Source organism: Perissodus microlepis, chromosome 23 (genome assembly GCF_051167445.1).
Source record: "Perissodus microlepis isolate ML-2025 ecotype Zambia chromosome 23, ASM5116744v1, whole genome shotgun sequence".
NCBI classification, from domain to species: domain Eukaryota; kingdom Metazoa; phylum Chordata; class Actinopteri; order Cichliformes; family Cichlidae; genus Perissodus; species Perissodus microlepis.
In genome coordinates, this window is record NC_140482.1 from 12,054,067 (window position 1) to 12,126,155 (window position 72,089).

The window sequence follows — 72,089 nt, forward strand, 5'->3', positions numbered from 1 at the left end:
GGAGCTCTTACTTGGTGTTTCTACTCCCATTTTGTAAATGGAAAAGTTTGGAATTTAATATACTGCAGGACATGTTTGCCTGGGAGTTCTGTGATTCAGGGGAAACATTGTTACTCACCTTTATTAGATCGCTTTGGTTGATTTCCAAATAATATTACCCAAGCAATGAAACTCTCACAGAACCTTTGACGTTGTTCTGCCAACTGCAGCTTTTTCTTTGTATGTGCATTGGAAACTTTTACATATGAGAGCGTTGGTCCAAGTCGTATTTGCAGCAACCCAAAGGTGCTCTTGAAACGTAATCTCTGTGTGCTTGGATTAAAACTGATTTTCCCTGCCTGCCGTAAACACTGGAAGCATTTTATATGTAATAGTAACTCCTAAGACAGGGTGGGCGATATTATTTCCACACGATATTGAATCAAAATTCCACATGTGCCACTTCACAGTCAGTTTATTTGACTGGGCTCATGCACAAAACTGCAGTTAAAAGAAACCAGCTACCATTAAATCCACATAAGGGCACAGCTGAAAAGTGCAATACAAAAAAAACGCAGACCATTCTCTTTCACAGTTTTTGCTGTTATTTCTTAGAGATTTAAACATTTAAACAGTAACAGAAAATCAAATCAGCTTTCAAAACGTCCCAGTTTATTACACAAATAAGTCGCTTCATTTTATGCTTATAATCTCACAGCATCTGATTCTCAGCGTGTGTCAGACAGCACAGCACACTGATCTCTTCACATGTTAGATCAGTATTCCAGTTGATTTAATCTTGTGATGAATATGTGTCCCCAGCTGTGACGATGATAAAGATAACTGCTGTAATTTAATCACCATCGTGCGCTGCAGTCTTCACACATAAACAAGGGGCTGGTGTCCTGTTGGCTCTGATGAGCGATAATGTAAAAATATTAATAGCTGTTTTATAATCAGATGTTTTAGTATATGTTGTGGACATAAAAGCTGCATTGATTTCTTTGTTCTTCTTTTTGACCGCTTGGATTTGTGTATAGACTGTGTATAAAAGACGGCCACAGCAGCAGGCACTTAAACGTAAATAGAAGTCAGGTGGATAGTGTCATGTCCCAGTTTTTTAAATTCATTATGCCTTTTGATTTTGAGAATGGTTCATGTTTGAGTTTTGTTTGTTTTGAAACTAAATCAGTATTTAGTATATAGAGCTATTCTTTCATTAGATTTTATTACAGTTTTGTCATGGTCCTGGGTCATTTTGACCCAGCGTTCTTAGTTCTCTTGTGTTTTTGTATCTCAGTTCTCATGCCTCGTGCCCCTCATGTTTTCTTCCATGTTTTCCCCAGCCCGGTATGTTTGAGCACTCCCCGTGTTCTCTCCTCCCTTCCTGTATGCGCCTCTGTGTACTTCCTGTTTTACTTTGACAGTCTCCTGTCTCGTTATAATTATCAGTGTCACCTGTGTTCCCCGTGTGCCCCCACTTCCCTCGTTTACCCTCTGTGTACTTATGTCCGAGTCTCCCTCAGCTCTGTGTCGCGTTCTCCCTCTTAGCTGTGTGACTTTCCCCGTGAGTTTAGTTTTCCCAGTTTAGCTTTGTACTGATTTCTGTATCGCCTCTTCCGTTCTGTTAATAAAGCTATATTTTGAGTTAAGTCCCCGTTTTGGTGAATTGCGTTTGGGTCTAATTCCTGCCTGCACACAGCTGGATCATGACAGGTTTATTTTCTATTCTTCTTCTTTGAGGCTTCTGTTAAGTTACTAATGATTCCTTTATCTTTCAACGCTCCCATGTTTAGTTATATCTCACTTCCCATTTTAATTTGGTGACTGTTACCTGTATCTTGAGTTGAGTTTCACGTTCGGTTTTCCAAACAATAGTTATTGCATAATTCAGTGATTCTGGGTTAAAAAATACTGATACACATATTCAATCCCTCACAGCGTTGTCATCATTTTTTTTTTTCACATATGGTATACGCTTCTTTTAACCATGACCATGCAGCAGGACACATTTTGATTTACACTCTAAAAAATAAAACTGACATTTGCTTAAGATTTTTGAGGCAACACTTTTACACTGAAAAATATTGAGTAGATTGGAAACCAGTCAAATCTGTTCAATATACTTGATCAATTGAATAACTAAAGCTTAAACATATTAAGTTGAAATGAATAATTGTAGTTGTTACACAAACATGAAAAAATTGAGAAAATAACACTGACATGCTTGGTCAATGTAACTGAAATATAGATGGTCAGTTAATCCAAAATTTTGTTCCATTTACTTAATATTGTAAACTGAACGTAATCACAATTGTACTTAATATTAAATATGGTAAATGGCCTGTTTTTAGTCCCTATGGACCCCAAAGTGCTTTACACTACATTCAGTCATCCACCCATTCACACACACACAGGTGATGGCAAGCTACATTGTAGCCACAGCTGCCCTGGGGTGCACTGACAGAGGCGAGGCTGCCGGACACTGGCGCCACCGGGCCCTCTGACCACCACCAGTAGGCAGTAGGCAACCAAGCACTAAAAAGATAAGAGCCTTTCCCCTTTTAGCTCAAAGCCTTACATACTTGAAGGATAAATGGCAAACCAGGAGAGCAAACACAAAAGCTCAGAATATTTAAAAAACAAAATGAACACCACCTGGGTCTGGGTGCAGTTTCCCTCTCCAGGGGCAAGGGTACCTAGACCCGGGGCTTAGAGTATGCTTGGGGAGTGTGATTGTGTGTACAGTGTCTCTCTATGTCTGTCTCCACGTTGAGTGAGTGTTGAGTAATTGCATATGAGAGCATGAGGGTGGGAATGGATGTTTGTATCTGTGTGTGCCTGTTTGTCTGTGTCTATATGTCAGGTTGGGTATCAGACGCCACCTCTCTGGGGACATCCCAGGTCCTCCAAGGTATGGAGGCCTATCTCCCCCCACCACTTCCCCTGCCAGTGGCAGACGCCCTCAGACATCGGTGCGTTGGTGGTTCTTTGTGTCCGGGGATGGGCGTCCGGGTACACACCGGCTCACTCCTTGGTGGCTGCTTATCGGGGCCTGGAGCCTGGGGCTTGCTCGGGCCACTTCGGGGGTGGGGTGCCCTCGGCCTCTCGGCCACTCGGCCTGGGGCTCGGTCACTCTGGCACAGCTGGCTGCCGGTGGAGCTCACGGGCACGTCACTGCAACCCCCCCCTGGCTTCTGCTCCGCGGCTGCTGAGTGACCCCTCATCTGGGACTCTCCTCAGCTCTTTCTGGGATAGTGGCGCGGCTGCCCCTCTGTTGGTCTTCCTTGGTCTCTTGTGTTCTGAGGGTCTCTGGATGTCTGGAGTTTTGATCTCCTCCATACCTGCTTCATGCCCTGGTGGACGGGGCTGTGGCTCCCCAAACCCTCTAGCAGATCATTACATGAAGGAACCGTTTAAAAACAAGCGCGTTCATGCTCACAGGTGTACACACGGGTGCTCACACACACAAACTACACCCTTTTTGGCTCCTACCTCAAAGCACACTGTGCGCTGTCGATCTTACTATCAGTCTGTCAATCCTTTCTGTGTCCGGGCCAGGTGAGGTTTCCCGTGTTGCGTCAAATTAAGCCGCAGGTTAAAGTTACCTTGACCTTGACAATAATGTTTAATATTTAGTATTTACAGTTATATTCCCATATATCATCGTGATGTTGTTTATTCTATTGCTCTCGTTTTCTTCTGCTTGTTTTCTTTTTTCATTCTCAACAGGTGAAATTAAAAAAGTATCTACTGTTATCTATTGTTAGCTAGTTTATTGTGATGGTGTTGTTTTTATTATGTTGCTCTTTGTTGTTTGTTTTCTCTTCTGGTTTTTTATCTCCATAGAGGTGATCCTGGTGTTTTGTTTGTTTTTCTTTTTTTTTCTTCCCCCCTTTCTCACCATCTCTTCTCCCCTCTATTTTTCTTTCTCTCCCTCTCTTTCTTTCATTCTTTCTCCCTATCCCCCAGTCATGGCTGTCCCGTCTTTAAAAAACGAAAATAAAATAAATACATAATTATAATAAAGGTCAATCAAATGGACCAATATGGCAAGGCCATGATGATCCACTTGGTAAAGTAAATCCACTTGGCATCTTTCTTGGCTTTCAGACAACAATTCTGATGGATAAAGATCCAAACGGGACAGGCAAAAAAACCCAACCAAACAAAAAACAACAACAAAATGAACTAAACAATGAAAAAGGCTCATGGTACTCAATTACTCTACGTTATCGTGTTTTACACTTTTCACTTGTAGTTGCTGACAATAAATAATATTGATTTGAATAATTAATGATTTTAGTACAGGATACTGATGAGTATAGGTACCTATTTCTCAAATATTTTGATTCAATTTTAAACAAAAATATTAAGTACATGCAAAGAAGGTATTCTGTGAACCACATACTGAATTTTTTGTCTGAGATAAATATAAATGAATACCTCAATTTAACACAAACACATACGTTAACATTTTAGACATTTATTTCAACTTCTCAAACTCAAATAATTACTAAAAGGATATTCATAGATTTTATCAGGCTCATCTAACTTATATTTATAGTGATATTTACTAAGTCTATGAATTACTTTTTAGAGTGTAAGCAACCCAAAATTAGTAAAGAAAAAGTGTCAGATTTCATGCAGCAAATCAGTGTTTCGCTGTCTGCACTCACTATGTGTTCACTTTGCAGCACAGAGATCTATTTTATCAGACATCTGCTTGTATTTGAAAATTAAGAAATGAAATGAATAGTTATAGTGAATAAATTAAGGGCACAGGCTGCAAAAATCAAAACAATTAGCGGAGAGACAAAATTGAGAAGTCAGGTTGTAATGCTCTGTTTTCTCTGACCCAGTCTTTTCTTAGCCTTTTTAGGGGATAGAGGTGAGATGTGGTTTAGTTTGCAATTGCAGTGACTTGTTTTTACAGGTAAGGATGTAAATTTTAAAGCTACACTTCTCTTGTTAGTTACTAATAACTATGTTAATCCTGAACCAAAGCTAAGTAAAATGCTATAAACTCTATAAATGAGTCACTAAGTGTAAATATACATGAGGTTCTACATATGAATGATACTGGGTAGTGGTGGTGCAGAGGTTAGCGCTGTCATGTCATGTCAAAGACATAATTGTTATTAATTGGTGATTCAAAGTGTACAGAACAGTGTTATATGAACGTTAAAATGTGACTTATAAAGTGTTTTGAGTGGTCAATAAGACCCTAAAAGTGCTTGTACATTACAAACTGTAAAAAGTAGTGTAACAGTATATAATGCTACTTTTCTGTGTAGAGCTCAGATTAGAGACTAAATATGAAGCTAGAGCCAGTAAGTGTTAGCTTAGCTTATGTTAGCATAGATACTCATAGCAGAAGAAACAAAATCTAGACTTTCTGGCTTTATATTGTTGGAGGTGAGAACATTAAAAATTTTGGAGTTTGGCGTTTTACCCTGAGGGCCCAATTAAGAGTTCAAAAACTTAAACTTTCCCTTTAATATTTTTTTTTATACCTAATTAGTGAGTTTTCGAAAGTTTTGTTGGCAGATTGTATAAACTTTAGTCAGGACCACTGCGTCTCTCTCTTTAATAACAATACATCTTCTGTCAGGCTTTAAAAAAACAGAACAAAACTGTCGTTGCCGAGGGTGTCTGCAGATTTTTCAACTAGATACATACAGGACATATAAATCAATGCCTGAAACCTGTAATTAAAAAGTGAAGTCTTTCCATATTTTTATTGGCTCTTAAAATTTTTTCCCAATCCTTTGATACTGTGAGCTAATACAGAATCAAATATCATTCATAAATAGGGATGGGTATCGTTTAGGTTTTATCCGATACCGGTGCCAAACCGGTACTTTTGAAACGGTGCCGGTGCTTAAACGGTGCTCAAACCGGTGCTTAAAGAATGGAGAACACAAAATTGGTCCAAAAACCTCTCATGTTCAGCTGTTTTTTTGTAAAAAGATAACAATGTTAGCCTTTTCTGCAGCTATAGGGGATTTATGGTATCACTCTTGGCTGGAAGCAGTGCTTAAACAATGGAAAAAACACAAACTTTGTCCAAAAACCTCTCATGTTTAACTGTTTTCCACTTTTTCTTTGGTCATTTTAGCCTTTTTGGTCAGGGTGAAGGGAGCATCTGCCATCAAACAAGAAGACAGCCGCATGTAACTATGATGATGTTTGCTAGTTCACCTTACATGCATTAATGTAATAACGTGGTTAGCCTACTCAACGTAAATTACACACAAACAACATTAAGCTACTCACGCAGAGAAGAACGGCTGCTGCTGCCATCATCATCCGTCATCATTTCTGCTACACTGGCAGGGCTAGGGGCCACGACTGTACTCTTCGGGTTTTTGGGGGATGCTGCTAACTCCAGGTCCGATAACAGGCACCACACCCGCAGTAGATGTGCACGGTGTGAGGTCTCGCAGCAAGCTATCAAATACGGTGCATTTTTCGGCTTTTAAAAAAAACGCTATGCGTCGCCAGGTGTTTCATCGGATTTGAGGTGTTACCTCCTTTGACAGTATCACAGTATCAGCTTAAAGCACTTGTTGCAGGCTGCTGAGTTTACATATGTTGCTGTGAAGTACAGCCAGACTTTTGACCGCTTCGCCTTGGGCATTTTTAATCTGTAGCTCTGCTCTAAAAGAACGTACGTACCTGGACCCGCCTACTATCCTCGGAAACGTAAAATGATTGGCTAGAATCTAAAGTGTATCACAGCTCAGGAAAAAAAGCACCGAAATAAAGCACCGAAATGTGCGCTGCTTTTCGGTCTGGTTACTACCGTTTATGTCAGAACCGGTGCCATCATGGCACTGGATACCGGTACCCATCCCTATTCATAAACATGCTTCTTTCTCTTTGTAGAAAGAGAACGTACATATTCTGAGAAGCACTTGCTAGCCTTTTGGGGTTTTTGTACCCAATGACGAGAAGAAAAAAAAGGAACTATCAACATTGTGACCCATAAAAACAGAGATTTGGTGGCAGCAGAAGTGACCAGACGTAGACAGGTGAAGCCATTGCTGCTTCAACCCCCACCCACACACTCGCTCACCCTCGAGCAGGTGGTTAAAGGCAGAGTAGTGACAGGCTGCAGTGGGGGACGGTGCCGTTGATGCGAGTGGACAGAGTGTCACTGCGGAGCACAGAGGCCTCCACAGCCAGCTGTCACATCCTGTGTCACTCAGCAGAGATGTCTTTGAAATATTGTGAAAATTACACATAAGCCAATTGGTTTGCAAGAAAGAAATTTCATTTGATTGAGCTTTATTATCGCTTAGATGTGAACAAAATGATCAAATCTTAACCACAAGGGATCTTATACTGTTTTATGTAATTCCACTCAGTTCCAGGTGAAAAATGATCTATTCTTTACACTGAATGTTGACATAATGGGAGCAAATAATCGCGACCCTAATTGGATTCATAAACATACATGCGAACAGCCGAACCTGTCACTCAAACTGAATATTAAGCCGTCAGTTTGCAAGATGCCACTTCTTCTATTTCTGTGTATGTTGATAAGAAAATGGCAAAAATGGCGTGCATTGATTGCTTTCTGGTTTCCCGCTGATTTAATGAAACACGAGTTGTGTTTTCCTTTCTCTCTGCCTCCTTTGTTTTCTGCCTCTTTGAGAGAAGAGTCACAGGGAGCTACAGATTAAATGAACAGTGGCATATTCCCCTAGGAAGCTGAAAATGATATCACACTGAGCCAACGTTCTGCAGGCTCTGTAAAATGTTGATAACACCACTTTCTGCCTTTAAATTAATTTGTTTCATCGCTTTAGAGCGAATTCGGTGCATGCTTTATCACACCACACAAATGCAATGCGATCTCTGTTATGTCAAATGTTTTGAGGTATGGTTGCATTTTTTTTTAAACTGCACTATTTTTGCATTTCATTAAAGTAAAACGTGCATGTTTTCAACAAGAAATTGTGCTCTATGAACGACTTCAGCATTATCATGTAGTGGAAGAGTGACACAGAGGCCTCAGGGTGTCAGTGTAGTACTGCCAACCAGAAAGCTATTGTATCAAGACTGATTTCAGCATCACAACACTTCAGTCTCCGATTGACCCACATGCATGCTGACATATTAAATATGGAGCTGTACTTCATTAGACAGTGCACAGCAATGATGGCTGCTGCTCATATCACTGCCCATCAACAGTTAGGTGAGTGTGTGTGTTTTAATCAGAGGCTGTGCTCCAATCACTGTCACTGCTCATCAAGGCATTATAGTTTAATGCGGGTGCTGCCTGAAGCCATTTGCTGTGCAGTAATGTGAGGAGGGGGAGTTAGTAATGAAGAGCATCAAACAGCCTTAATGTGGTCTGACTGAGAAAACTCATTTAGTAAGTGATTATAAACAAAACTATAATCATCTAATTCAGAGTTTTCTGAACATCACTTTCCAGAAAAAAAACAAAACAAAAAACCTTTTAGTTGTTTTTCCACTAAATGTGCATAAGAACAAAAAGGAACTGAGAAAACATCAATGCCTCATACACCGTGTTCAGTCACCCATCCGAATCATTGAATTCAGGTCCGCAGGTGTATAAAATCAGTCACCTAGAATGGGTCGCGCTCAGGAATAATTTCCTTGCTACTAAATATTCCACGATCAGCTGTTAGTGGTACTACAACAAAGCTGCCCCCTTCTTGTTCCAACATGACTGCACACCAGTGCACAAAGCAGGGTCCATAAAGACATGGATGTTTGGTGTTGAAGAACTTGACTGGCCTGCACAGAGTCGTGACCTCAACTCAATAGAACACTTTTGAGATGCATTAGTGAATTACAGACAGCATCATATTAAAGCCTGTTAATTAAGAATGGGATGTGACTCAGAAAACTAATGATTGTCATTGTACTGCTCCAAAATCTCCCTCACGTATTCAGTTTAGTTGTGATCTGGTGACTGTGAAGGCCATAGCGCAGTGGTTCCCAAACTTTTTTTGCTAGGCCCCCCTTTGTTTTGCAAGAAAATCTTCGCCGCGCCCCCACAATCACATCCTCCAACCACACACATCCATATTTTGCTTTAAAACTCCATTGACGTTTATTTCACACCTCAAATCTTTTGCAGACAATTAAACAAATAAAAGTAAACTGCAATAAATTACAGGTTGCAGTTAAATAAACCACTAAACAAACCATCTTTATGGTGTAATTATTTTACATATAGTTGTTTTTTTCCTGTGTAATAATATTCAACATTGCTATCAATACATTTTTCAAAATATGCCTCTCTGTGCAAAATGGGTTTAAAAACATAAACAGCTGTGGGATACTGTCTGTCTGTGATTTGAACAAATTGGGGCAGGATCAGCCTGATATTATTTGTATCCCACTGTAACTTTACTGTATAAAGCGCTAACATCGCCAAAATTTCATTGTAAGAAGTGTTTGTGAACTAAAAATCCAGAATGTGGGATACTGTTTGTCTGTGATTTGTGCTCCCGACGCAGGGGAAACTAATTCTGTCGGGGAAACCTACCTTGGCACCGCTGTTGTGCAGGTGAAGCCAAAGGCAAAAGATGCTTCATCATATTTTCTTGTCTTTGGCTTGGAAGGAAGTTGGTTTGGAAACATATTTAGTGATGCTTCATCATCTGCTTTGCATTGTGTGTGAGCCCCGTCAAAAACCTCTCCATTATGTTAGCAGTGTCCAAACATTCTTTATTTTTTAATTCATGGCTCTGCGCCCCCCACTTTGGGAACCACTGCCATAGCGTGTGATTCACATAATTTTCATTCAGTGACTGCTCATGGTGATTATGGAGGCATTATCATCCTCCCAATGAGTACTCTCACTGGGATAGAAAGTTTCACCCTGAGATTAAGGTTATTATCAGAGCAACTTTGCATTGATTCCAACATTCTGCCGTAGCTCCAGATTGTATTCATTTATACCCTCTCTGAGTCTAGAACGTGACTTGTTTGAAAAACCCTGATGGCATACTAGAAAGTCTTGAATTTTTAATTTAGGCAGATACAGAGTAAGTTCTTCCTGTCAGTTGTTCCCAAACGTTCATGCTTTTCCAGGTACCAACACCAGCAAACCACAGATATCAAACTTATGCCATTTCATTCATATTGCATTCCTCCCTTTGACCAGAAAATCTCAGGTTATGCATGGAGGGAGTCAATCTCAGGGACCATCAGTGTGAACAGGTCTAACCAATATAGTCCCTGATCAGTTTAGTTACTTTAAATTTAAATAAGAGCATTCTAGTAGATTACACTGGGTGCGCTGAATAACAACAGTTGAATGCTGTTAAATCTAGCTGCTATTTCACATTCATTTAAAAGAGAAATGTGTTACTGTGTAGTCTGCTTGGTGTGACACAGTTTTCTTTCTATTACCATATACACCCAGAAGCAACATACATAATGCATGCATGGAGCTAATATGCAACCACACTGCCATGTATCTGATGTTCTGTTGACTTTGTACAATTAGTTTTAGCTTGACAGATAAAATGGGGGAAATGTAGTTCCTTGCATGAATTTAGCATGGTTAAATGATCTCGCCTTTATGTTTTATTATCTGTGTTAGTAGCTTTAAGTCTGTGTTAAACACTGCTTTATTCTCTGCAAAAGAGATTGTAAACGGCGCAGCATATTGGTTGTTTTTGCATTATGAAAAGAGCTTTTTTCTTTAGAATCAGGGAGGTTTCATGTTATTTTTGGTTCTCCAATCATGAAACAAAAGACGTTGATATAGAGATGGCAGACTGGGTCGCTGTCACCCTCATGTCTAACATGAGGTCATGCACTTAGGGCATCAATCTGCTCATGCTGTGATGGAGGATTTGCCGTTCCCTGTAAAAACAGGAGAGGAAAAAAAGGAAAAAGACGAGCTCAGCAGGCTGGCGAGGTCATTCCTATCTTGTGCAAGGTCACAAAACTGCCACTGGGTAATTGAGTGACGCTCGCCTGGTAGCTGCAGATCGGAAAAAGGCGCCTCTCTTCCATCTGTTGGGAGTAAAAGTGAATCGGAACTATTTCATATCTGCTGGTTTTGTGTGGCAAGGAACAAAATTTCTCCTCCACTCGTCTATTTTGGACGCTCAGCAGAAACATTCAAGGCAGCAGAGGCAGACAAAAATGGAAGTTTATCTGCTGGGAGGAGTGGTGCAACCAGATGCGACCGCTTCCCCTTCCTAACCCTCGTTGCCCTTCAAGGCGACAAAAGAAAGCACTCTCGCAGGACTCACAGTGCCACACAGTCGCAGTAAGTGCATCAGCCAGGAAGTGAATTCATGTTATTTGCCCATTACCTGAAGGCACAGAACTGCTGATGGCAGGGCTTTCTATATTCGTGGAGCCTCTCTATCCCATCAGTGTCTTGTCACAACCAATCCAGCTGCTCCTTCTGATAGCTTTCTTTCAGACCTGTCTCTCTGCATCCCTGGTGCTGCGTTTGTTTTTGAAAGGCCATCAGCTCTCAACAATGTCTCTCAGAGGTCCCACATGTCCTTGACCATATTTGCTGTGTGTGTGAGTGTTATGTGTAGGAATAAGCAATTGAGGGTGACACTGTGTGTACAGAGGTAAAGGGAAGAGTTTTTTTTTATCCTTTGCAGAGTGCCTGAAAAAACAGCTGAATCCTGGTTGGTCAAGAACCACTCCATAGAAAATGAAGAAGTAGCGCATCACTGCAATTTACGCCAACAATCATTCAAGGTTCCTCAGAGCAAGAAGATAATTACACAGATTCCACACATGCCTGCACATCCAGACGGCTGGCTTAATTTACTTTGAGCAGGGTTGGTGCGACCTTGATGAAATAACTGTCTTCACAAAGCAGAGGCCTAATTTGACTTGAATTTATTGTGTTTTCACAGCAGAGATAAGATGAGATTTTTTTAAAAAGAGAAATTATTATCTTGTTGTTGAGAGTTTAGGAAAAATATTGCTACCACAGTTGTGTCTGTATGATAAATATGAAGCTAGGGGCAACAGACGGTTAACCTGAATGTAGCCATTCCTGTTTTCCAAGGGTGCTGTGTCTCCCAACTGGCACATAATAGGAACAAGTCAAAGGCTACTGTGTTCCCAGGGTCCTGTATTCACATAACATCGGGTCCTTTGGGGCTATAATAATATAATTATAACATAGATATTGGCCTACACTTTAGAAAACTATCAAATTGTATCTGGGAATCACCAAAGGTAAAGCTTAATGTTTTCTTGGGGCTAGTGTTAGAAAAGCCACGTCCATAGACATGTATGTTTGGTTAACTGGTGACTCAACAGTCTTATCAGTAGTTTGTTCCCTCCATCTGAAAATACTTGTGAAGACCGGCAGATGTTAACTTTTTAGACCCAACTTTTCGATGGGTTGCCAATAACCTGGTGGATGTAACAAGGTTAAAAAAGAAGAACAGACATCTGGTCTGATAATTATTCATGTCTAAAAGACGTTGTTTGACTTTAAAATGTAGCTTCACGTTCCAATAACTTATAAACACATATAAACTATGGTGTGATTTATCTGGAAAAGGACAATTTTATCACATCCTGTTTAACTTAGCTAGCATAAAAACAAGCATGAGAAAACAGATAAGCTGTGTCCCAAAACGTAGGCTGCATCCTCCTGAGGCCATTTGTAGATTGATTACGTCACAGCAACGCAACGAAGGCTGTCCCAATTCGTAGACTCCTCCGAACCTGGCCGACAAATGCGTCCTCCTTTTCCCCAGATTTGAAGGATGGGTCGGGTGTATCCTTCGTGGCCCACCGTATCCCAGAATTCATAGCACGACCCAGCCAATTCCAGTTTCCAACGATGGAAAGTTTTAATATTACTCTTATTAATCTTTCTGGGTCACAAAGTAAACCTTTAACAAATTTTCAGGCGAGAAAGTAGCCGTGTAAACTTCAAATATCTGCTCGGTTTACCAAGACATCGCGTATTTGCAAAAAGTGCTCCAATGTTTTCGGAGACGTCTGTTCTCCACTCGCTCGACAGCTAGCCGGGGGTTTCAATGGTCACTCGAGCCGGCGAGAACAGCGAACTCTCGGCTTCATCGTTTTCAGACCCCCGCAGTCTTTCACTACACAGGTTAAACATGATATATAAGTCACTCAGATAACTTAAAAATGTTATTGTTTGGCTTTTTTCAGTGTTTTATTCTGGAGTAAATCGGTTTGGCTGAGATCAAAGTTATTAGATTAGATTAGATTAGATTAGATAAAACTTTATTAATCCCTCGGATGGGTTCCTCCGGGGTTTTCACACAGCTGAATAAACGTCAAACAGAAAACTGATTAAACAGAAGTCTTCGAAAGACCCGGCCCACGTAGACCGCGAAGGCCGGGTCCTCCTCTTTATTAACCTAACATTGAAGGTTAGTTTAGGGTGAAAAGTTAAACAAACAAGATGCATAGTCAGATTTTTTTTGAAAACTTTTAACATTAGTATTGTGAGGTCACCCATTCCCAACAGCATTGTCTTTATGCTAATCTTATCTTTATGCTAAGCTAATCTTTATGCTAAGCTAAACTAAATGAAAATCAACTTTTTTTCTAACATTTAAGAAACTGCTGAGACAAAAACTGTGTCCAGTAATAACATGGATGTTGTGTAGCTGTCTGTTCACAACCATTTCGTGACATGATTACTTTGCAGTCATGTATTTTTCGTTGCCTTGTACGTAGGTGTTTCAGCTGTGGTCGTTAGCAACAAGGCAGGTTAGCAACACTTTTCTTGCTTCACTACAAACATTGAACTAGGATCAATCTGCACATTTAATTCTAAAGAAGAATTTGATGGACCTATATTTCCCAAAATGTGATAAGAGATGCTGTCAGTGATAATATGGGGAGCCTGAACAGGCTCGAACGTAGTTGTGCATCTCTCTCTGTGTTGCACGTCCTTCACCTTCCTTTAAAACACACAATGCCCAGCTCAGCCGAGAGGCTTTGTAATGTGCTGTCAAAGCCCATTTATCTCTGTTATTTGGCCCCACTGCTGCACTGTGAGTGCACAGTAGGGGTAGTGGGTTTGGTACTTTGGATCTGTCACTGTCTGTTACTGTGGGGTATTCCACAAATTCATCCTTTATTCCTTTTCTCTCTTTATGTTTTTACTTGGATTTGTTCTCTTTCTCCCTCACTGCTCATAAACAGATATTTCTGTGGTGTTCTTCTTTCCAAAAAAGCACTTATCGAGTCAGACTGATTTTCTGTGTCTGGTTTAGCCTGTTTTTTAATGCCTTTTTCTTCCAACATTTTCAGTAAAACCAGTGAAATTTTTTTATGGTTAATTGTGAGTCCATCAGGCATAGAACCCAGCAATATATCACTAAAGCTGCTTTAGACAGCATTTTTTATCCACCTTATATTAGAGAAGCCGGTCAGTTAAACCCACAGAGAATAAACATGAATCCGTTTAACTGGATTAAGCCAGGCTAGCTGTTCAGATATTTGATTATTCATCTATTACTTTTGTACAAATACACGAATGTAATATTTTATCTTTCACTCAGTGAGATGTGTTTCCAGCCTCAGTATTTTTTCTGCCTGCATCTTTACCATTTTTATTCAGTTAAAACCTGAAAGCTTCTGACTTTCAACTCTAAAATTTAGCAGGTAAACAGATATTTTTGTGATATGAGCACACAGAAAATATAGCTAACACAGGCAACATTAAAATTCCGATTTATTTTAACATGGTTCGACATAAGCTAGAATCTAAAATACAATACATTTGTCATATCAACTTTAATATCATTTACACGTCATTCTAGTTGCCACCAGGTGTCTGAAAAGTCACATATCTAGCTTTTACACAAAACGATGCAAATTTGTCCTTTCAGTCAGATGTGTTTTCAAGGACATTTTTTTTTTACCCAAATCTACTTTAGCAGTTTGGAGATGTATATTATTTTATTGATTTTTTTGTCCATCTTTCTTTGATTCACTACATTTTGAATGACTCTTTTTGCTCACTGGTGTTGTTAGATTCAGAAGAAAAGAGATATTTCTTGAATGCTAAGAAACAAGACTATTAATGCATTTGAATGTTACTCTATGTCTGTAGAATACTTACACATAGGCGTCACTTGATAGAGGTGATAATATGGGTTGTAATAGGTTATGCTTAAAGCAATTTAACAACCAAAAGCTAGTTTAGCTGTGACATAATAGCCACTGATGGTTTGCTACCATATGAGAAAACTTTATTATTGGTTCTCAGTTGTACTCAGTGTGACCTTGTAATCCCATATCAGCTTATCTGACCTTGCGGATGCTACTGCTCAATAAACTTGCTATTGTCTTTATTCACTTAGTGCTTATCTTGTCTAGTCGTCAGACTAGATTTAGTTTAGCCTTTTTAGATATAAATCTTAAAATAAAATAACACTGTATTGCAGAAAATGAGAAACTGCAATTAGAATCACAAGAACAAATGAACATCTCTCTCTCTTTATTGATTTTAAACTCAGGAAATTGAGACCGATTTAGGCTCTGTTATGAGTTTTTTGCCACTGGAGACGATGCAGGGCCACACTGAGGATGGACAGTGTATGTTGGGGTTATATGTTGGGATGGATTTGTGGAAAGATTAAAGCAGGTAGGCTTATTGATTGGCAGATAGGTAGCAGTGAGGTGGCTATTGATTGGGCAAACAGCCAATTTTTGACCTCGAGTACTCTGGGTGAATCAATTGGTTTAATCCAGTGGGAGAGGAAACAAATGAGATGGTTAGTTCTCTATTTTTGGTGTCATTTGTCCTCTTTTGTGGTTAATGAATCTCGTATATTCCTTAAATAATAAATAAGGATAATTAATGTCATCTTGGCTTTACTCTACACATTTATTTGTCTACCCCAAACTATAAAGAAAGGTAATGAAATAATCTACATATACCTTTTTTTTTTTTTTTTTTTTAAATTGAGATTGAGACACAGCCTAAATGTGATAGCAACTATGGGATAGCAACAGAAGTACACGGCAGACCTGTATCACCTAACACACCACCATCTCCCCACCTGCCAAGCTAACAGCTGCAGGGATCTGAAACAGTAGCGTGGTTGCTGACAGTAACATGACTGGATCAGAGATACCCCACCAAATTAGGTCAGCAGTGGTTGGATCATTGCTCCTGTCGGACTGAGAGAGGTCAGCGTTCTCACCTTGTCTGGCATGCCTTACTCATCCTGTGCAGGATGCAGGCACAGGGCTGGGAGACAAAGTCTGCTAACAGCACAGCAGCATGACACCGCTTCAGTGCTCCCCACTATGGCCCTGCCTGCAGACTGGAAAACACAAAAGCAGGTGAAGCGTGGCAGCGGGAGGATTTATATAGCATAAGTTGTTTAGGGAAAATGGCTTGCACACTTTAATATGTCACAATGCTTTTAATTAACGATTCTGTAGAGCAAAGGTTAACGAGACCGCGAGAATGGAACAGCGAATTGCCCAGAGGATTAATATAACTGCACATTCAAGATGGATTTGCATGAAAACTGCTATAATCAATAATTGTGTATTAACAACAGTTCAGCAGCATGGTTTGAGAAGGAGCCAGCCAAAGAACTCACCCAAAGGGACGCCAGCTTCTGTGAGACAATAGAACGAGATTAAGACCCCACAAGAGAGGTGTGTCATTATTCTAAGAGCAAAGCAAAAGTGGAAAACTGTGATTTGTTCATAATGAGAGGCTGTTGTTTGTTGAAAGAAATGTGCCATAATGAAAACTACACAAAGAGGCAGTTAAATAAAGTAAGATGTAAGTTAACTAGAAACGAGAGGCAGGGAAAAGACTTACAGTGATTTAAATGTGAAAGTGGACATTAAAAATTCTCCAAAAAATGCTAAATAGTGTTTCTACCACTTCCTGTTTAATTTTGTAATCCTTGTTTGTCTTAAATTGTAGTTTCCACTAACTCAGTGTCTGCCTCACCGTTTCCCTCTAATTTTCTGAACCACCTGTGTTCAGTTAGTCACTCCCACTACATCCAACAGCTGTCATCCACCTTTCAGTTGTCTTTGTTCAAAGCAGTTAAGCTTTATAGCTAGAACTACTGTATGTTTCTTGCATTTCCTTCCTTATTACATTTCAGCATTTTCTCTTTTTTTGCCTCCTGTCTGATTTGTCTACCGACCATCTTTGTATGACCTCGTCTTGCCCAGTGATAAAGATTTTGATTTAGATTTATTATCTGGTATAGTCAGTATCTTGTAAATCCATGTTTGAGGATGGCAGTACACTGTTGAACAGTAGCAGGTGATTGATTAGTAGTAGATTTTGATTGATTATCTGAGGACAGACATTAAGCAGAAAGTCTGGGAGTTCTCTCCTCTCCTACATTGTCTGGATCAATTTTTATTGTAAATTTATTTATTCGTGTGAAGTAAAACACAAATTTCAGGAAGCAGATAACAATTCAGCATGTACACAGTCTCTTTGGTATTTTTTATTGCTTTAGAATAAATATTCATGAAATATTCATGACTTCTCTCTCTGTCTGTTTTTGTGTTTACCTGAGTCACAATGTAATAAGTGAAAAAACAAAAGGTTTGTTGAGTATCAAGCTACTGTTGTGTCTTTAGGGGAAGCATCCTGCTGAGATTTAAAGGATAAATTAAATATTAATCAATTTCCCTCTGGATTTTAAACCTTAGATGTGTTTCAAAAGGATTTCTGCTCATGTTCTGAAATGATTTATAAGGATTCATGTGCATTTTACTGAGGCTGCCTGAAAACAAGGACATGCTTACCTAACTAGTAAGACTTCTAAACTTGAAATGCTTGACAACTGGTTTTAAGATCAGAAAACCTCCTCCTCCTTTCCCCCTGTAGTTTCTACCATACTAAAAGTCAGACATAGCCAATCTGTCCTTGGATGACAGTTCAAAGCTTTAGTATTTTGGCTCTAGTCATCTTGGTTTTCTGGAGCCACAAGTTACTTTGGATGGAGTTGACAATTCTTGCTAGCAAGCTTGATTAGCAAGCTGCATACACATTAGAGATGCAATAGATGAAATAATAAAGACACAAGATACAATTTCATTGACCAAAAGTGAAGCACAAACTTCTTGGACAGTGCGCACTTCAACACAAGTACACGTTCGTTGTTAGATAAATCCATAAAAATGCTCTAAGAGACAAAAAAAGCCCAAGCCCCGTCAAGACAAGACTAATCAGCTCCAGCTTCCTGCGAGGAAAACCTCTGGGTCATTCCATCTCAAATCTACCAACTTTTAGAATATTTCTTGCTCAGCTATCTCCAGTTTTTGTAAATTTTTTATGGTCCAAGGTTTGAAGATATAGTTGTCCCCCGCTATAATGCAGTTCACATTTCGCGGCCTCGCTGTTTCGTGGATTCTTTTTGTGCAATTTTGTTTTTTTACATCTTCTGCGTCCTGATTGGCTGTAGACCATTGTCAATCAATCTCCTCTGTGCTGTCTCTCCTATACAGTACAGAATATGTTCAGCTTGTCAAATTTACATTAATCTTCAATCGCTAGCAGTGTGACTCTGAAGTGCTGCACTGTATGATTGTAATTTTTCTCCACAGCAAACACAACAATGTCGACAAAACATTTGCAGCGTCAAAGGCACCTGCGGTAGCACCCAAAAGGCAGAAGAAGATGCTAATTTTTCTACAAAGGTTTGAACTTTGAGGGTGTTTAAACAAGAGAGAAAAGTATGAAAATGTTAATACCTGAGAAAAGTGTATAAAGTGTGTATTGAGGGGTTTTACAGCCTTAAAACATCTGTAATAATTGTAAAAAATAAAGTTACTTCGCAGATTTCACCTATCGAGGGTTATTTTTAGAACGTAACTCCGGTGATAAATGAGCAGTGTTGGGTAAGTTACTTTAAATTAGTAACTTAGTTACATTACTAGTTACTTCTATCAAAAGTAACTCAGTTACTTAAAGTTACTCGTTACTTTCAGAGTAACTAGTTACTAGGGAAAGTAACTTTGGTTTTACTCAGAATTCTCTTGTTAATGTGTTGCTTCCGTAACTGGATACCCAGCAAGACTGCCAGTCTTCTAGCTTGCTTACTTGCCATAAGTGCACTGTGCCACCTACCAATAGAAAGGAAAAAATAATGTGCACATTTCCACGAGAGAAATCCCACGCCTGATTCTATCCTAGCCTGCTTTTTACATCCAACACAAAAACTGCAGTCGTGGTGCTTTCGATTGTACTCAGAACTTGGAAATTCTGCCTTCTGAATAGGAAGATGTAGGTAACACCAGACTGAAGATGAGCTGCATACAGAGCTGGACTGGGACAAAAAAATCGTCCCGGGCATTTTGACTAGAGACCGGCCCACCATTATAGGAAAAATCATAAAGCCTTTGAATGAAAATAAACACTGTTGTGACAGTGATGTACACTGTTCTGATGGTATATATGTATCAATCTATCCATTGTTTGTTGCAAGACTCAGATAATTATTTTTTTTAAAAGTGAGACATTTTAAATGAGAATAAGAAAGTATTTCCTTGTGCCCCCCTTTCCCTTTTAATGCCCTACATGGACCCCTGGCAACACTTTGCTAGACCTGCCCCTGCACAATTACCAGCTGTCAGCTACTTAGAAAAGGATCCTGGTGTTATTTGTCTCTCAGAAACAGTTCATAACTTCCCTTCAACTCATTCATGTCACCTAAAAGGTAAACCTGTTTCTCCATCACAGCTCTGATGATTCAGTAAGGACATCTCCTGGTTTCATCTGCATGTTTCCCTCTCATCACATAACCAAACTGATATCATGACCAGCAGGTTTACAGCTGTGGCTCCAGCAAACATCAGCTGATACTAGACATTAATATTAAATAAATTCTAACAACAGCTGATCAAGCTTAAAAGTGCTGCTGTTGTTTACCGCGACATCCGCTGGTTTCCTCTTTCTGGCGCAAAGTGGGCGATAAATAAACAAGAGAGAAAAGCCGATCAGCTGATCATTGATCAGTTTCATGATTGAAGTAGAAACAGGAGAGGGAGGGGGAGAGGATGAGAGAAGAAGAGGCAGCTGTGCAGCGTAAACACAGAATAATTCCAGCTTTGTGTCTTTTTCATTGTAGCTGAAGTCCGGGACAAACTGTGTTCCTTTTCACCTCAATACGAAACGCATGATATTTTCTCTGAATATGAGACGATTCCGTTTTTTACGGGACGGTTGGCAACTCTAATAATTAACCTTATTAACAAAATAAAGTTCAACATCAGTAACATAGCACCACCCAGCTGTATAGAAACTCCGTCATGCTAGCTAGCACGCAGTACGAAAAAGTCAGCATAACGAAAATAAACTCCACCTAAACTTGGTTCATATCTGACCCAGATGGACTGCAGGTTATAACTTCTTACCTGAAGTTCAGTTCACCTGACACTCTCGGACCAGCGGCCGCTTCGGGTCTCTCCTCTTGGCCCCCTTTTCCTTCATCCACCTGCTGGCTTCCACCACTTGCTAATGTTATTGAATCTGTGGAAGCTCCGCGATAGCCACCACACGAAGTAACGAATAACGAGCCTATCTAAATCCCAGTAACGAGTAACGCGTTCCCGGTTTTGGCATAATAACTAGTTACCGTGCTCGTTACCACAATAATAACGTAGTTACTGTAACGCGTTACTTAATAACGCGTTAGTCCCAACACTGTAAATGAGGGACCACTCATGCTGTTAGATATTAGCTTCATTTATAAAATACTTTTCAAGATTTTTTTTGAGAGATGGTCTGTTGACCCTCTTTCAAACCATTTTTTCATACATTGAAACTTGTGGCAATGTTTGAACATGAATATCTTAAAAGCTATTAAAGATAGAACCCTAACATTTTAACTGGTCCTTCTTACCATCGAATTGAATCAGGACCTGCAATGTGGGACAGATACATCAAAAAACGTATTGGCTAGTTAAAATATGAAAAAATGTCCAGCATTCCTGCAAAGTCTCATATTTGAGCACAATCTAATTTTAAAAAATGCATTGCAGAAGACAATTAGTGATTTCTGAATGATATATAGTTGAATTTAACAATACTGCAAAATAAAGCACATAGAAAATGCAATTTTTCTTTAACTTTCATGCTGGATTGAGCAAATTAAATTTAACTCAAAATATAATTTTGTTAAATATATCCTTAAAAGTTTATATTGGAGTGACCTAGGTCTTGAAAATGACAAAATGCACATATTTCTGAGTTATAATTAGAGCACCATCTACAAACTTTTGTTCTACTGGGACAGGACAATTTACTGATAGTTGTGTTTTTGTGGTAAAACTTGGCATAGTTGCTCAATCCAGAATGAAAATTGAATGAAAATGGTCATGAATATTGAATTGGCTCTGTCAGTCAAAGTGACCACAATAGATTACAATAGATCCTATTATAAAAACACACTTTTTAATCCACTACACTAAACAATGTAATCACATATACATGAGTGCCTGCTAACAATGCAGCAGTCCACATATTATAAATATAAATATTAGTCGACTTAAAAAATCTTTGGTCTTTGTCACTTTTGACCTTTAATATTTTGAGGTTATTTGGTCAGCGTGAGGCTACGTGTTTCTCAAAGGTGCTTTGCCTCTAGACATCATATCATGCTGATGTGTGTAATCCAAGCATGAAGAGTTAAATAAGCCTCGGGGTTCATGGTGTGTGACGAACTCACTGGAACACCTCCAGCTGTCTGCTAACATTATCTGCCCTCCTGTTTAACAGCAGTGGTCATTTTTCTGGAGGCTCATTGATGCTTTTAATTGTTTCAGTGTTACCCGGTTGGGGCAGGTTCACACGTGTGTCACAGATATGTAGCATACAGTAAGCTTAAAGACTTCATAGGCCTTGCTACTCTAAGAATTATTAACTAAAAGAAGATATTAGGCTTTGCAATATGGTGTCATGTAGCTCTTTGATCGAGTGCTCATGTGCCAAATGAATGTTTCAATGTACTACAAAACCTCCAACTTGCCTTTCTGTTGATATTGTTGTCTGGCATGAAAAGTCCCTGTGGCATGACTTTATCAGACATCAGTGTTTCTCTAATACGAATGGAGGCATTCAACAGTGAGATTAGCTAATGCGCCACCTTTGGGCACTGAGTGTAAAACCTCATCTCCTTTATCAAACTGTGTTAGAGTCACAGTGTTGTCGCCTTTCTCCCAAAGATGCCACCCCCCTAGGTCTGACAAGCACAATGATCTTCTGTTGTTTTGAATGGAAACTGAAAGCGCAAGTTAGCAGGGCACTATAAGCTGCAGTATTGCCAAGCCCTCTTCCACACTCTTTGTGACCTTACACAGTCACTGCAATGCCGTCTTGTGTCAGTCAGCCAGGAGGTGTGGAGGTTTTTCTCACATGGCCTGGTGGATAAAGTGAAAGCAGATAATGTGAGGACGTCACATTAAAACAATGATACGTTATTGTTCCTCTATATAATGAGTAAAACTGGGAATTTGTTTATTTCTACTCCTGTTTCTTTTACATGTTATTCTTCTCATGTGTAGATAGCAGATATTTCTTTGAGATGATCAGATTTGTCATTATATGGCATTATAACCAGAACGTAAGCAAGCAGAGACCCAGGCAGTTCATTAGAGCACAGTTGTCACAACAATGTGATCTGACTATGTTACAAGTGTGGCTGTTAAGGCCTGTCCACCTGTAAAGCAATTCAGTCGTCACCCACTGCTTTGTAGTTCATCTTTGATCGGTTGAACCTTTGGTTGAACCTTTCACACCTTGTTATATCCTTTACTGATTGGTTAAAAGTTCAGTCTTTGATTCAAAATTATATGATTGTATCTGCCACTTCTTGTTGTTAAACATCCCACTGTCATGGGACCGCTGTGTGGCAGGCATGAAGCGAACCTGATGTAGGACAGAAATAAACTCAACATCACAGCTTTATTGCTGGCAACGGATGGCGTAAACAAAACAATAATGGAGCCGGGCAGGCAAAAATTGACTGGAAATGAGAAGCAGGCAGGCCGACAGAAAACACAACACGAGGCTATGAGGACATGGTAAAGAACAGATGCGAGCTGGGGGTTTAAATGCACAAGAGGCAATAAGCGGACAGTGGAAATGCCTGGGGAACACAGCTGAATAGAATCTAACTAATGAGACAGAGGAAGCAAAACTGAACATAATGCATATGCGATGAGTAACCATCAAAATAAAACAGGAATTACCTAACACAGGGAGCAGGACTAAGAACTAAAAGGGGACCATTGAGACAGGACACAGAGAAACCAGACACAACTGGGACATGATTGTAAACAAACACAGAGACATGACTAATTTCCACAGGGTATCACTGGGTGGCAGGCATGAAGAGGACAAGACACATAGATGAGACTACGTTACAAGAACAAATCTCCCGTTTGCGGCTCACCCTATCCCAAGATTCATTGCGGGCCAAAGTATACAACCAACCTGTTTTGAAATCCAGGGAAAAGGAGGACGTGTTTGTAGGATGGGTTTGTAGGAGCTTTGACTGTGGACAGCCTATGTTGCTCTGCTGTGAGGTAATCAGCCTTCAAAGGATGCAGCATGTGAATTTGGACACGCCCTAGGACAGACTGGACACGAAAGTGAACTAACATACTAACATCAAGCAACAAACCAAGAACTATAGATAACAAACTCAGAAACAAATAATATACCCAAGAACTTGAACATAAATTATCTTTAATCCCAAAAAAGTAAATCATTAGTGTACAACAAACACTCAAGACCAATGAAGACCAAGGATAGTGACACAATTATTTTGCCCTATTTTAAATCTACAAGTTGCCCAGTTTTTCAGGTATTTTTGGTTCTCAGGCTTTGGTAGCCTTGGAAAAATGAATTGCCCACTCTTGCTTTATACAATGTGATATACGAGTAACAACCATAAGAACAACTCCGGTGACCTGGAATTCTGTCCTTTCCTCATGGTGTAGCATAACAAACAGTTTGCAGTGTGTGGTTTCACACACTGCAGATAGCATCTGTGAAAAAGCTCTGCATAAAAAGGTAAAGGATGATAGTGAAGTCTACTTCTGTGGCTGAAAACAGCAGTTCTCTCTGTCATAGCGGTCAAATTGTGGATAATCACTTCATTAGTATTCAGGCTGTTTTCCTGCATTTAGACAGCATAAAAAGCACACACAGTTTAACATAAGCTGTTACTCACCAGGCCCTTTTAATACTCACTGAAGTGAAGTGGTCTAATTTCATTTCCTGTAAATCAGACTTGTCAGAACTCTGATATTTTTTCACACTTTCAGAGTGCTTTCCCTGTCGACACAGCACATTCTGCTGCTGTAATCTAAGCAGACAGTGCTGCGAGACAGTGGCAACATTTTACGTGCCTACAGAAATGTCACCCTGCTTCGCCTCTGGTGCCTCAAAAATGATGAGCGTCGACTCACACAAATGTTTCCAAACTGACAATGTTTTAGTTACGCAAACACTTTTTTGCAGGTTTAGCAGGAGTCACTGGATGTCAGCTAAATGTCAGCAGCTAGGGGTTTCTAATCATTTTCGCCTGATTAAAAAGGTGTAAGAAAAAAGAGGGATACTGTCATTGCCTGGCTGACCTTCAAAGTGAGCAGCACATAGCTCTTGTGACCAAACCCTCCACAATGCCTTACATAATACAATTCAATACTATACCTATATACTGGATGGAAAATCAAGTCATTATGTTTTTATTAATACACTGATACACAGTTACAATGACCAGTTGTCAAGTTCTGCCGAGTTGCATGTAAATGATATTACTGGAATTAGGTTGCCGGTGTATTGGGCTTTTGTTGTAATCATGTTGAACTGCATGTTAATTCTTGGAGGTTCTGCCCTCAATGAAGAGGTTACCTCCAGGGCTGAAAAATGAACTCAAAGCAGTGCTGGTTACTTCAGGTCCTCTATTGGCCACTTGAGGCTGGCTAAAACCAAGTCATTCCCCTCAGGCTGTGAAAAAAGGCCAACGAAACAGCATTAAAACGCATGTTTAGGGATGGTAGAAAAACAGTTTTTGGTGTCTGTGATTAATTTCTTCTTCATGACAACTGTGCCATGTGTGCCATGCATTTTGTCCGATTTACTTGTCTCATATTTAAGTATTTTAGTCAAGATTTTAAATACACAGACAGACTGAAAAATGTGCATTATGAAGCAGGTGGATGAAAAGATTTTCACAATTTAAGAGGTAAATGACAAAACTGAACCACAACTCTTACTTGCATTCCTTTTTTTTTTCTTTTTGCTCCACAACATTTTTTATGTGGTTAATACTGAGACTCCAAGTCTCTCTGTGCTGCCAGATTCCCTCTGAAGTATGCAGACCGTTCAAAAGGAACCTGGTGGAAAAGCTATTGAAGCGGGGGGGAAAGCATTGCTTCACAATGAAAGCATGCAGGGTGATCAGAAATAGATGTGTAATCATATTTTTATTTATAGCTGCTACTTCAGGAGAAACTGTGTTGGGAGTATCATTCAAAACTGAATGCTAGAAGAGGCCCGTTTGAGCCTTTTACAGCACAGTGTTGGATTTATAAGATGTAAAGATATGTAAAAAGCCATAAATGATCAGGGCGCCACACGCCTGAGTGTTCTCGTATGCAAGCTATGTAGTTATCTTCCATATAATTACTACTCACCTGAATTTTAATGAACCCCTTGCTGTATAAAAAAGCTGTTTCAGCTGTGACGCTGGTGTTACTGAACAAAGCGAAGCAGCCATAAGAGATGTCAAGCTGCAGAAGATTTACCTGCACATTTAGAATCCGCTTTAAATTGCCACCAGTCGCTAGTAGAACATCAGTTGGTGCTGCAGCTGCATACCCGGAGCGTCGCTACGTATACATAATCTTATGTGCGCAGTGTAACAGCACACACATACACACGCTGCTGCCTCATTAGTGACTGCAGCCCCGAGGCTCACAACTGGGAAAGGGCGTAATTGCAGTTCAGCAGCGCTGACAGTGCTCAGAGCGTTTTGGAACAGACTTCGACAAATGAGCATCAGGTGCAAGCACCTACAGTGATATTCTATTATTTCTGACCCTTCCTGTCACTGCTGCTACTGCCAACTTAAGCTTATAGTGAGTTACTTTAACTTTGTCGAGCACCAAGGGACCAGACAAATCACTGGAGTTCACAGAGAGCGGATAAGTTAGACTCACTGTGTGTTAAAAACTTTGTGGAGCAGGGTTTTAAATCTTTTTTTGATAGGTTTGTGTTGGTGTGTTGCTCTGGACTGTAAGCTTCACCGTAGTCGTAGAAATTTGTGCTATTCTAGCAGCATGGATGGCAATGCCAGTCTGTGTTTCAATCCAGCATTGTATAAATGTAATGCATGTTACAGTGCATGCCACAGCAGGTATATCATTTATTATAAATCTCAGTTCTTTAATTTCCGTATTCATCATCTCCCTGAAATGTGATTATCTGTTCTGTTCTCACATATGCAGCTATACCCTGCATTTTGTGCTCTGACACAATGACATCTCTTTAATTGTTCTTATTCTTTGCTGAGTGGTCAGAAGTCACACTTGTAGTAGGCATATCAAAAATGAAACTACTGATTGTGGAGCTGACTGCTGTTTTTTGGAATCTGCTTTTCTAAGCCTTGAGTTTTTAAACACTGCCATGCTTTCTGGAACTAAAAGTGCCCATATTTGGACCACACAACAACCCAAATGATAGATAACCAGCAGAATCCTCTCGTGGGATGTTTCTGGACCATAAATCATGTCCTTTGCACTTGCCTGAGACTTTAGAGTACATATTTAAAAATTTATGTACCTGCACCTGCTGCTTGTTTATTACAATGGATTCAGCCTACCGATTAATGAGGAAATATATACACACATATGCTAAGATCACTGTAGTAAGATTCCAATAAAATGCCCAAAAAAGCAACAACAGCACAAACATGTCAGGGCAGTCAGTTATAAGTGAGTTATAAAAAAGCAAAAATTTTACTTTGAAAATGTGAAAGAAAATCAACTAAACACACAACAGCTTAAATTACAGTTTATTTTAATAAACACCCGTTTTCTAAGGTTGCTCCTCTCCATAATGCTAACATTACTAATGCTAATGTTTGCTGGTATGGCTGACCCCCATCCCTCAACTAGCTATTTTGTTTAATCAACATTGGTGTAAGACTCGTAGGTAACAATGTTTTTAACCTATTAACATCTGCCAGGTTTCTGATTCAGATTCAAAAAACTATTTATCCCACAATTCAGTTTGATAGTCCACAATAGGTAAATAAAAGTACATTCAGAAACAAACCAGCACTTTACAAAAGTCATTTAGAAGCATTCAACATACATGATTTGGCAGTTTGGGGTTGGTTTAAGGTTCATATCTATCTGGAATGCTATGCTATGCTAAATTATGCTAAACAAGCATAGTGTAGCTGAGTAGGTTCTCACTCATCCACGGCATGGTAGTCTAAGGAGCTTGGAAAGAAAGCGACTGGACTTCTTTAAGTTAAAGAACTTAAAGAAGTCCAGTCACTTTCTTTACACATTTTCTTTTTAAACTTTCTTTTTAAAAACGCATAGTAAATTATGCTAATGATGCTATACTTGTTTAGCATGTAGCTAAATACAACCCTAACCCTGTATTTGCCTCATTGTTGTCAAGAGGTTTAAACTCAGTAAACCCAGAAATGAATAAAGAACATTGGTTCATTGTTTAAAATGTTAAATATGAAGTGAACCACATACCATGCTGCTGAGAAACTGTTAGCACAGGAAGTGTCTCATCTGGGTCTTTTAAATTAAGATTTTAAAAAATCTGTAAATGATATTATCATTTCATTTCTCTGTAGAATTCCATTTGTTTGTGTGCTGTTATAAAAATTACCATAATTCATATCCTTTGCACTTGCTCGAGACTTTGCAGTACTTATTTTAAAATTTACCACTCCTCCGTGCCTGCACCTGCTGCTTGTTTATTAAAATCGATTCCAAAATGCTGCGAGCAGTGTCAGTAGTGCTGAAATGCTCCATTATTTCCCCAAGTGTAAGCCTGGGGTTTACAGTCTTTAATGAGGTAGCATCGCGTATGTGCGCTTATTCTGTATTCTTATAATCATATGTTTCTGGAGGGGTTTATGCATTTTGCATCAGTGCCCACTGTGACCATGCTCACAAAGTTGGCTCAATCAGGGAAGACATAAAAAAGAAAATGAAAGTTGGTTTAGCATATTTAAATGATTAACCTCATCAAAGAAATCTGTTAATTGGACCAAAGCCCTGTAAATTTCAGACATTTCCGAGCTCTCTCCCTGGAAAGTAGCAGATAATGCCAAGAGAGACACATAAAGTAAAGCAGTTTAAATGCCCTGAACAAAAATGCATGCACAAAATTCAGCCAGTGCTTCAGATTTGGATATTAAGTGAGACCTAGAGTTTGGGGTGCAACAATTGTGCATACATGTTTTCCACAGAAAGTGTAAAAGATGTCTTCAACGACAAGATTTATTGGCCTGGAAGCCAGAAGTTATACAATTCAATTCAATTCAATTCAATTTTATTTATATAGCGCCAAATCACAACAAAAGTCGCCTCAAGGCGCTATACAGATAAAAGGGTACCAAGTACCAAGTTACCAGCTAATGCTAGCAATCTTGGTTAACAAGGTGCATGTACATATTGGCTAGTTAGTGCTAATTAACAGGCTAATGAAGTACTTAACCTTCACTCACCAAAACTGAAATACAAACTTTTTGCATTAGTTAGATCAGTCTGTGCTATAAAGTCCTTTTAATGCTATAAAGGTGGTCATTTTAGTAAGGGAGTCTATAGGGATAAACTGACATTTGATGCCAACCTCAAGTGGCTTAAAATCATTGTGTGAAACAGTGTACAATTCTGAGATCCATATTTCCCCATTTGATGGGTTTGTCTACAGTGCAGATAAACAAAAAAAGCAGGAGAATGGCACTTAGCACCCTATCTGGTGCTACGTGGAAAAAATAATTCCTGAAGTCCCTGAAGTGAATTTCCATGTAAACGTTAATGCTAATGGATTTCATTATAAATCAGAGCATATTATGCCTCAGACACCTGCAATGAGCAGCTTATAATGAAGACTATTCTCTGTTTAAAGTCTTTAAGAACATTAAACTTTAACCGAATGGTTTCAGAATGAAATTTTGCTTGTTTAGCATGTGGTTAAAAAGCAACCCTAACCCTAAATAATTCATTGATGAGCTTGGTAATATGAAATATATCATAGATATGAGTGCCAAAGCCTAAGTCTCCAGTTTGGTCAAAGGAAGCAGTCACTAACCTGAAGGACTGTACTGTAGCCTGGAGGCAAATTGAGTTTACACACTTTACACATAAGCACCAGCTTTTATATCTAGTATGAGCATGCATGGGCTGTGAGGGGTGACCAAAACCTGTAACTCTCCCATCTTTATTGGTTTGTCCTTTCCACATACCCAGGAGATGGGGAAGCACACCCTTAATGGCCCTCACTTTATCATTAGTTAAGGAGTGAGTGCGGTTAACGGTGTGCTGACACAGGCAGGTAGCTCACAGTGTGCGAGATGGGAATATGGTTTTTGACAGAGGATGAAAAGGCAATAGAAAATTGCTGATTCCAGACAACATCCAGTGCAGCTTGAGAGCACAGCAACAAAAAGACCTCGACTGACTCATGACTTTGTCTGGAGCTCTTAAGGCTGTGCTGCACTTTGGAATTCCTCTCACAAAGCCAGACAGTGCTGTCCAGAGAAAAGTGTTTCACTAGATTGACAGTGGGCTATTACTTTACACTGTGTGTTAGTGAGTCCAGCACCCGGTGGAGGTTTATTACTGACCACAGCCACAGACAAACGGACTGAAAAATGCACCTTGAATTGGACTTAACTGCCTCATGTAATTGTTTCCTTGAACATTTGAGGTGATTGTGTTGAGTTGCACAAAAAGCCTGATAGAGATTGACATGAATGGTGTTGGTGCTGGTGACAAAGTGGATGTTAAGAGGTTAGGTAAGTGCTTTATACAACACGGCTCATTCACACCTAAGAACAGCGCCTTTCTTTCTACAACTTAGTGCTCTTCTATCCAATATTTACAACATAACCCTTATACTTAACCTGATAAATTGTTAAGACATTAAGAAAAGTGTGTTTTATGAATAATAATGACATGGCTTGCAGGTACCCTTTGGCGTATCTAATCTATGAAGTCAGTAAACATTTTCCTGGTGAGTTTCTGGTCTTATTGGAGTCTTTCTGAATGTAACATGCTGTTCGTTTTGTAAATTATGGTCTCCTTCAGAGTCAAAAAGGACTGTGAACCAGCAGTTCCACCTTGTGATTGACAATGCGCTACTGCATAAGCGTGGAGTGTCCCTTACTCCATCCATTCATCCATTACTGCCAGTTTCAGAACACCACGCTGATGGTGACGCCCAGAGTGTTGAGCTTGAGGCTGCACTAACCAATGGGTGACATTCAGTCTTGGGGGTTCAATTCAATTCAATTTTATTTAAACAATGCCAAATCACAACAAAAGTTACCTCAAGGAACTTTATATTGTAAGGTAGACCCTACAATAATACATACAGAGAAAAACCCAACAATCATATGACCCCCTATGAGCAAGCACTTTGGTGACAGTGGGAAGGAAAAACTCCCTTTTAACAGGAAGAAACCTCCAGCAGAACCAGGCTCATGGCCATCTGCTGCGACCGGTTGGGGTGAGAGAAGGAAGACAGGATAAAAGACATGCTGTGGAAGAGAGACAGGGATTAATAACAAGTATGATTTGTGGCAGAGAGGTCTATGAACACATAGTGAGTGAAAAAGGACATTGAAGAAGAAATACTCAATGCATCATGGGAATCCCCCAGCAGCCTAAAAATGATTGCTTCCAAGGCAGGGACCATGTTTGAGATCATTCATAGTGAGTTGCTGTTTTCATCTTTGGTGCATCAAGTCAAAGATAAAATTAAGTAAAAACAAATACACAAATAAGATGGAGTCGATTAATTATTAATTAATTAATCAGTGAAAATCTGTTGCCATCTGCATACACAGAAATTCACATTAACTACAGTATTTATATTCAGAGTTCAGCAAGAACTTCATAGATTTGAAACCGAAATTCCTCCATCAATATTAATGTTTTAAGTCCAAAATGACACAGGTGCTCAGCAACCTTGCTTTATAGGAATACAGGAATATCACAGGAATGCAAATAGCTGGCAACCAGTTGAGTTGGGCTCTTTATTTTTGCAGATGTGCTCTTTGGTGCAAACTGTTGCAAACCAATACAAAGTCTTGCCAATCTTTCTACATTTAAAAAGTCAATGGCAGTTATTTGCAGATCTTTTCCAGTCTGTCTGAGAATGATTGCAGTCATTCTGAGTGAGACTACAAGCAGTGGGAGACAGGTTGCTTCCCACCAAGCATTGCTGCAAGCTCTGCAGTCACCTTGCCATCGAAATTGGACACCGCAACTACTTCCACTTGGTTACTGAATGTGAAAAAATTCAATGCAATTGCCAGGCAACCACCAGGATTTTGTGACTGAGTCATTAAACATGGTGCTAACTGAGAGTGCTTCTGTATTACCTCTATATTAGTACAGGGATTTATGCAGATATGTGGACATAAGCATAAGGTGAGCTGGTTACCACTGTTATGCCTGTGTGGGTTTTGTCCAGATCATCCAGCTTCCTCCCACAGTCCAAAGACATGCAGTTAGTTGGGTTAGGTTAATTGGTGATCTTAAATTGACCATATGTCTGAATGGGAGGGCCAAGGGTCGTCTGGCTCTGTTAGCCCTGTGACAAACTGGTGATCTGTCTTGAGTGTGCCCCCCTCTCGCCCTACGGCAAACAACACGGGTTGTTGGGGGCTAGAAGAAAATGGATGTTAAGTGGCTAACCGCTAGTTAGCTTTGAACATCGCCTGTGTAACATCACCATGTGACCTCTAGTATCATAGGTGATGTGGCAGGCTAACATAAAAGTAATGTGACAACAGTGTAACTAAAGTACTTCCTAGAGTAGTAAACAAGTAAATTAATGCATTTTTTATTCTAAATGCAATGTGTAATTTAGTTGCTGCTGGCCAAATAAAAATCTCATATTTTAATATGCGCAGGAGCCCCGTCGAGCCTAGACGCTGTAACAAATGATCCTGTGGGAGACGTACTGACAGCCAAGTTCTGCATGGCTCCACATGCCTCATCACCACTCACACACAAGTGCGTGCTGGTCCCAGGGTAAACTCCCACTGCATATCCCGTCAGCTCAGAGAAAGTGTCAATCAGCTCATCCAAGTCAGCTAAAGGGATGTGTCTACGCCAGCAAATACTGCCTGTCCTTGTCCTTCGCTACTTCTGACAGTAAATAATGCCCCTCTGGCCAGGATAGCTCTTTCATTCTGATTATTACACTTTATCATGCAAGGGAGAGGATTTTGCTGAACAAGTGAATACGGTTTCTTCACATCATCCCACCTGGGAAAGGTCCAGTACAAACATTTTTTTTCAAGGTAATTCTCAGAAATTCAGCAAGCCAAACCTTAAAAGGACTAAAGTCAAAGTGAAAATGAGTTTACGGTGCTTCCATTGGACACCAGAGCTCTGTCTTCAGAAATAAAACCTACTGACACTCTGTCATTTGTCATCCTAATGAATGCAAATGACCACCAAAGCACAATTATCATCACACCGAGACCCATTAAAATCAACAAAAGTGAGTGGTTTTATTTCATTTGTGAGTACAGTGGTTCCCTGCTTCCTGTTTATCTCTGACGAGCAGCATGTGCTGAACATAAAAGCAGCTGCAATGTGGCAGCTATCATGAATATCATGAAAACTTTTCAAGGTAACAGACAGACACACACATTAGTGTCACATTACAAGGCGAAGCAGATCAGTATTGCTGTTATAAATACTGCCTTGGTTCTGTTAACTGTTGATTTGCTGCCATCTTGTGCTGAGATTTAAAAAAGATAATTTGAATTTCACCATGTCGAAATGTTGTACGCTTTGCAAAATCTCCGCTCCACATCCAGACTGATCTTGTGATTGGATCGGAGACTATGCAATTACGTGGGCTGCAAAGAAATGCCTGGATGAGATGTGGAGTGAGAGGAAATGTCTGTTAAAAATTTGGTTAGCTGATGCTGATTTAAGAGTCTTTGATACAGTGCATCTAAGAATATAGAGCGGGTGACGTAATAAAATAAAGACGTAATAAAAAAGTGTTGTGTATTCACTGATTTTGATTTGGAATTATTCATTCTCATTCAGCACAGATACAGGTATGATTTACTCCTCTGTCTTCTTTAGTGTTTGCCCAGTTATAGACCTGAACATCAGCGTAACAAGTTAAGAAAATGCACTCAGCAAGGCCGAGCTTCTGACAAAGAAAGAAGAATAGAAACTCTGTAGAATTAAACAACAAGCATAAAGCAAATGTTCTTGTATGGACAAGAAGTAATCGTAGACAATTTTCACTCACTGACGGAGACAACTGCAAACTTCCCACTAGATGGCACTCAATGCACACAGAGCATACATACGTGTAGAAGAAGAGGAGGGCGTTACGGAAGTCGTGCGGGATTCATTTGTCCCTCCTGAGTTTCTGTCGTTGTTTTGTAAAAGCATACAGTACGTGCAAGTCGACAGGTACGGAACAGTGTGTACTTTTCCTGCTTTACTCCCAACAACACAATAACATTTGTTTTCTTATTATGAACACGAAGGCGCTCGTGCTTTGCACTGCGCAGTGGTCTTTTTAGGGTCACGTGAAAACAGGAAGTGCTTTAGATGAACTCTTATTTAAAAAAAAGAAAGTGATAAGAGTAGATATCAGCTGACCGAACGACTCTCCTTGTGATAGCAGGTGCTAAAGCTGGCTGTGTTGTCAGCTAGCTGATAGTTGAACTTGAGGTATTTTAGAGGAATATTGTCTGTGTAGATTAATGTGTGAAATAAGTGTATTGGTCACATTTGTTTCCGCATGGGGGACACATGCAGTTATTGCATCATACAAGCTATTTTAACTCGGCTGGTTAGCAAAGCTAACATCTGGGAGTTTTAATGTTTTCTGCTGGGAATAACAGTTTCTGTCTTCTTGTTACTCTTTCATCAAACAGGTTCAAGGATAAAAGGCGAGGGAAACTAAGCACAATGTCTAATGTAAGTGACCATTTTCGTCATGCTAATGTTATGGCTCATGCTAATGTTATGGGGACTGCTATTCACTTAGGCCAGAGTAGATTTTAAAGAATGTCTGATTGTCCAAGAAATGACTTTAAATCATTTTAAAACGCTGCACAATGATTTTGAAATCATTGAAACCAGTTACAGGCAGTACTAGCTGTTGGCCCATTCAGGCCAGTAACATTTTTATTCACCACTCAGTCTGAAACCACTCGTCGCTAATGAGTAATTTGGGTTTTTGTTTTTTTTATAGGCATTATTTATTAAAAGGTCAAAACTTAATCAAACCACATGTTCAAATTGTGTAAATGCTAAAGAGAACAATATGTTTTTATCTGTTTCCAGCCAGAATAAAAACAACATAAAAATAAAAGATTAAGGGAACGCTAACTCATATGAAGCAATCAGCTGTCCTGATTGGTGGAGGGAGGCTGTTTCACAGTTTGGCCACCGCTACCTCAAAAGCACAATCATCTCTGGTTTTATAATCTGAGCGAGAGACAGTTAGGAGACCTCGGTTAGAAGATTGGAGAGGTCAGCTGGAGTGATAAGGTCTTAGAAGCTATGTTATATAGGAAGCTCATGTCCATGTGTTGAACTGTATCATCCTTCTCCTCTTTATGAGATCAATTCCAAAAAGATTTGAAAAGTTTTAGTCTGATCACAGGAAAGTATTAAATTCCTCAATACTCCAACGTATTAGATGCATCTGGCTCTTTATTTCCAGAGAACCAGAACTAAATGGCAGCATCCAGTTTGTCCTAAATAAAACATACAGTAAAAGTATGAAGCTGCAGACAGTCCACCGTGGGCAGGGCTGTTCCTGTTTCATGTATCTGTCTGTTAACACATGATGTCGTCTGTCTGCAGGTGCTGTGTGGTCAAAGCAGGGCGGTCCTGTCGCGTGCTGCTGGCTGTCGAGCTTTAGCTTCTCTCAGGGCTGGAACAACCAGAACCTTCTCTGCTGCGAGCTCAGATGAGCCTTACATAGCGGTATCACACACAGACTCAGGTGAGTCGAACAGGAAAGGACGTCAGGCAGTGTTGCAATGCAATTTTCAGTAGTAAACTGTTTAGCACCTGTGGCAGCAAACGCTGACAAATCATCTTTGTCACGTCACTCCAGGCCCAAGGACCGTGTGGCCTGATGAGAACATGGGACCATTTGGACCACAGGACCAGCGCTTCCAGTTGCCTGGTAACGCTGGGTTTGACTGCCACCTGGAGGGCATGGAGGACCAAAAGAAGGCGCCGGTCCACAAGACGGTGCCTGATGTGCTGACGGTTCCAAGCAGCACAGAGAGACACCAGTTCATACTGGCCCAGTTTGTCAACGAGTTCCATGTAAGATTTTTGAATAGTTACATTATGAGCTGTAACGCAGTCAGAGCTTTTAGGACTACAGTTCAGAGCAGCAGAGAGAACAAATTAAAGTCAGTGTCTTTGATTTATTTTAAATGTCAGTGAGCTGCTGTGGCTCATTGGTTTCAGGAGAAACACAGATGTCAGTAACACTTCATTGTAAGATTCCAAGTGTGACAATTAACAATAAATAAATAAAAATTGAAAAAATAAGCCAGAGCTACATTTTTACCACTTTGGTCTGAGAGGGTGTGTGATTGTTTGTTTTTCAGGGAAAGCTGGGGCCTATTTCTACGAGAGTAAGCAAAGCTGAGCAGTACTTTAATCAGACAGAAACAGACTGCGCCATAAACTCCTGCCCAGAGCTGCTGAGGAAAGGTAAGAGAGATTCACCCAGCATTACCTTCGCTGACTGTGAATGTGGGCAACACAAGCCAAAATGATATCTGGATATTTAAGGAGAATTTACAATAACAATATTTCTGATGATATAGAAGAAAAAATACTGAATATTGTGGTCATAAATATTTTGTACTTGTAAATCAGACTGTGTAGTTTTGTAACCTTGCAAACCAAAATATCTAAAAGATTGATGTTTGTGCATCTATAGATGAGAATTTGCGTCTGTGTATTTAAAAGAAAAAAAGAAAAAAAAGATTATACACATATAAGGGAAACTACTAATTTAACATTTTTAGATATTTTGGTTTGTAAGGTTACAAAACTCAGTTCACAACTACAACAAACAGAATGGTTTGAGGCATGTCATACAGAGATGAAAAGAGTTATAATTGGCTTTATTAACATACGTGCGCCTCTGTGTCTCAGATCTGGAGCAGTTGTTTCCTTCGGCGCCCACAGTTTCCATCACAGTGGTGACGGTCACGCAGACGAGCGGTCGGTCAGAGGACAAGGAGACAGAGCTGGATAGAGACCAGCTGCTAAGTAAAGTAAGTCCTCGTGTGTTGCCCATTACAGACTTCAGAGGTTGTAGCAGTTGGTGACTGTGACTTTGTACTAACTGCAGTTTGTGAGCGGGGCAAAGGAGATGTGTTTCGCTTTGTGGACTGCAGGATACTGGGCAGACTTCATTGACCCAACAACGGGAGCAGCAGTGAGTAATTCTGTGTTCACTGTGCCTGTTCTTTACTGTCTCAATCTGCAATCTAAGCTCACAAAGCACATACTTATTCTATGAATGAAGCTTACGTTAGTTTAATTTTCTTTGATAGAAAAAATGTTATATTGAACTAGTTGTCTGTTAGGTGGGAAAAGCCCAAACACAATATGATGTGAAACCACACATGCTTATAAACCTTTTGGAGTGTTTGGAAAATCTGGAAAAATGTATTTTCCCTTGTAACATTTCTAGAGATTTTTCCCATTAAACTTCCTGTCAACTCAAATTCTGGTAGTTCAGCTGTGAAAACTGAGGACAACAAACAGAACAATATTGTTTTAATAATGGAATTTTCCCCCTTTCCTCAACAGTTCTTTGCGTCTCCATTGGGCGAAACCACACTGCGAACAGACAGTGAGCTGGGACATCGGGGCTTTCACATCGAGGTGTCGAGCTCCTGCACAGTCATCCGCCATATCCTCAGGGGGACTCCTTTGTTTGTGGGGACTATTTTCACCAACGCACCTGTTCAAAGTGCTGCTATTGCTAAACTTCAAGGATTTTCAGACGCACTGAATGATGAGGAATAAACTTTTTCTTTTTTTAAAAAAATAGAATAGAATCAAATTCAAACAGAAGGGTTCTGTTTATGGTTTGGAGAAGCTGCTAACGTTTCCTGTTATGGAGCTGGTTTGTATCAATGGGAAGTTGTGTAATGTTGTAACACAAAGCATCTGTGCAGACCTTGGTGTTGCTAAGGATCTAACTGACACTCTAATGCAGACGTCAGTGCTGTGTCTGACTGACAGAAGCGTTACCCTGCTCTGCATGCAGGGAGACACAATGTGATTCATCTGTAGACAATGTTCATATTTTACAGTTTGAGTATTTATGAAATACTGCGACAGATGTTCTACAGCTGTTGGTGCTAACTACCAGGAAAATCTTTCCGTTTCAAACACCTTAACATGTTAGCGGCTCATATTCTTTTTACAGCAGCATGTACAGTGTTGGTTTTCTCTGATCTGTTGCGCACAGTGTAAAGAAACGATGGAGAAATATTATAGTTTCAGAAGATTTCAATTTATTATGGGAACAACTCCCAAAATACACACTGACCTGGATGAACATGGACACACTGCTTATTAAATTATATTTATGTACTTCAGCTTTTTTGTGACTGGCTGTGTCTTGCAAACAGGTTTGAACAGCAAGTGGGTGGAGCTTCAGTGCTGTCAACCAGTGCTCTGATGACCATATTAGGGAGTCCTGAGAGCTTGAAAAAGGAAGGCAACTGGACTTTGATGTCTTCTCTTATTATTATTTAAGTCTATAATGATCTGGATGACTGAGAACCTTCAATAGATACCATATTAGGAATAGTCAGCATCATCACGCAGAGCCAGGAGTAGAAGACATCTGAGACAGAGTGTTTAGGTCATTGTGAAGCCTGAGCTTTTGACTCAGAGATGTTTATTATGAGCTATATACAAAGTAACATTATAAATATAACAGAAAACATAGAAATGCAGATCGACTATTTAAAAAAAAGTGGAAAAGAAGAAAGGAAACCAAAGTTGAATCAGTTGTCTTACATATAAAAATGTCTTTAAACCTTCAGTTACTGAAACACGCAGCCAAGACAGGTCCCAGTTCTGCCGCTACACATACCAGCTGTTCTCTTTCTACGTGTTTTCTTATATGATGTCTCAAACACGTCCAGCTGTGAAGATGACAACAATGATGGCGATGATGATGTAGCACAACGCTCTAGAGTGAAGACTCCCGCTCAAACTAACCAAAGGAGAAATGGAGGAGAAAATGGCACTGCTGTCATTTCTGGGCACCAACACGTTGCAGATGTTCCCCTCACAGCAGGAAGAGCACACCTGAGGGACGAGAGGAAAGCCTATCACGTTAAGGTTGAGGAGACATCTGAAGGCAGAGCTCTCCACGTACCTGGTAGCCAGTATCGGCAACGTCAGCACAGCCAGTGAACAGACACTCCTCCAAGGTGGCACAGCGCTTGGTCACAGACACACTTTCCCCACTTCTATCCATCATGTGGAGGGTGGAGCAGTATTTAGTATCTGAGGGACAGTAAAATTCCCTTCATGTGACCAGTTATGTCTTAATAACTTGACAGATTCACAGGCAGCCCCAATATGAGGAGTACAAAGTTTAAAACTGCCAACAAATATTTAAATATAGAAAGATAAGAACTACCAAACGGTACTCTTCAGTGCATGACACTTTCAGCTTTTGGTGATCACAGTTTGTTTAGAGAGTTGGATGGCAGGTAGATGATTTTCAGATTCCACAGTGGGCTCTGGCCCTACTGAGTTTGGGAAAACGTGTTTCCATCAACTCTGTCTCACTGCACATTAAGAATGTGTTCCAGTTGCCAAGCAGATGTAGATCCCCGTGAAGTCGACCGAACATGCGAAGTAAGGAAGCAAAGTTCCTCTGATGAAAGATAACCGTGGGAACATCTGTTCATCACTACGTTCTACACCGATGAGCAAGATTAGCCATCAGTCGTCACACCTTGCTGAAGTGCTGGCAAAAAGGGCCATGCAAATGAGATTTTGGAGCGGGGGGGGCTAGCATCTCCCTCCACTCACCTCCAAAACCACCTGCAGCAAATGGTTTGCTGCAGGTGGTTCTGCTGTAGGCCACTTCCGCTTAAAAGGGAGTTCTTCCTTCCTACCATCGCCAAATCTCATAGATTGTCTGATCATTGGGTTATCGCTCTAATATTATACCTTTCTACATAAAGAGCCCTGAGATGACTGCTGTTGTGTGCTGATGCTTTACAATTAAAAATGAAATTATGTTTATATTTTCATTGTAATATCGCATATCTTATATATAGTTTTTATAACACATCATTAATATCTTGAGCTATAACATTGCACATTTATTGAGTAGTGATGCATTAATTAATCATCAAGGTAGGATAACTGTGTAAGAATATGTTTTGTTTTTTATAAATGATTTTTAATTAATTTAAATTATAAATTAATTACTAAATTATTATAAATATTTTTCATATCAATCTATATTATTTATTTTAATCGTTTTGTTGATGTTCTTTGTAGCGCATTCCTAAAGAAACACGTTTCTCAAGAGAAGTCACTTGAACTGACATCTCCTTCAGCAGGCAGCCACAGATGAATCAAAAGCTGACGTACCCTTTGGACAGTACACGTCCGGGGCCCAGCGGTTGCAGTCGTAGTTATCTACAGCATCTTGGCATGTGAAGCACTTGAATCCGCCAGGGTAAGGTGTAGCTGTGGAGACACAACTGTATTCAGTTTTAAGTTCAATAAGTGAAGAAGGTGTGTTTTCATTCCTGTCCTGTGTGTAATATCATTCCTGCAGAAAGGGACCTTCATTCATCAACCTTCTGGGTTGTTTTTTTTTAAATTAGCTCATTCAATCACTGTACACTTTCACTGTGTTTCTGGATGATTTCAGAATCATTATAACGGAGACGAATGTCCTAAAATTCGACCACCCCTATGTGTGAATACAAAGTGACAAAACTGCTTTTTTTGGTCATTAGTAACACAAAACCCACTGGTCTACAATGCTTTGTATACCACAGTGGGGAACATGTAAATTATGCATATATTACTAACTGTGTTAATAACTGTGACTGTCATCTGACTGTTACTTTAGAAAGGGCAGTGGCATTAGCATAGGTGCACTTTCTTGGTAAATACATTGGACACTTAATGATTTAAAATAAAACAAGCTGTTGTCCAGTTTTTTGTTTATTCTAGGCAGAAATTTCTGTCTATTGAGAAAAATCTACCAAAACTACTAAATTAAAACAAATCATGTTACTGTCTAACATGTTTCTCATTAAAGTAAGACACTTTAGCGTTTTTACTGGATATTTATATTTTAGCACATTTCATATATTAATTTAAATATTTGTATTTTGACTTTTAACTATTAGTCCTTTAATTCATTCAGTGTGTGAATAAACATGTATAGCATATCACAGTTGTTTTGTTCCTTTCACATCCTTATACAGTCCCTACTTTTATGCAAATCAGAGATGGATAAGCAGAAAATGTAAAAACTTCCTGATTGAGATGAAATGACCCATGTGTATACATTTATATGGATCATTTTAACCGCATTTTGAAATAATAATAAGAGTTGTAAAGTGCAGAATCAGAATATACAGGTGACCTAACGAGTGAAAGGTGTTTTAAGCTAGGGAAAAATCATTGGTAATGGAAATTCAGCTCAGGTGAACCTCTCAGTTTGTTGTCTCTATTCATGTGAGTCCTGCAGCTCATTTTTACATGAAGGCTCTGGCAGGTACACAGAAACTATACAAACAAGCTTCTGGTTGTGAAACTTTGGGTTAATTAACAATATGTCATTTGGTCAATCACCTTCTGATTTTCTGCTTATTTAACAATTATACTGATAACTAAAAAAGAAGCAATAAATCTGTAGCCTGTGTCATAGATCAGCGGTCTCCAACCTTTTTTGCGCCACGGACCGGTTTATGCCCAACAATATTTTCATGGACCGGCCTTTAAGGTGTCGCGGATAAATACAACAAAATAAAACTAGTACCGGTACCGAAAAAAAGATTTATTCATAACACACGTGAAAAGACCCAGGAAAGCCGAGTTAACGATAAAAAAGATAACAAAATAACGCTGAAAACCGATAAAAACCCTGAAAACCAGACATTTCACACCTGAGCCTCAACTCTCGCGGCCCGGTACCAAACGACTCACGGACCGGTACCGGTCCAAGGCCCGGGGGTTGGGGACCGCTGTCATAGATACTCTCCAAAGATTTGTTTTCCAGAATCTATGGATACTCATCAGTCTACTCCACATCTCTGACTCAGGGATCAAACAAGGATCTGTCTGAGGGCCAGCCACTAACAACACTAACAAAGCCTGTTATTCTCAACAAAGACACAAACCAATTGCTTTGATGATCATGAACCACATCCTTGTGTAATGAGTTTCCAAGATTTTTTTCAGGAATTTTGAAAAGGGATTCATCAGTGTTATTTCCAAGAATTAATTCCAAATAAAGATGAAATACATTTGATCTTTTAAAGGTGCAAGTTAAATAGCAGAACTGTAAATTGTAACTGGAATAAGTTCACTTAATATATGTTAGTGTTTTAAGAACACACATTTCAATCAGTGTAATCTATGTTATAACAGCCCTAATCTGTTGCTTTTGTTTGTCAGAACCAGCTTACAATCAGAGAAGGATGCCAACTATACTTTTATATATTTATATTTTAACATATTGTAATAAACTGTTGTTTTGGCAGCTACAACTGATTTAAATACAAAACGAAACTTTCCATTAAGTTTCATTTGTGCATGTGTTGCATTTAAATGCTTCTGTACTCACTCGTTATTCATTCAGTTAACATGACTTTTGTACCTTTGTAACATTTATTTATTTAAATAAAACAACAGTTTTGTTTTCGACACCGTGCTTGCTTTCTGCTTTTCTTGCAGCTTGTTTCTGATAGATATTATTAAAATGTTCCATTCAAGTTCAGTGCACGCTATTTAAAAACAATGTCGCTAATGTTATTCAGTCATATTCAGTATCAAACCTTTAAACAAATTGAGATGTAAAATAGTACTCTTATACTCCTACTTGAGGGGTGCAGCAGGATGATATCCTTCATGGTGAAGTCCCGTGACTGCGCAGTTTTCACCCAGTCAGTGATGGTGGTCAGCAGCAGGACCCAGGCCACTGTTGGCCAGGCCTCCATTATTGGACCAGAGTGTCTTCATGCACTTAGGCCTGTTGAACATGAGTGGATTAAAATGACAATATTAGAGAATCTTAAACGGATAAAGAATGTAAACACTCAGCCTCCCTGAGCTTTTTTCAAAGATACTACAGAGTCTTTTTAATGCACTGTTTTTTTTAGTGTACAAGAAAGCATGATTAAACCACAGTTGAACTCAACGAAACATCAACAAAAGGCTTCAAGTGGCTAATAATAGAGCCAATAAGTCTATAAACGTGACCACCTGTGTTCCTTCTCATGCTGTGAGCCTGCTTCATTAATCAAATGTCAAAGGAACTCTACGAGCCAGCTTTAAGCCTCAGCATCCCTTTCTGGATTTAACAGATAATGACAGTGCTGATATTTTCATATTTTACTCAAGAAACTGAACGCTGGTCATGTAAACCTATATTAATGCTCATTATTTTAATGCCAATCAATAAAACTCTCTAGAAACTATTCTTGAACTAATCTGAAGGTAATATGAAGTTTATAGGTCTGTAGCAATTGACCCTGCAGAAAGTTGGTATCCTCTGTGGACTATGCACCCCAGCATCCACTGACCAGCATCACCACCTGCAGGAGCCACCATAGAGGTCAAGTGTAGTGCATATTAGCTGGAATGGGAGAGGACCTGGTGGGCCGATCCCTGACTGTTGAAATTAGCTCTATTGACACAAAATGTCACCTGTCTCGTGGAGAAGGAGACTGAGCTAGTGGTTGAGGTTATTGGAATCAATCTCCTGGAAAGGGGCTGGCCTCCCTCCAGTCTGGGGTTGCCCTTGGTGAGAGATTGCGGGCAGGGGTAGGTAGGTATACTTGTATCCCCCATTGGAGTACTTTCTATACGTTGGGGTTCTCCCCGTGGAAGAGAGTTGTCCCTGACTATTACTTCAGCTTATGCACCAAATTATACTTCAGAGGTACACACAGCCTTCCTGTAATCACTGAAAAAAAAGAGTATGGTTTGGGTAACCTGTGGGACTCCAGAGGAAGCTGACAGGTACCAGCTGGCAGATTGCAGCTTATGTAGTAGCTGAAACAAAAAGTCTGGTGTGGGGGAAGTTTGGTGAGCTCGTGGAACAAGACTTTTGGTCAGCGTTGAAATGATTCTGGCAAACCACCAGATGACACAAGAGGGAAAAGTGGTGCTCTATCTATCTATAGGGGTGCTGCTGACTTCAGCTGAGGGTACAGTTGGAATTCTTCAAGGATCCCCTCAATCCCAGTGACAATGCTTAGAGAAAGCAGATTCTGGGGATGATGGGGACAACTTGCCCATTACTAGGAGTGAGGTCATTGAAGCAGGTAAACAACTACTTGGTGGCAGGACCAGTGGGGTGGGTTCCTTAAGCCTTTGGACGTTATGGGGCTTTCTTGGTTGACATCCCCCTGCTACATCACATACAGATCTGGGGCAGTGCCTCTGAACTGGCAGACTGGGGTGGATGTTCCCATCTTTAAAAAGGTTGACCAGAGGGTGAACTCAAATTGCAGGAGGATCACACTACTCAGACTCCAAAGGAAGATGCACGTCAACGTACAAGAGAGGAGACTATGTCCTGAACCTTGGATTCAGGCGGAACAAAGCAGTTTTCTTCCTGGTCATGGACCTCTGGACTCTTTGGGTTGTGTTGGAATTTCCCAGTCAGTCTACATGTGCTTTGTGGACTTGGAGACTGTATTCAGTCACATGTGTAAATGCTGTTAAATAATGTTCTGTGTAGAGTTCATGATGTGGATGATTGATTTATAATGGATTACATAATTTCATGAATATATATAGTTAGTGTTAAAAATATCTTTATTTGAAATGTACATGTGTAAAGTGTAAGAGCTGGTGTCTCATGAGAATACCCTTAACGAGAGTACGCGAGACCTTTCGTAGACTGCGAGGGAGCAGATGTCTCTCATGAAGCGTGTTAAGCTAAAGGTTTATTAAAAGAAAAGCAGCACAAGGACTTAAGGACCTCTTTTCAGGACAAACAGTCAGTGAAGTAGTTGTCATTTGAGAAATGTTTTTATTTGTGTTTGGACTTAATATGTGTACTGTAAAGTTGCTAACTGGTTTGTACTGTTCACTCGTGACCAGTTCTCATGGCGTATTGGCGTACTGGTGTACTGGTGATGGTGAAGCTGAGGAGGAGAGAAAGCCCAAGTAATAAACGCCCGTTTCAAAGAACCGACCAGTGTCTGTGTCGTGAAGAGAGCTACAACATGCAGCTTCAGGAGCATGGAGTATCTGGCTTGTTGCTACTAGCCATTCAGCCCCCGCTCAACCGCAGTGATAGTTTGGTCCACATTGCCAACAATAAGTCAGAGTCATTGTAGTAAAGCTATTTATTTTGCTATAATTAAAGCCTCATAGAGGATTTTGAGATTGTATTGATATTATATCTCAATCCTGAGCTTTCAGTTAGAGTCCAGTCAGAACACTCCCTCTTTTTAGATTCACTGAGACGTCAATCAATGAATTACACACCAGATGACCTGGTTTTATCCCTGACTTTTATGTTTTATCCCCAGGCACTGTGCCAGACTGTGGGGCTGTAAATGCTTGTTTTCTTTGCATTATGCATGCCCCAGTAAAATGGATCCACATCTTTACTTTGGTCCAAACACCCATAATGTAAAGTGCTACAAGAACACACTTGTTTTACTTCCAGCACAAAGACATGATTATAAGTCATAAGACCTGAAACTAAAATAATTTCATTAAAAGGAAGCTTAGTAACTGATTGACCACATACATTTTCAGGCTAAAATGTTAATTTTCAATGAGTCCAGGTTCTCAAATGTGAAAATGAATGCCACAGTGTCTAAGTGGTAGTTAATATTCAGGATTAAAATAATTAAAACCTCCTCTCTAGATTTGCATGTCTTTTCAGCATGTGAGAAACTAATAAACACACGAAAACACAAAAAGGTCTGTAAATCAGGCTTAATAACAGGATTAATCTAAAGCCTTCACAGCGGTCTCCTAGTCTTCAGAGAGGTCTCCTCCTATTGCATTCATCAAGCTCCTCGAAGCACAGTGCTACTGTATAGCTCTTAATCATACGCTGTATGCTGAAAGAAAAACTTGAGATTAGGTCTCAAACTTTGAGCTGTCTGAAGGATCCCTGGCTTTGCCTGCAGTAAAATCTGTTTTTAGGTCTGAGAGGAGAAGGCAGGAGTGCAGGGATTACATACAAAGGCTCCCTGTTATAACTGGGGGGGTGGAGAGGGTTCAATCAGCACCAACCAACTCCTTCGGGTCCCAGTTAAAAGGCTGTAGAAGGCTAAAAGAATCTGAAGGAGAGTCTGTCAAGACAACAGGGGATGAAGTTTAGAGATAGTGTAAACTGTAGATTGTTATCTGTTTAGTTACACATCTGGATGCATCCACACATTACAAAAAACTAATGTGATGCAGATATATAAGCTAAATTGAAAGAAATGGCTCGGAGTTTAAGATGAATCTTATGAATATATATTACTTGACATGCACTAATGAAACAAGCGACAGACCCAAACTGTCGTATGGACATCATGAAGTTCATGATTAGAATTATTTGCACTTCATTTTTGGCATAAAAGAAAGTAATGTGCAGAAACATGTGCAACTTGTTACATCTTAGAAGAGAAGATGTGGAGGCAAATATGATGAAAGACTAATTAGTGACAGAACACAACTGGAAACTACAATATGTCACATAAAAAAGTTCAAAACAAAAAAGAGCAAAACATTAATTGATCTAATAATAATGGCGGCTCCAGTGGTTCCAAACCATTTCAGTTAACTATACCTCCACAGCTATGTCAAATAAACTCAAATATCACCTCACTGATGATGAGATTATTTCAGTGTAATTTAACCTGATTTTTTTTTAAATTGAACAATGTTTAATTTTGCTGTGATATTTACAGTACAATCGAACTTGAATGCAGGGTTGGTTAAATTATGTACTTTTGTAGTACAGCCATTTCAACATCATCATAATTTATCTGTGTGGTCACTGTATTAGCTTTTTACATGTATCATTTGGCCATTATTTTGAGCAATTTTATTTAACCACCTGTCCCCTACAGCTATGTAGCTAGCTTAAATGTTAAATGTTAATCCAATAATGTTAGCTTGATACTGGATATTCATTATACATAGATTTTTTTGATTATTATTATTTTCAACTACTATTTCAACTACTAAGTTTAGACATGAACTAATAGTATATAATAGTGTAACCCATATATAAATATAAATTATTTATTTTAACCATTATCTGTGCTGATGGCTAATTATTAGCCATTATGGCAACCATTATCCAGTGCCAAATTATCATAATGAAATGTATATTAAGTTTTTATTGCAATTTTTAGCAAATAACTACAACCTTATTTACGGTAAATAGCTTTTAGCCAAATATCTTAACTGCTATGAAATTTTAGCTAACTATTGAAACTGAACAGTCTCAGCAGGTTTCCCTGAATATTATCATTATCATTTTAGCTAATTTAACACTTTTCCCATTACATTTTAAACTTCAGCTAACGTTTTTTCTTGTTTTAGCTATTATATTTCCAAAATCATAATGTTCTAGTGTTGCACTTGACTCAGAATGTCTTCATTTCCTTCAGTTTACACCCAGAAAAACTCAGTTGTTGAGCTAATAGATCTAATTTAGTAAAATCCACTAACTCACCCAGCAGTCTGACCTGACAAAAATAGTTGGCTTATTGCTCCAAATTGGTCATGTGTTTCAAAAGAATACTTGATCAACATTTAGACCACCAGGGTTGACTTTGAAGTTCAGCAGCTCAGCTCTATTGACCAGACACATATGGCAGGGGCTTAACTTCTTTCATTCCCCTGATTTTCTCCCTATCTATACTCACGTCAGAGATAATTGACTGCATTCACAAAATTCTTGTTTCTCTTGTATAATTGGTTGGTTGAAATGTCATAAATATAAAGTCCCCTTCCCAAGCATTGCCATCTGGATTTACTGACACACTACATCACTGCGTGATTTTTGTGAGGTTCTTGCTTAGCTCATAAAACATCTGACATTTTAACATTGTTTAACATGACCAAAAAGGTCACAGTTGGCCAGACAATCTAAATGAATGTAGTCTCCTTACTGCCTATTTGTATTAGCTGATTCATTATGATACATAAATCAAGATAATATGACAAGCAGACATTCCTTAGAAGTACATGTGACCTGTGCTATATAACATTCATAACTGGATTATTATCTCTTGTTATCTCTAAAGCTGGTCCAACTTTAAACTGTAACCTATTGTGACCAAACTACAAAACTTGGCTTTAAAACCACAAAACAGTCGTGCTGAGAGGTCAAGTCTAAAGAACTGGACTTTGTAAGTGTGTATTTTAAATTTTCATCAACATTTGGGTAGCATAGCTTCCACACTATAAGGAAGGATTTAATTGAGTCCAATACAATATTTTTGCAATGTAGCTGCTCATATTTATATGTAAAATAGGGGTGTGAGACATGTAGGTCAGGACCAGAACTGACCCAAAAACTCCAGGTTTTGTTCTTTGGCACATCTACTTTGAAGGACATGCAATAAAAACATGTAGTATAAACTGTACTTTTTGAAAAGAAAGGCAGATTAAATATAGCTGTATTGGTTTGGCGACACTTCAGAATAAACTGGGTTATATGCGGCCCATGAACTCAAATGTAATGTTCTTATAGCTGTCAAAATTATTCAATCATTAAGCAGAATATAATGTAGATAATGTAGATAATACTTTACGGACTGTAGGCGCACTTCACACAAAGTCTACCACATTAAAAGCACCATGGTAACTTGTGTAGTCACAGTAAATTTACAACTTTTAACAAGGTACAAAGATTTACTGGGTTCCCACATAGTTCAGTTTAAAATCATATGCTGTCTCCACAACTATATTTGCTCTTCACTGAAGTGGTGAATATGAACTAAATCTCACGATCAAAAACATGACAGCATTTCATGAAATATCACATCTTCAATTCATCTAAACTTAACGCTTCTCAATTGCACTGATGCACACTGAATTGATTTAAACTTACATGTGTTAGTACAGCTTGACTCTACGACTTTATCGCAACACTATTTTAATAAGAACTTACCAGATTTAAATGCTCGATAGGACGCTCTCCATTCGGCGCGGATGAAGCTCAGAAACTAGTGAAGTGCAGCTCGGCGCGGCTGAGGAGGGGAGGGGGACGCTGCAACGTCACAGACATCGGCACTCCCACGAATAGAAATGGATCATACAAAAAACAATGTAGGCTCATGTTTTTTAATTCACCTTTTTTTCATGGCGGGGGTTTATATATTATATATAGCAATGCACTGATATACAAAAATTTCCCTTTATGATTTTTTTTAAATACGTATTTTGTTAGTTATCAAAATGTATTACTTTCATAAACGAATTAATAAGTACATGTATGCTATTTTTCTTATTTTTTCTTTTTTTCTTAATTTAATAAAATACTTTTTACAATGTTGCTGAAGTTTAAGTGAATGTGTTATTTTTGCCAGTTTTAGCCGCTACATCAGGTCATATAACCACTGTTTGTGAGTGGGAGGGGCAGCGTCCCGCCACCTCAGTGGAACTGCCCTCCTGGCCAAGAGGGAACAGAATGCCAGTAGAGGTGCCTCATTCCCACTGATGCCAAAGAGAGAAAGCAGGGGTCCAGGTGGCAGCATCACACTGAGAATCCTGGACAGGGTATGGAAAACCTTTGTCCAGAACTGGTCAAGTTGGGACAAGACCAGTATATATGGATCAGTGAGGCTTCAGCAGTTTTGCATCTATCACAATATGGAGTGATTTCAGGATAGATATGAGATAATCTGGATTTTGAGAAGTGGGCTCTATGCACCACTTTTAACTGGATTAAACAGTGGAGGGCACATAATGATGTTGTGTTGACATCTTAGCAGGGGCGAATTTCCAGGGGGGTTAGGGGGGTTATGACCCCCCCCAATAAAACTATGAATTATCTTGCATAAATAGGCTGTTGATTTTCTTTACTCATTTCAGTTATTACCAGCAAAATAGTTGCATGTTTAATCATCTGGGAATTTACCCAATTTATTTATTTAGACAGAGATCTTGACCCCCCCAATGTTCAGCACAAAGTTACACCGATGCATGTTAGCTTATGGAGGCACATGTTTTGTCATGTCTAAGTCTTCTGCCCATAATGTGCTGAGTTTGGATGAAGAGGTTTGTGTCAAGTTTAATATTTTATTGTAAAGCAGGGAGATCAGCCCTCTATTGGTTGGATTGAGTTGTAGGATAGTTTCTAATAGTGTAGCTCTGGTAGAGGGCTTGAGCCTGAAATCTGGGAATGAATAAAGTGCCTGACTTGCAAGTATCTGAAAAAGTGTGTTGGTGGTAGATTGTATTTATTAGCAAGTTGTTCAAATGATGCTAGTTTGTTGGCTATGAACAGGTCTTTAAAGCAAGTTATTCCACTTCTGTGCCACTCCACAAACCCACCGTCCTGGGTAGAAGGTTTAAAGAAATGGTTAGATGCAGTGGGGCTGAGAGGGGAGAAGTCACAGAGATGAAAGTATTTCTTATACTGGCCCCATATTTTCAGTGAGTGTTCAGAAGGTTCAGTTTATACCCGAAAGCTGACCAAATTGACCAAGCAGATTTAATGTAGATGGTAATGAAGTTGAAGGCTTAGAAATAAAAAGCAGGAGATCATCTGCATAAAGCGAGACCTTGTGTTCTATGGTATTTCTCCAAATGCCGTGTACTTCTTTGCAACTGTGAAACGCAATGACAAGGGGTTCTATGGCCAGATTAAAATCCAGGGGGCTGGGAGGACATCCCTGGCGTGTGCCTCTGTGAAGTTTGAATGGTTTTGACAATTGGACGTTAGTCTGTTTTGTAGCAGATAGCTGAGAGTAGAGCAGTTTAATTCATCCATAATTTTGCTCCAAAACCAAATCTGTGAACGACAGCAAAGAGATTGTCGAAGTCAACTCGATCAAAGGCTTCTTCAGTGTCCAGAGAGACAACATATTCATTAGCATCTGTAGAGCTGAAATAAACTATGTTAAATAGCCTTCTTACATTAAAACTGTGACTTTTAATGAAGCCTGTTTGGTCTTTTGAAATAATTGTTGGGAGAACCAATTGTAGTCTACGGGCAAGAATCTTGGCTAATATTGTAGCATCTGTCTAAAAGAGTCACATTCCATCGGATCTTTTCCTTTCTTTGCAATAAGTGTGGTACAGGCGTCATAAAATGACTGAGGAAGAGATCCTTGTTTAATGCAGTCAGTGAGGGTTATACTAAGCTGCGCAGACAGTAATGTAGTGCTCTGATGAAAAATTCTGATGGGAAACCATCCGGACCTGGACACTTGCCAGATTGCATTGAGGCTGTAGCTAAGGAAACTTCTGACTGAGAGGTAGAGTCATCCAGCCTTGTTTTAAGTTCTGGTGGAATTTCGGGAATGTTAAGTTTAGGTAGAAAGTCATTAATTGCATTGCAGCCAGTTTGTGACTCTGAGGTGTTAAAGTTCTGAGTAAAAATCCCTGAATACTTCATTAATGTTTTCATGATCTGTAACCATGTTGCCATCTTGTTGTCGAGCTTCAAGAATACTTTGCCTTGCCCTAGAACTGTTGAGAAGGCTTGCCAGTAATTGTTGGGGTCTGTCACCATGCATGTAGAATTTTGATTTGTCAAGCAAGAGCAAACGTTCAGTTGATTAAGTTGTGAGTGGGTCAAGTCTTGTTTTGAGTTCAACATGCTTTTTAAAATTTCGTGACTCTGTTTGAGAGCATACTGGTCATCAGCCTCCTTAATTTGTTGCATTGACTTATTTCATCCATAAGTGGACTGTTTTTCAGTTTTTGCTTAATAAGCAATAATCTGGCCTCTGATATAGGCCTTAAAGACACGTGATACAACAAGGCTGCAAGTATTAAGGGAGGAGTTAGTGGCAAAATAAAAGCATATCTCATCTTGGCGAAACTTTACAAAACTGTCATCTGATGGAAGGGTTGAATTGAAATCCTATTGTGCAGTTTTTATAGGAAGATGTGGAAGAGGCAGAGACTGAGTAAGTGGGGCATGATCTGAAATAACTATGCTATGGTAGGCACAGGAGTGGACCTGCTACAGACAGTTAGTGTCAGTGATAAAGTAATTAATTCTTGAATATGTATGGTGCACGTGTGGGAAGTAGTAGTCTCTCTTGTGAAGATTTAAGAAATGCCAGACATGACACATTCTATATTCAGTTGATTTATAGAACAAAGACAAAGTGCACATTCACCTTAAATGATAAGAACAGAATAACTATACAGTAGGTGGAAATGAGTCCAGAACAGGTTAAAAAAAAAGAGCGAATACATGAGGATCATAGCAGTGACCCTCACCCTCGACGAACCCTCCCCCAGACAGAAAATAGCTGCTTCATCCGTAGAGCTCTGACATTATGTCCTTGTACTGCGCCTGCTGATTAAGGACCTCGGGATTGCAGTCCTCCACAATACCTCTTAAATGTGGACAAGCATTGTTAGTCAAAGTATAATTGTTCTGAAAGATCAACTGTGATAATATAGTCCTGATTAGAGGTAAATACATACAGTGTGAGGGGTGACAGAAGGATCTGGGCCTGTGGAGGTTTTTGGGCTGACATCGCAATTTACAAAACACCAAACAAAGCAATAATTTTGGATGAATGGTGTTCCATCTTTCCAGGAGCAATTTTAAATACATGCACAAGGACCGTCATTGGTACTGTTCTGGTAAGTGCTGGTCCAATGCCTTGCATTTCCTTTATTGTTTCATGAGTCTGTACTACCAAAGCATGCATGAATGTGTTTCTTTCAGATTACGTTTCAGAGTCAAAGATGGAAATTTCAGGGCATGCATTTTTCTTGAGGAAATTACTGAGATACAAGCCGCACTAACTGCTTGTTCATTCGCATTCCTTGACTCAAACACATGGTATGCTGCGACAGATAGATAAGCTCATCACTGACAGGCAGCAGCCCTCTGACCTGACTGGTTATGTGATCCGTTGTAGAAAAAGCACAGAGTGAGATAGCAGCCCTTCAGATCCTTGGCACATAGAGGAATTTATGTAGTAGGCACACAGATATGCTATAATATGCTATAAAGTCTGGACAGATGGCCACTGCTGAAAGAGCACCTCACAAATATGCACACTATTCAAATGATAAAAAGTAAGAGCAGGAGAGACACGCAGAAAAGGGAGGATGAACTCCCTTTTAATAGGAAGAGACCACTTGACTAAACTAGGCTCAGGGTGGGGAAGGCACCTGCTGCAAATCGGGGGCGGGGGGACATAAAAACTTTAACTTTTTTTTTTTTAAGTCAGTAGGAGTCAGTGTGCTCTAAAATATGGACTGGTACTGACTGATCAATGGAAAATGCATCTGTAGAGATACAGACTGTGTCCATGGACTAAGGCCCGGCCGGGCACAGCCCGAAAAAGGGACATGGGCCCATCTTTCTGCAGGCCCGCCACCCGCAGGAGGCACCATAGGGGTCGGGTGCCATGTGAGTCGGGCGGCGGCCACGAGCGCAGGTCCTGGCAGACCGATTCCCGGCTACCAAGACTGGCAATTGAAATGCAACATTTAGTTTAGAAATGAGTGGAACTTCACTTCTGTAGCAAAGACCAAACCTTCTTAAATTGTATTATTAACAAAATTGGACTAGATGTTTAACAGAAAAAATATTTTCCTGAAACAAACCATTGATTTATCTGATACAAGACAGCAAGGGAGAGTAAGACAGAGTCCTGGACAGGAAGTGATCGACATTTCCTTTGTAAAGCGTTTAATCACGACCAACAGCTGCATTAAGAATAGATGAGTCTGAAAAATAACGCATAAAATAATTGTACAAATTTTATACATTTGGTATGTAAAAACTTTTAATAAAAATGTTTTTATAAAATTGCGCTTTACTATTATTTTTGTTTGTTGTATGAAATTCATGGTCAACAACAATAATTAGATTTTAGCATTAAAAATATCATATTGATTAAAAAGCTCATGGTTAATCCACTAGTTAATTAACCAAAAACATACAAAAAAGATTTTGTTACCAACACTGTGCCAATATGAAGCAGCTGCGGCATAAACCTCACACTGGGTGCTGATTTATATTAAGCCCTGTACAGATTTTTACACTTGTTCTAAATATATCCAATTAGCGCTAATCAATGATGTACAGTTGCATTTTTTTCCACATTAAATGTCGGTGCAGTAGACCCCTTTCCTGCCTACGTCATCACTGTTTACAAGCTGTCAAAGGGTCTATATTCTCTGTGATGGCTGCAGTTACAGTTGCATATATTGGGTAATAGCTATCAAACATCACAGTGCTACAATAGACTTATACATAACACTACAATAACATTTTTCTTTCTTTAAATATGGGGTAATAAAGAATTGGTTTAGGCTTAGAATTCATTTACTTATACAATCACATAAAACTGTCTTCTAAAATAAGTGCTCATATTTTAGTTTTCACTGTTATGTGCATGATTTAATCTCAGCAGCAGCTGCTCCCAGTTCTTTGGTTGAGGAATAAAGAAGTGGAAAAGGGGCTGAGCAAGTCCATATGGAGACCTGCAAATTGGGTCATACCGCAACTGTGGATCATGGGGGACAAATGGAATCTGTTATGTTAGTTTCAGTTAGGTTTTTGTGTATGATACCGCTTTTGTGTCTTTGTGGGCTGATCAGCCACTATGTAAAGGTAGGGCATTTGTTTGAGTTAGTAGTTTTGTTTGTTGCCAGCTTTTGAGTGGAGTTCTGTTACTTTGACCTCTTTTATGGGCCCAAGATTTATTTTATTTGCATAATTTAACCAAGTTTGTTTTTTGGCTTTCCTTTCCATCAGTCTCACTTCTTAAGCGTCCCTCTTGATCGGTTAGTCTCAACTGGGTCTGCTCGTGCCTTTTTAGCAGCTCCGATAAAGCCTCCGTTTTTTTTGGCCTCTCCTCATTTTCCAGGATTCTGGCTTCCGCCTCATCCTGCCTTGTGCTGGTTTTCACTGTTTCTCCTTTAATATCGTCGACTTATGCTTTGACATCTTGCCTGAAGTTGCGTATTTCTGTGAGAATCATGGATAAATCCACCAGATCCTCCCCTCTGCTGGTGCTGCCTAAAACCAGGTTTGCTGTGTGGTGGCTATCATTAGGTTCTTCAGGGGGTTGTATTTCGTTGAGTTTATCGACAGGTAGAACAGATTTCTTACTCTCAGAGGTGGTTGTCATCTTCACCCCTTTCTAAAAGTTAAGGCACTGTGGTTTTTACCTCTGTTTTTATTGGCTTTGGAATGGTTTTTGTTGACTTTCGTCTGGAGGTTGTTTACTATGCTGCCATCTCTCGCCTGCCAGTACCGGAATCCAATTCTGTTCTTTTAATGATTTCTTTGAACTGTTCTTTTTCCAGGGTACCATACATGTGTAATAACTTAAAAACAACAACAACAAAAAAAACAAAACAAGAACAGGATGCACAAATGTTAATTTATTTTTGGATTTTCTCTAATCCACAATGGATCAAAAGTAGGTAGGTAGGTAGGTAGGTAGGTCGGTCGGTCGGTCGGTCGATCGATCGATAGATCGATAGATAGAAGAAGGATTGTACAACTGTAGATTTAAAGTTAAAACAATTCAAAGTACAAGTTAGTTAGATGAGAGGAAAATGGTTAGGATGTTCAGGAACTGTAAATGTTCAAGTCTGTCATGAGCTAGAAACTACTGAAACGTCAGCATCACTGTCCACAGTGAAGCTTATTTTACCTCACCATGGACTAAGACGGTGCTGACCAAGCAAGACGCCCCTGTTCCAAAATCGACACCTTCAAACTTGACTGAAATTTGCAGCTGCCCACATTTACAAGCCAAATACCTTCTGAAGAAAGGTTTTGTGCTTAGATGAGAGAAAGATTGAGCTGTTTGGCCACTGTGATAAAAGGTATGTTTGAAGGGGTAAAGGTGAGGTTTTCAAACATGAGAACATTATGTGCTGTTGAGCATGGTGGTGGTAGCATCATGCTCTTTGGCTGTGTTGCTGCCAGTGGTATTGGCACATTGCACAAAGTGGATAGAATGATTATGGAGGAATGAATTCTAAAAAACTGATATAAACCCGTATTGTTTTCCTTTATTGCATTTATTTAGTATGGAAGTACTGAGAAGCAATGGACTGTTTCTTGTGTAGTGCTTTCTACTCCACCTAAGGACTCAAAGGGTGACAATACCTATTTCACCTATTCCTATACTCCGTTCTATATAACGTTAACACTCACAAGCAACTTGGGGTTAGTCTCTTGCCCAAGTATATCTGGATATTTCTCAAGCAACCAGGGGTCGAACCATCAACCTTCCAATTAGTAAATGAGCTGCTCTACCATCTAAGCTACAGCCACCCCGAAGTACCAGGGTTATTTCTATATGGGACAGATTTAACAGAGTGGCTGAAACATTCCTCAGAGATTTTGGTCCATGGCAGATTTATCAGCTGCACATCCCAAAGATGCTCTATTGGATTAAGGTCTGGTGACTGTAGAGGCCAGAGTACAGTGAACTTATTGTCATGTTCAAGAAATCATAATGAGATGATTTAAGCTTTTTTACACTTTGTTTTATTCTGCAGTCATCAGAAGATGTATACACTGTGGTCATAAAAGGATGGAAATGGTCAGCAACAATACTCCACCATTAGCACCTTGAAGCATTGATGTAATGCGATCCTGTAAGGATGGATTCATGTTTTCATGTTCTTTACACCAAATTCTGACCCTTTGATCTGAATGTTGCAGCTCAAAGCAAGACTCATCAGACCAGGTAACATTTGCCCAACCGTCTGTTGTCCAGATTGTGTGAACTGGTGTGAATTGTAGACTCAGTTTCCTATTCTTAGCTGACAAGAGTGATATCTGGTGTAGTCTTCTCCTCTATTAAGATGCTCTTCTAGGTGCGTTGGTTGTAACAAGGGTTTGTTTAAGTTATTTTTCCCTTCATGTCGGCTCAAAGCAGTCTGACCATTCTTCTCTAACTTTTGACATTAACAAGGACTTTTCACCCAGAGAACTGCTGCTTTTAGATCATCCTATGTAAACCACAGAGATGGTTGTGTGGGGAAATCCCAACAGATCAGCAGTTTCTGAAATACTCAGACAAGCCTGTCTGGCACCAACAAAAAGGAGGCATTCAAAGTCACTTAAATCGCCTGTCCTCCCAATTTTGACACGTGATTTCTGTTGAAATGATCTGTGGCTCCAAAGTTATGCGCTATCGAGTATATCACTGCCGGTATAATTGGAAAGCCTGTGAAATCTAATATGTTGTGTGACATTTGTGTTTATTGGCCAGAAAGTATGCATGCGTCAATATAGAATAGAATAGAATAATCCTTTAATTGTCCCACAAGGGGAAATTTGGTTGTAACAGCAGCCAAAAAGACACATATACAAACAAACAGTACACAGGACACGGAACAGAAACATACACAATTTTTCTTACATATTTACATTAAGGACAGTGGTTACTATATACAGACTAACTTACCCCAGCCCAGCAGATAATACTAAAGGAAATGTTTTGCTGCAAAGGACTACCAGAGTGTGCAGGTAGATGCCCTCACAAAGCATCCAGAAGTAGTTAACTTCACTAAGGTTGTGAGCACAATAACGGGCACAGTCAAGTTAAGGATGAAGTAGAGAAAGACATTTATGTGGAGAGTTATCCCTTGGCAGCTCAGACTCCTGATGGTTATTAGAAGAGAAGACACATTAGATTTTTACTTTTGAATCACAGATTTGTCCTTATAGTCCCACGAACTGAAACACCATCTCAACACTATCTCCCCAGTCAAAACAGGTCAAGGCACAAAAATTTATATTTATATATATATATTTATATATACAAGTTCAAAGACTTACCTTTACACAAAAGAATAACCAAAACCTTTCTTCAGAGTGTGCTGAAGCCAGGAGTAATCCTTCAACCTGAGAGTTTGCCTTTACTAATAAATGAAAGCAATGAAACAACCCTGATCCTCCTTTTTTTGTTTCCAGGGGCAGTTCTCCACTGTTTGTTTCAGACCAGAGACAGAGGCGACACGGAGCTGGGTGTCCGGATAAAAACTGACTGACTGGGGCTATTGATGACATCACATGCTAGCCTGCTGTTCCGACGAGACACTCCAGGAGAGCAATGATGAGCATTACAACACAGCTGGACAATAATCATATAGATGAATGATGTAAAGGTGTGAGTGTTATGACTGATTGCATAAAGAGTTTTAAAGTCTTAAAAAATGACTGCAAATGTATAACACTCATCAGCAACTGTGTGATGAATGGAAGCAGGAAGAAAAAAATGACACAATATATAATAAATCACTGTGCATTTGTTTTTGTTTTTTAATTTATTTAACTAATCAGGCTGCAGAAATTGAACCAACGAGCATGAAGATTTCAAGGTTTTAACAAAGCTGACGTCTGCTGGACAAAAATAATAAATAGATAAAGTTGGCACTTCATGGATTCTGGATTTAAGTCTATGGGATGGAAATTTATTTTTAAACATAACTAATATGTAGGACTGCTTTCTTCCATTTGTGCAACATCTCTAAAATTAGAAATATCCTGTCTCAGAGTGACGCTGAAAAACTAGTTCATGCATTTATTACTTCCAGGCTGGACTACTGTAATTCATTATTATCAGGATGTCCTAAAAACTCACTGAAAAGCCTTCAATTAATCCAAAATGCTGCAGCAAGAGTACTGACAGGGACTAGAAAGAGAGAGCATATTTCTCCTGTATTGGCTTCCTTTCACTGGCTTCCTGTTAGATCCAGAATTGAATTCAAAATCCTGCTCCTCAGATACAAGGTCTTAAATAATCAGGCCCCATCTTGTGTTAATGACCTTGTAGTACCATATCACCCCATTAGAGCACCTCGCACTGCAGGCCTACTTGTTGTTCCTAGAGTATTTAAAAGTAGAATGGGAGGGAGAGCTTTCAGTTTTCAGGCCCCTCTTCTGTGGAACCAGCTTCCAGTTTGGATTCGGGAGACAGACAGTATCTCTACTTTCAAGATTAGGCTTAAAACTTTCCTTTTTGCTAAAGCATATAGTTAGGGCTGGACCAGGTGACCCTGAATCCTCCCTTAGATATTCTGCAATAGGCAAAGGCTGCTGGAGGATTCCCGTGATGCATTGAGTATTTCTTCTTCAGTCACCTTTCTCACTCACTATGTATTAATAGACCTCTCTGCACCGAATCATACTTGTTATTAATCTCTGTCTCTCTTCCACAGCATTTCTTTTATCCTGTCCTTCTTCTCTCACCCCAGCAGATGGCCCCGCCCCTCCCTGAGCTTATTTCTGCTGGAGGTTTCTTCCTGTTAAAAGGGAGTTTTTCCTTCCCACTGTTGCCAAGGTGCTTGCTCATAGGGGGTCATATTGTGGTGAGCTGAGGATCCTTAACAACAAAGCACCTACACAGACATTAAGCTTGCTGTTCTACCCCAAAAGGATAGGGAGAGCTCTTTATTGAACACTTCCCTCTACTACACTGTGTTTCAGAGGGTCAATAACTACAAGCCTGAACTCACTCATGGCACTACATTCTTTACATTAACAATAACTGTCTGTGAATTTATACTGCAGCATCAACAAGAACAGTTAAGAGTCACGTAACCATAAACAATAAACATCTTAAACAGCCACACATATTCCCAAGGCATGATGGGAGATAACTAGCCGCTCCCAACACACCACAATATGATTGTTGGGTTTTTCTCTGTATGTATTATTTTAGGCTCTACCTTACAATATAAAGCACCTTGAGCCAATTGTTGTTGTGATTTGGCGCTGTATAAATAATATCAAACTGAATTGAATTGAATATGAATAACTGTTGTCAAATAGGGCTGTCAGCTGTGTACCAACCTGACTGCTGCACAACGCAACTGATGGTCCCAACCCCATTAAGACGGCAAGAAATTCCACAAATGAACACTCTACAAGGTACACCTGTGAAGTGAAAGTCATTTCAGGTGACTACATCATGAAGCTCACTGAGAGAAGGCCAAGGGTTTGCAGTGCTGTCAACAAAGCAAAAGGTGGCTACTTTCAGGAATCTAAAATATAAGACAAATTCAGAGTTTTTTTATATATTTTTTTTTCTTTGCTGCATAATTCCATATATTTGCTTCATATATTTGATGTCTTCAGTATGTATCTTCAAAGTAGAAAGTAGTAAAAATAAAGAAAACACATTAAATGAGAAGGTGTGTCCAAAGTTTTGACGAGTAGTGTATATATTTTAAATATATAACTTTCTACAGACTGAGTATCTGAGGATGATGTGAGTAACATCAGCAGCAGCAGCAACAATACAATACAACATGTGTAACAGTAGTGATAGCCAAATGAAGCTTTCTGAAGCATTGAAGCTTGTATTGAGAAACGGTTCATTACTCGAAGCTCTTCAACACAGTCATCTTTGGTGACATCTGGTGGGCAAAAATATGAAGAGCAGCATGAATCTACAACTTAAAATGAACTGCTTTATTATGATTGCCCACTCTACAGAGCTGAATTGACAGCTTCTGTTTGATATTGGGCTGATATGGTGCTTTGAACATGTATTTTTGGGGGTGAAAAAATGACGTTATGTCTATGTTTATAATAAATCATTTTGATTAATTAACCTTCCTTGTTTAAACATGTTCCATGGTGTGTTCTATTGAATGAAGGTTCTGTTGAATCGTGTCCATTGAAGCTTCGGACGTCATTGATCATGTGACTCTGTTCAGACGTACCAAGCCTCGTTTCGGAAGTGTGTTGAATGCGCCGGAGCTTCAGCTTCAAACGTGCTGTTACTAGTAACAGGGTCAGTTTCAAAAGTCTCTTCTCACAGTTCTCACTGTTTTCTACAGTAATTGGTAAATACTTCTTTACACTAAAACGAACCATCAAATCTTGTAGTGACTATGGTAACGCTTACCCAATGCGTCTGCCACAAATCTCACGAGAACTGGAAGAAAGTTGCGCACGCAGCCGTCGCCATCTTTAAAATTAGAAGGAGGCGTATGCAGGCATTGCTGGTGTGCAGCCAGTTAATTAAACTTGGGCAAATTTCCACAACAAAAGTATTCCAAGCATGGCTAATCGAAATATGCAACAAGTTAACATGCAAAGCAACAATTCTCCTCAGCCGGCGAGACGCGGAACCGACTCACCGGCCGCGGAGCAGACACCGGCGAACAAAGACAGCCCGGCCCCGCCGCCGAGGCAGTCCCCCGTTGCTGAACAAATGGAAGGAGCCGTGGAAGGAAGCGGCGAAGGCCCGACAGAAATGACCCTAGACATTACTAGTTTCCGAAAGCCCGGTGAAAAGACGTTCACTCAGCGCTCCCGTCTTTTTGTCGGCAGTCTCCCGCCGGATATTCCAGAGGAGGAGTTCAAAAACATGTTTTCTAAATATGGGAACGTCAACGAGGTGTTCATCAACAGAGAGCGGGGCTTCGGCTTCATTCGTTTGGTATGGAAAAATAATTCTACTTGTTGGTTTTAACGTGAAGCCTCAAATATAATAAACACACACACATATAGCAAGCTTTTATGTAGCATTACTAATTAATATATATTGGAAGCTAGCGTCTTATATTTGAGAGTAAATTATTTATTGTTATTTATTTTTTTTGAAATTCTACATCCTATACGTGTCAGGCACACTTTAACAATGTTGCGTGAAAGCAATGTTGAGGGAATGCGTCTTTATCCCTTCAGGAAACCCGAACTGTAGCAGAGATCGCTAAAGCCGAGCTGGATGGGACTATTTTGAATAATCGACCAATCAGAGTCCGCTTTGCCACACACGGTTCTGCGCTCACAGTGCGCAATCTGCTGCCTGTGGTGACAAATGAACTGCTGGAACAGGTAGAATAAACAAGAGAAGAAAACTACTTAGTAAAATCTGCATGTCTCGTTCCTCTGTATTGCTAGGAGGATTTATGCATTTATGGTTACCTAACTTCGCTGTTTCCTCAGGCGTTTTCCCAGTTTGGACCAGTGGAACGGGCTATTGTTGTGACAGATGACCGAGGTCGTCCCACTGGGAGAGGCATTGTGGAGTTTGCAAGCAAAGTAGCAGCGCGTAAAGCTCTGGAGCGCTGCACCGAGGGAGCACTGTTGCTGACCACGTAAGGAGCAGAGGGATGAGGCTATTTAATGAGCTGAAAACATTTGAATATGTTCATTCTGGTGTTGAGTTTGTAATTACATTGGGTGCTTTAAAGTAACTTGTTTTTATTTTAAAACTGCAGCAACACCACATTAGGTCCTTGCCATTATAGAAGTGAAAAAGATGGTTTTAGGATTAATTTTGTCACCCTTCATCAGTGTACAGATACATGAGTCTGCACAAATTGGACATGCTTTCAGAACTTATTTCCATAATCACTTTGTCACAAATATGTGAGCAATATAATCAAATCATTCTCCGGTGAGAGTTGTCACACGAATGAACTCCTAAATAAATCTCCTGGGACTTCAGCTGGTGACAGTAGCAGTAGCTTAGCATCACATGAACCAGTTTTCCTGCTGTTGACCATTCTAACAGACCCTACAGCATGGAGGAGATGTCAAGAAGCTGCAGTCCAAGATAATGGAGCTGGAGTCCATCTGAAGAAGCAGCTGAAGGGTACTGAGAAATGCTCGAATAGCAGCATGGACAGTGGGCCAGCAGTTGTGCAAAAAATGCAGGCCAGGAAGGGCTGGGGATAGCTGGTGAGAAGTGACTGAATTTTTAAAATAAGAGGAGATTGTCCAGTGGAAAATTAACTGTCCTCCTGAACAGAAGGGTAAAACAGGTTGCCAAATGCATATATGCGGGTTTCCCAAATTTTATTAACCAATATCTGCTAATGTTAGTATTAACACAGTTTCTTCACTTTTTTCAGAACACCCTGTCCTGCCATTGTGGAACCTGCAGAACACTTTGATGATGAGGATGGCCTTTCTGAAAAACTGCTGCAAAAGACTCCAAAGTACTATAAGTAAGCAATGAGTCATTTTGCAGTCACGTCGTAACTCAGTGGATTTGTTTCCTTCCTTTGATACTGTTGTAGACAACTGAAGGTCCGTATCAGAGGAATGCTATAATTCAGATTTATTGACAGTACTTGCATTTTCTTCGCAGGGAACGAGAACAGAAGCCACGTTTTGCTCAGCCCGGGACGTTTGAGTTTGAGTTCTCATCTCGTTGGAAAGCTCTTGATGAGATGGAGAAACAGCAGAGGGACCAGGTGGACAGGAACATTAAAGAAGCTAAAGAGAAACTGGAGGCCGAGCTGGAGTCAGCCAAGCATGAACATCAGCTCATGTTAATGAGACAAGGTCTGTGGCCTTTATTGCTCATTTTTACATATGGAGTTTAATACCAGCCTGCTAATGTGGATAATATCTAGTAATGTTTTGGAGATGCTAATCAGCTTTTCGCATATATTTAGATGGAAGAAAAGTATATGGACCTTCCCGAAATGAACTGGTTAATAATACTGTTAGGGTTTTCTCTGATTTAAAAAATTAAAGAAAGAAAAATTGTTATTTCACAGAACTTTGTGAAAATAAATATCATGCAATATAATGTAGCCTTACAATCAGTTGCCTTTCCAGTGAGTCTCTCATTTCTTGGATGAACTTTTTTACGTTTACTGTCAATGATCTAGACCTAATGAGACGTCAGGAGGAGCTGAGGAGACTTGAGGAGCTTCGCAACCAAGAGCTACAGAGACGAAAGCAGATAGAGATGAGGTGTGCTTCTTTATTTAAGCAGTTAAAGTTCATGAGAATGTGATTAGTATTTACTGTAAAGGGCCAAATGATATTGTTTTGCTTCTCTTGAGGCACAGATCTGTTAGGTTAAAAGTCGTGGTTCATTTTTACCCCACTTGTCCCATTTATTTTGGTTGTTTACATATTAAAAATAAATGAAAATTACTGGACTAGAATCAATCTGATGATAAGATGCTTTCTTTTAAAGCTTATTGAGGTTTGTGTTAATCGATCTGCAATTGTTCACACATTGTTCACTCTTTGCTTTGTAGGCACGAGGAGGAGAGGAGGAGGAGGGAGGAGGAGCTGATGAGGCACAGAGAGCAGGAGGACCTGAGACGCCAACCAGATGGCTTCAAACCAAACTACATGGAAAACGTGAGTACAGATGGAGCACATACATCCAGCTGCCTGGTTACTTTCTATACTGATGTGAGGGTGCACAGCCACCTAAAATTAATAGCATCTGCCAGTAATGTAACCTAAAGGCTGGTGTTTTTTTTTTAAAATACTTTCTTACTTAATACTTACATACACAACCTGTATATTTATGCACGTCACATCGCACCATACAGTTTTGTTTTGTTTTTTAATTCGTTTTCAGATGTTTAAATGTAAAAAAGCACAATGTAGGAATATAAAGAGATTGACTTATTGAGTTTGATGAAACTACCTAAGTAGTGTGATACACCCTGTACAGCCATCAATACAGAGCTGTACCTTTACATCTTACTTCATAACCTTCAGTTGTTGGACTTTGTTACTAGTAGTGTGTCTTATCTGTTGCAACCAGTTTCTTTTATTCCTTTCTTGAGGAAGTAGTTTTAGTATGACGATGTATCCTGTACTTCATACATCAGTTCCAAAATAACACATAATTTTAACACGCTGGGTTGGTTGAAGTTATAATTTTTGGCTTCTAAGAGCAGAAGTAGTGTGAGTATGTCAGACCACATGCACAAATGTTGGGTTTAGTTTGTGCTTCAGGTCGCTATCCTTATAGAAACATCCCCAGAACTGACATTTCTTTTATAGTCAGACTAGTGTAGAAATCTAGTTTGACAGCAAATTTGATTAGTAGGAAAAGTGCTGCATGCTCTTTTGTCAAACTAGTGAAAGAAATATTAAAACTGCGAGCTTGGCATGTGGCTGTTACCGAAGTGGTTATTTGGAACAAGAAGTTACACCACTTAAAGGTCAGGTATCACAGGCTAGCTTGCTAACTTTAATAAGTGATGTTATTAGGAATGATAACTGTTTCCCTTTCTCTGGTCACAGCACTTGGTCATACCAACACTATTGTGTGCATTGTAGATATATAAATAGCATTCAGATTCTTCTATTTGCCAAAACTGTAAATTGGAATATTTCGTTCTGTAACTGTAAAATAAGCCAACTTATGCAAAAATAAGCAGAAAACACAAATTTTCTAACAAATGACGACACTGATGAAATTTCATGATTCAAAACATTTCTGTGACTGGAGTTCACTGGTATATTAACTTTGTACTCAGTTTATACGACTAACAAGTTAATACAAATAGCTAACATGTAGCAGCCCTCAGTGATAGTGAGGGAACTTCAAGATTAGCTTCACTTCCCTGACCTGGTGGCTGTGTTTATATTTTATATACAGCCTGTGGTCTTTGCTGAGCAGAACATGTTTTTCCTGTTTGGATTTATTTTGCGTCACTTCAACTGACAAGAATCTGACTCACTATATTTTTTTGTAGTTTTTCTACAAGCTTTATTTGAGTTCAAGCTTTATTTGACTTCATCTCCTGTTTATGAAAGCTTGTAATGCTTTATTAGTTGCAGTCAGAGCCATTGAATACTCAGTTGTCAGTGCGGGTTCAAAATGCATGATTATTGTGATTGATGTAGAATTCATATAGTTCCTGAAATGCTTATTAGGCATTTCAACTGTGTAAATATGTATAGAGAAAACTGTTTGTTCGTAGTTAGTACTCAATAAATGGTGACCTACAATATTTTTAATACCATATTAATGTATATGTAGTTTATGTATATTTATATCTAAGTAAAATAATAAAGGATTTACGGTAAGCCTTATTTGTTGTCTTAACATAGTCAGTGATACATGTTCAGCATGTTGGTGTTAATTTGTTTCTTTCTTTTTTTTTCTTTTTCCTCATAAAGCAAAAGTGTATTGGTTGTGCCACATTTATGTGTCTGCTAACAGTATGGAATAACATAACCTAATCTGTCCACTGCAGTCACATACATCATTAAATCTCTGTAATCACACATTACGCTGTAAACCACCAGCATGGTTTAAGTAAACTGGGTTTAGATGTGCTGTTACAACATATAGTGTTCTTTAAACGTGTTATCTTTAACAAACACGTCCCAAATGTATGTGCAGCTATAACTGCTCCACTATTGTGAGGATTGGCAATCGACTCTTGGTGTTTTTTGATTGTTCTTATTTATTTATTTATTTATTTATTTACTTGTTTATTTATTTAAATAAATAAAATTGTAATGAAGCAAGAAAATGTGACTGCAAGGCTGGTCGTAGTTAGGACACTCATAGAAACTACATCCGTCTCAGACTTTGTGTAGTTCAGATGCTGAGCTCATAAGATCATGACAATGTTTTCAAAACTTTAAGCTGATTTATTTTTATTTTTTAAAGGGGGTCTTTTTAATTTTTTAGTTTCTTAAAGAACTACAATAAGCTTTTATACAAAATAAAAATTAAGTATTAACAGTATTTTTTGCAGAAGTGTTGTTTTAGGTAATTAAGCTATTAATGTCTCAGTGCTCAACAGTCTTATGTGACAATCCACCTTTTTGTAAGGATGTGCCTTAGTTTCGTTTCAGTTAGCAGGATGCACATGCACTAAACAAAATTTGAAGTCAAACAGTGCAGCTCTGTTGCCCTGCCAGTTTCTAAATTAAAGTTCTCATGATCTCAATACAGGTTGTGTGAATAGTTTTTGCTACATAGACATTTTTGCTACGATTTAAAAAAAGAAAAATATTAGTTATGTAATAAAACATGTGACAATCCACCCCAACCTGTTTTATCTTATTAAAGTGTAACATGTAGGGCTTAACTTTGAAAATATCTTTACAGAGTCTATAAATATGCAGTTTTTAAACATGCTGAGGGCTCTGTATATGATCAGCTGGTAAAAAGCAACATTTAGTGTTAACAGCAGTGACTATTTGTAATGATCTGACTATGCTGTCATGTAGGTGTGTAGCTGTTCGTATGATACTGCATTTTATTGATTTCTGTTATAACTTTTCTCTTCGTGTCCTTTGCTGTGTTTAAAGGTCCTGTTGGCGTCTCTTTACTTTCATATATCAAATGGATGCTGAACAAATGTACCTAGACCTACCAATGTCTGCCATCTGTCTCTTATGACTTTTAGTCAGAGTAGTAATCAAAAAATACAGTACAAAAAATGGAAGTGTCAATGAACATGAACATTTTTGTAGTAGAATACCGAGAAAGAGCAATTAGAAACCACTTTGTATTAACCAGACAACTAAGAGGGTTTCATGTTTTGTTTGTCAGGACATTTGCCACATAATGTGGATATAGTATATATCCACATAATAGTAATATCTTGCAATGATGAGTAAAATATTTTTTAAACTTGCTCATGTCCTTGTAATTTGTAGTACTTAGGTGTAGGTTGTAGTACAATGTTGTAGGTTTTATTGTCTCCCAAGAATCTAAATCTTGCATTTGTTGCTCTCTAGAGTTTAAAATAGCAGTAAAATAATCACTGTTTGATAGATACTTTAGATTAGTGCAGTTTTAGTCAGTTTTCTTAAAACTGCAACATAGTGACCATTTAAAAGGTAAGTACAGTAAATAGTACAGAAGTTTAGAATCACAGTATTTCCAGTAACTTGTTTCCTCTCCCACCTTCTCCAATGATATATTTGATGTAGGCCACATTCATGATTGTTGTTGAACTGTATTATGAAAGTCTGTTGTATAGATTGTAATTTAATTGTGGTAATGTGCATATGGACCTACTCATACAAGTTTTACTTTATATTAAAATAGAACATTTTTTTTTTTTTATATGTTTTCTCATACTAGATTTGGTCTGTTTTGAATCTTAATTACTTTTTGTGTCTGCAGGATTATGTGTATTAGAGTGAGTGTGAATATACATATGTATAAATACTCCCCGTGTGTGTGTGTGTGTGTGTGTGTGTGTGTGTGTGTGTGTGTGTGTGTGTGTGTAAATGAAATGAAATGAAATGTCTTAGTGTGTCTGTGTGTGTAAATGCGTGTGGAAAAGCGAGCGTGACCATGGGGTCGGACACACCAAAATGACCTTTTAAACGGGTATCACCAAATCCTCGCCTGTCTGCTACCGTTAATGTACATGTACATAGATTTTTGACTTTGGGTAAATGGTGACTGTGTGTGTTTTGTGCTTAGCTTCCAATGCAAACCAAAAATTACAACACTAGTTGTTATATGATATGTTTATTTAAAAAAACCCAAGAAAAGAACTTCAGAACAACATTTTTGGATTTACAAAAATTACAAACCAGTTATATTGTATTTATATATAATATTTTTAATTATTTAAAGGAGAAATGCACTTGTACATGCTGTACTCGGATATGTCCAAGTGCTTTCATTTTTGTACTGACACGGGTCTGTATTGCAAAAACTGTTGTTATTGGTAGAGAGAGAGGCAAAATGGACTCTATTTACTTTGTTCTCCATCCTTGACATTCTGTAACTTGATAAATTACTACAAATGAAGGCTCCCTTACAGTATTGTTGCAGTCACCATGCTGTCCTTGGATTCACATATAAAGAACGTGCTTTATGAAATTTCTTTGCCAACTTGGTGTGTCAGATTTTAACAGTTTTATTTTTACAAAAGTAATTTGTCCTTGTTTGAATAGGGTCAAAGAAGCACTAAAGCTAACACTAAATTCTAGCTTTACTACAACTGCTATTCATCCAAGTGTGAGATTGCTTGTCTGCCATTGTGTGGAAATGTAATGATTTGTGAGTGTGAGTGTTCTGCAGTTGGCTCTCCGCTGAGCGTTTGTATTTTAGCAGAGTGTTATTCTGAAGGCTTCTCTTCACTTCTTCCAGAGAGAACAGGAAATGAGAGTGGGTGAGCTGGGCCCTCGTGGAGCCATTAATATGGGAGGTATGGGCATCATTGTGTAAGGACTGGTTAATACAAAAACCAGATCAAGTGATTTGTTTTCATGTATCAGGTTTATTCTTCTTGCATTCCTAGTGGCTTATTTCCAACACTGCAATTAACATATATTGGAGTGTTTTTAATGCTTTTTCAGTTGGAAATGGAGTCAGTTGGGATGCAGTACACAGCAGTAAAAATAAACTATGTTCCTCACAATAACATCGACTTGATACTAACATGAATTTACAATGTGCTGAATGGGTACTGTCTCTTAGGGTGGTGGGGTTGATAGTTTGAGAACTACTGGGTCTCTGAGCCTTCATCCTCAGCTCTGTGTGGGTCTGACATAATGGATAATAAATTAAAAACATATTCATTTATGTGATATTTTAAGTTTTACAAGTCTTGGCCTTTAGCCTTGCAGTACATGCAGACTTAATTCTTTTTCTTTTATGTTGGGAATACAAATCATGTCTTCAACAATTTGTGATCTTCTGAGTGCAGGATGAGGGGCTGGGGACCGTGGATTCTGATTATATAGACTCGACACATTAATCTTAATGTTAGCTGTTTAGCATAAAGACTATAACCTAGGATTGCACATCACCTTATAAACCATTCTGCAGTAACTCATTTAAATGTACTTTATAGCAAAATGTCTAGTTAACTTCATTTAAAGGGAGTACTGTATCTGGTTCGTAATGTGTGCTTTTCAGTGTAACTATCTACAGTGCTTTAAAAAAATGATTTGCAGGTGTCATACATTTGACATGATTTCTTCTTTGTTTTTTCTCTATTATTTTTAAAAAGTCAAAGTATTCCTCAGTTTTTAAAGAAGCTTAATATTACAAAGCTTTTGGTACACTGTAGATTTAGGGCAAGCGTCTGGTGGTACTCTAACTCTGCCAATATAGAAGCATCTGAATACATGAATAATTCTGCAATCTGTGAACAGACTATAATGGAGCTTAACAGAAGCTTAATGGAGCTTGCAGTTTTTCTGCAAAAATAAAAGCCGTTATGTCTGTGCTTGCTCCATAACGGCCTTCTTTAGTGCCTCAAAAAAGCAAGATTAATTAGTGTTGTACTGTATTAGATAAAACGGGCGACCCAAGCAGGGGCTTCAGTTTATATTGGACCTTATAGTTGGCCTTGTATTGGGTAATGTTGGTGAGTGATTTCTGTTACAGAATGAATTTCACTTCTGGAGCTCATCACCTGCTAAATTCATGTTCTTTGCAAAAGTAATGTCAGGTCATCAGGCATTGTTGGCACCACCAAATTCATGTAGTTTAGCTAAGTTATAGCACCATCAATTCTTGCTAACGTTATTGCTGTGTGAGTGGAAGTGCTAGTTGAGTAGCTTTACAAATTACTTCATCAGCTAATGTGATCCATGATATTAACTTTAATAATAAACAGTATTGATTTTAATTAACAATAAATTATGTAACTGTACATAGCAATGGTTAATGTTTTTTTTTTTTTTTTTTGCTTTAATAACTAAAAATAATCCAAGACACAATTAACGATTCGTTAGCTAGCTAGTTGTAACTTGCCTACCCTACCTTAATCTGTCTTTGGTAACTTTGTGGATTGCTGTAAGAGATCCATGACATCCAGTGCAGTGTTATAATGTATCACAGTCTTTTATGTTCCATCAAGGTTTAGCTAATGCTAAAACAGTGTGCAAGCTATCACAGAAAACATTTTAATGCAACAAGATGGAAAAATTGGGGAACTGTTAAGGTAGATGTGTAGCATCTCCAAAATCTCACAATTAAAGTTACTACTATGTAAGTAAGATGAAATTGAATAGTATCCTTAGTCGTGTTTTCATTAGTGTAGAAACCCATGTAATTTCGTATATTTTTGTTAGCTTAGAAGGAACGCTTCTTTTGTACGTGGAAACAACAGATCCACTTTCACTAGGCCTGTCATAGTGTGTCATTTTTCTGCAGTGTCCAATAATACCCAAACACTGAGCTCTATGTTTCTAATATATATGTACAGAGTGAAGTACAAATACTGTAGTTGGTTCCAGTCTGCTACCTGATCTCTACCAAGTCCTGCACACTGCTTCTTTAACACATGTCATTTGTTTTAATATATAAATGGTGTTAGATACACTTTGAACAACTTTCTTTAATTTGTTTTCTTTGATATCACTTTCGCCTGTCCCAGTGACAACTCCATAAAGTTCTTTTCTGAGTATGCTACTTTAACCAGTGAATGAAATAATATATGAATACACTGAATGTATGGCATTGTTTGTATAAAATAAGAGTCTGGCAGAATTATGTTGCTCTGAAACTATTGATTGGGGGTTTGTAGATGTTTGTGTTAGTTAAACTGCCTTCGCTGATCTAGTCATGTTGATTATGCCTGAATGCAAAGTAAAATATGTAGTATACGTTTTATTTATTTGTTTATTTATTTGTATTCTGATAATAGTCAGTTTTCAAATGGTGATTAATCCTCATTCAAAATGCTTGAAAAATTGTGTGTACAATGCTTTTTCTATCTCCTATAATTTAGAAGTATGATTGATTTTCTTAAAGAATGATTTTCTTTATTTTTTGCTCACATCTTTTATCATGTAAAAGAAATATTGGCCTAATTCAGTAAATAGGATTATATTGATCATTGATTCTGAATTGAGAGTAATTTTCAAGTCAAGTTGATTATTAGCTCCAGAAATGTACAGAGTCTTTTGAGGTGGGGGTTAAATAATGAATCAGATGTTTATAGAACTCTTTTTTGGGGGGGGCGTAGTCGACTATTACTATCTAGCTTCTCCAGCTCTGTATTTATTGTGATTATGGTGATGTGCAATCCAAGGGTTATTAGAAATCTATGGACTTTAAGAGTTGGTGTTATTTTTATTTATTTATTTATTTTCTGTCTTTTACTTACCATGAGGCAGCCTTTATAATTCTGTTGGAACATAGTCCCTGTCCACTATTTTAACTTAACGTTGGTTTTTGGTTGTAAAATATATTTATTCATTTTTATCTCAAGTATTATGGTCTTGTCGGTCATTTGGTTGGTTCATTGTTGAATTGCCATGAAATTCTGCAAAAACATTTGGGTGATGTATCCTCATTATTCTGGTGACCTTGGCTTTATCTTGTTTATGTCACTCTGAGGTTGACATCCTGGTTTTAACTGTGATGCTGATGAAGATTTGGATGGATTCCTATGAAATTTCTCAAAATAGTAATTCCCTTTTTGTTGCTCGAGTACATCTTGTAGACTCCAGGATCTTTTACCTTTTGACCAAAAACCAATGTTAACTTTTAAAATATTAACAATAGCTCTGTCTTTAAGCTACCGTTGATTTACATTAATTACACTAAACTACCAAAAGACCAACCAATGCTCCGTTGTTTTGCGTGTAGATGGCTATAACCAGGCCTCTGCGGGGCCCAGTGGTAACCAAGGTCAAATGATGGGCATGAGTGGAAGGGGAGGACCCACTGGCCCAGAGGGAACAGCAAAAATGGGGACACCATTGATGTCAGAGAATGGAGCCATGGTAATGTATATAGAGAAATAAAGAAATG

At 39.0% G+C, this 72,089-nt stretch overlaps 3 protein-coding genes across 6 annotated transcripts in view; 2 read left to right on the forward strand and 1 right to left on the reverse strand.

Moving 5' to 3' along the window:
* The first annotated feature begins 33,563 nt into the window (after window positions 1–33,563).
* mmadhca (metabolism of cobalamin associated Da) lies at window positions 33,564–37,850 on the forward strand. Of its 3 annotated transcripts, none has more exons than XM_084922246.1 (8): window positions 33,564–33,663; window positions 34,134–34,176; window positions 35,071–35,212; window positions 35,327–35,544; window positions 35,835–35,940; window positions 36,391–36,512; window positions 36,590–36,676; window positions 37,054–37,850. In XM_084922246.1, exons 2-8 carry the CDS (start codon window positions 34,168–34,170, stop codon window positions 37,270–37,272), a joined length of 903 nt encoding a protein of 300 aa, XP_084778372.1. In that variant the 5' UTR covers window positions 33,564–33,663; window positions 34,134–34,167; the 3' UTR covers window positions 37,273–37,850. The 3 variants fall into 3 exon arrangements, with proteins under 3 accessions (XP_084778372.1, XP_084778371.1, XP_084778373.1); XM_084922245.1 differs by lacking the exon at window positions 33,564–33,663 and adding an exon at window positions 33,716–33,927; XM_084922247.1 differs by lacking the exon at window positions 33,564–33,663 and adding an exon at window positions 33,716–33,880.
* Window positions 37,851–37,911: 61 nt separating this feature from the next.
* Window positions 37,912–48,674, reverse strand: lypd6 (LY6/PLAUR domain containing 6). 2 transcript variants are annotated; one of them, XM_084922248.1, is made up of 5 exons: window positions 48,611–48,674; window positions 42,347–42,496; window positions 39,877–39,975; window positions 38,642–38,772; window positions 37,912–38,571 (listed from the first exon to the last, which is right to left on the reverse strand). In XM_084922248.1, the coding sequence occupies exons 2-5, from the start codon at window positions 42,462–42,464 to the stop codon at window positions 38,392–38,394; spliced, it is 528 nt and encodes a 175-aa protein (XP_084778374.1). In that variant the 5' UTR covers window positions 42,465–42,496; window positions 48,611–48,674; the 3' UTR covers window positions 37,912–38,391. The 2 variants fall into 2 exon arrangements, with proteins under 2 accessions (XP_084778374.1, XP_084778375.1); XM_084922249.1 differs by having other exon boundaries at window positions 38,387–38,591.
* Window positions 48,675–60,562: 11,888 nt separating this feature from the next.
* pspc1 (paraspeckle component 1) overlaps window positions 60,563–72,089 on the forward strand; it is a 14,483-nt gene continuing 2,956 nt past the window's right edge. Inside the window, exons 1-9 of the mRNA XM_084922608.1 lie at window positions 60,563–61,064; window positions 61,313–61,462; window positions 61,574–61,725; window positions 62,485–62,580; window positions 62,724–62,920; window positions 63,253–63,337; window positions 63,631–63,736; window positions 68,469–68,526; window positions 71,925–72,061. Of these exons, the coding sequence (XP_084778734.1) occupies window positions 60,684–61,064; window positions 61,313–61,462; window positions 61,574–61,725; window positions 62,485–62,580; window positions 62,724–62,920; window positions 63,253–63,337; window positions 63,631–63,736; window positions 68,469–68,526; window positions 71,925–72,061 (1,362 nt within the window). The 5' untranslated portion in view covers window positions 60,563–60,683. The remainder of the gene's footprint in view (window positions 61,065–61,312; window positions 61,463–61,573; window positions 61,726–62,484; window positions 62,581–62,723; window positions 62,921–63,252; window positions 63,338–63,630; window positions 63,737–68,468; window positions 68,527–71,924; window positions 72,062–72,089) is intronic.

What these genes read in the sequence shown, in the direction of transcription:
- mmadhca (XM_084922246.1), top strand. An exon ending in AGTTTGTCAACGAGTTCCAT is followed by an intron (nt 35,545 to 35,834) that starts GTAAGATTTTTG and finishes TTTGTTTTTCAG; the next exon opens with GGAAAGCTGGGGCCTATTTC. An exon ending in ACCCAACAACGGGAGCAGCA is followed by an intron (nt 36,677 to 37,053) that starts GTGAGTAATTCT and finishes TTTCCTCAACAG; the next exon opens with TTCTTTGCGTCTCCATTGGG.
- lypd6 (XM_084922248.1), bottom strand. Translation starts at nt 42,464, where the DNA reads ATGGAGGCCTGGCCAACAGTGGCCTGGGTCCTGCTGCTGACCACCATC. An exon ending in CATCCTGCTGCACCCCTCAA is followed by an intron (nt 39,976 to 42,346) that starts GTAGGAGTATAA and finishes GTGTCTCCACAG; the next exon opens with CTACACCTTACCCTGGCGGA. An exon ending in GGACGTGTACTGTCCAAAGG is followed by an intron (nt 38,773 to 39,876) that starts GTACGTCAGCTT and finishes ACTGTCCCTCAG; the next exon opens with ATACTAAATACTGCTCCACC.